The sequence below is a fragment of the Nycticebus coucang genome, chromosome 3 (genome assembly GCF_027406575.1).
Source record: "Nycticebus coucang isolate mNycCou1 chromosome 3, mNycCou1.pri, whole genome shotgun sequence".
Lineage (NCBI taxonomy): Eukaryota > Metazoa > Chordata > Mammalia > Primates > Lorisidae > Nycticebus > Nycticebus coucang.
Genome location: NC_069782.1, coordinates 73,575,842 through 73,634,346, shown reverse-complemented (window position 1 = coordinate 73,634,346; position 58,505 = coordinate 73,575,842). Strand labels below are relative to the sequence as shown.

Genomic DNA, 58,505 nt, shown 5'->3' with positions numbered 1-58,505 from the left:
GCAATTCAGTATTGGGGATCAGCCAGCTGCTTGGGGGGAGCTCAAGATTTTATTTTAGTTCACACAATTCAGTGCTAAACAATAATAAAAAAAAATTGTTTATAGGGGAAAAGGTGTTTATATGCCAACCTTAAAGAAGGCACACTCTTATCTCCTGGATCCAACCATACCTTACCTGAGAGTGCATACCGTGAGAATAAGATGGAGTCAGTCGGGCTAAGGCCAGAACCATATAACTGGTCTGGTCAGTTTAGGTCCTATGTATCCTTCACCTCATGTCTTCCATCCTTGTTGTTTCATAAATTCAGCTTTAACCTAAAAGTGTATATCTTGAGTAGTTTAGGGTGATTGATTTAGGAGATTAACTTTTGAATTAGAAATGTTGCTTTGGGTCAGGAGTTACGTCAAATATTATTCATCATGGGTCATGGGTTGTGCCAATTTTTGTTGTTTAAGATAATGGTTAACATGGTTTTTTAGGAGATTAACTTTTGAATTAGAAATGTTGCTTTGGGTCAGGAGTTACGTCAAATATTATTCATCATGGGTCATGGGTTGTGCCAATTTTTGTTGTTTAAGATAATGGTTAACATGGTTTTTTGAGTTGGACAGAACAATCTTGGAGAGACTAGTCCTGCTATTCTCCAGAATTGCTGGCCTTCTGATAATAAAGGTAGTTGGACTTAATCTCTTCTCTTCATTTGGCTGCCAATGACAGGCTGCTGCACTCTTTCCATACAGTAACATACCCAGAAGCAAATATAAGTTCTTCTGTGTACATCTCCTGACATTTTTAGCACACTACAATCATATGGCCATATTATTTTATAATGTCCAGAAGATCACCAGAATGGCTAAATAGTAGAAAAGGGAGCTTTATTGGTGATACAAATTTACAAACCAGTTAAGAGTCCTGTTATTGTTTTGTTTTTTTGAGACATTCTCACCATGTTGTCCTTGGTAGAGTGCTGTGATGTCACAGCTCATAGCAACCTCAAACTCTTGTGCTTAAGCGATTCTCTTGCCTCAGCTTCCCAAGTAGCTGGGACTACAGGTGCCCGCCACAATGCCCGGCTATTTTTCTGTTGCAGTTTTTTAGCTGGCCCAGGCTGGGTTTGAACCTACCACCCTTGATATATGTGGCTGATGCCATAACCTCTGTGCTATGGGCGCTGAGTAGAGACAGTCCTGGTTTTTTTTTTTTTTTTTTTTTTTATTGAATCATAGCTGTGTACGTTAATGCAATCATGGGGCACCATACACTGGTTTTATATACCATTTGACATATTTTCGTCAAACTGGTTAACAGCCTTCACGGCATTTTCTTAGTTACTGTGTTAAGACATTTATATTCTACATTTAGTAAATTTCACGTTGTAAGATGCGCCATAGGTGTGGTCCCATCGATTACCCTCCCCCCACCTATGCTCCCCCCTCCCCTCCTTCCCTCTCCCCATATTCTTGGGCTATGATGTCCAGAAGATCATGTGAAAGCTATAAATTGGTTTCATAGTAGGGCTGAGTATATTGGATACTTTTTCTTCCATTCTTGAGATACTTTGCTAAGAAGAATATGTTCCAGTTCCATCCATGTAAACATGAAAGAGGTAAAGTCTCCATCTTTCTGTAAGGCTGCGTAATATTCCGTGGTGTACATAACTACAATTTATTAATCCATTCATGGGTCGATGGGCACTTGGGCTTCTTCCATGACTTAGCAATTATGAATTGGGCTCAATTAACATTCTGGTACAAATATCTTTGTTATAATGTAATTTGTGGTCTTCTCGATATATGCCTAGTAGAGGAATTATAGGATTGAATGGCAGGTCTATTTTTAGACAGTCCTGTTTTTATTTTATTTTATTTATTTATTTTATTTTATTTATTTTTTCTTTTTTTTGCAGTTTTTGGCCGGGGCTGGGTTTGAACCCGCCACCTCCGGCATATGAAGCCGGCACCCTACTCCTTTGAGCCACAGGTGCCGCCACTAATTTTAGCTTTTTTATTTTTCCACTAATTTTAGCTTTTGTTAGTGGATATTACCTGCAACAATTATTACTGTGATGTTCTAAATGAGTTCCTGTTTTACTTGTTCCTTCCATATTTATTAATTAGGATTCTTCTGTAAGGAAAAACAATTTATTTTCTACATCTATTCAATTATATCAGTATGAACATGTAAACATTTATTTTGTTCTTAATCATTGCACACTCATTGTAACTCTTTTCTCTCCTAGCCCTTGGCACCCACTAATCTATTCCGTTTTATAAATGTAACTTTTTCACAATGTTAAATAAATGATATTATATAGAATGTCCAGGGCGGTGCCTGTGGCTCAGTTAGTAGGGCGCTGGCCCCATATACCAAGGGTGGCAGGTTCAAACCTGGCCCCAGTGAGCTATAACAACAAAAAAGCAAATAGCTGGGCGTTGTGGCGGGCTCCTGTAGTCCCAGCTACTCGGGAGGCTGAGGCAAGAGAATCGCCTAAGTCCAGGAGTTGGAGGTTGCTGTGAGCTGTGATGCCACGGCACTCTACCAAGGGCCATAAAGTGAGACTCTGTCTCTACAAAAAAAAAAAAAAAAAAGAATGTCCATAAAGTTCATGTGCAATTTAAAATAGACAACTAGTTGTCTATTATCTATTTTTTTATCTGATGGCACACTTGAACCTATAGTTAAACTTCCACAGCACACTTAAATTATGCTGATTTTGAAAAAGTAAAAAAAAAAAAAAGCGTGCTTTGAAAAAAAAAGAATTACTGTGCTTTGAACTTCTTTTGAAAATAAATGATCTTTAAAAATTTCACAGCAGGGTGGCACCTGTGGGTCAGTGAGTAGGGCGCAGGCCCCATATACCGAAGGTGGCGGGTTCAAACCCAGACCTGGCCAAACTGCAACAAAAAAATAGCCAGGCATTGTGGCAGGTGCCTGTAGTCCCAGCTGCTCGGGAAGCTGAGGCAGGAGAATAGCCTAAGCCCAAGAGCTGGGCTGTGAGCTGTGACGCCATGGCACTCTACCAAGGGCGGTAAAGTGAGATTGTCTCTACAAAAAATAAAAATTTCACAGCATATCAGTTGAAAATCACTGACCTAACCGTATCTGTTATCTGCCTTGTTCATATCTAGCTAACTGCGTAACACTATTTCTAAAATGTGTATATAGGGACAGTGGCTCACACCTGTAATCCTAGCACTCTGAGAGGCTGAGGCAGGTGGATTGCCTGAGTTCAGGAATTCAAGACCAACCAGAGAAAGAGCAAGATCCCATCTCTACCAACCATAGAAAAGTAGCCAGGCATTGTAGCAGGCGCCTGTAGTCCCAGCTACTCAGGAGGCTGAGGGAGGATTGTCTGAGCCCAGGAGTTTGAGGTTGCTGTGAGCTATGATGCCACAGCACTCTACCTAGGGTGACAAAGTGAGACTCACTCTCAAAAAAAGAAAGAAAATAAAATATGTATATATTATATGCTAGTAATCAGTATTATGGTTAGGTAGATAACAAGAAATAGAGCTCTCCTGGGAAAGGAGGATAAGGGTGGGGCACCCATCTTAGTGCCACCCACCTTAATTCTGCCCCAAGTAATTGCTCACACCTGGAGAGAAGGGCACACCCTGCCAATCTACCAATCGGAACTTAGTGTGACAACTGTAAAAGGATGCAGAAAATAGTCCCAGGGATCCTCAAATTGCGGCCCGCGGGCCACATGAGGCAGTGTAATTGTATTTGTTACCGTTTTGTTTTTTTACTTCAAAATAAGATACGTGCAGAGTGCATAGGAATTTGTTCATAGTTTTTTGTTTTTTTTTTTTTAACTATAGTCCATCCCTCCAACGGTCTGAGGGACAGTGAACTGGCTCCGTGTTTAAAAAGTTTGAGGACCCCTGGAGCCTCAAAATAGGTATGATAGAGTCTTGAAAACACAGACCAGCCTTAAGGCTAATTATCCTGTCATTATCTTAAATCTACACTGTGCTCCACACACCCCACACCCCAGCCATGGGCTCTCAGGCTTTTGGGAGGTCTGTATATGCACTATGACTCAGATTCCAAGGTGACCTCTGAACCACAAGGTTGGCCCAACACTGACAATATAAAAGAGAACCCTTGGCTATAACATAAAGAAAGCCTTTGTCTTTCTTTGTCATAAAAATAGAGGTCCATTCACTGTCTATGGTGAACATATCTTGCTTTGTAAACCTATATCTTGCTCTTATTCTGTACACCTATCTTTCTCATTTTTAATAATCTTTGTTTCATGCTTGCCTTAGTTTGGGTTGTCTAGTCAATTTTTGATCAAGAGCACTCCAAAAATGAGGACCCAGGGAGCTGCCCGAAACCCCAACGTTACTGTATGTATGTGTTTAGGGATAGAAAGATTCCACAGGGGAGTAGGAGAATCGCTTGAGCCCAGGAGTTTAAGGTTGCTGTGAGCTGTGATGCCGCCACACTCTACCTAGGGTCACATAGTGAGACCCTGTCTCAAAAAAAAATTCATATTGTGGTATGAAGTATTAGTTCATTCATTTTTATTGCTGAGTAGAATCCCATTTATAGATGTCCCGCAGTTATCCATTTACCTGTTGAAGGACATTTGAATTGTTCCTGTTTTGGTGATTATAATTAAAGATGCAATAAATATTTGTGTGGAAGTTTTTGTATTGACAGAGTTTTCAATTCATGCGGGTAAATACATAGGAGTGGGATGCTCAGTTGTATGGTAAGAGCATGTTTCAATTTATAAGAAAGTGTAGGGTGGCACCTGTGGCTCAAGGAGTAGGGCGCCGGTCCCATATGCCAGAGGTGGCGGGTTCAAACCCAGCCCTGGCCAAAAACCACAAAAAAAAAAAAAAAAAAAAAAAAAAGAAAGTGTAAAACTGTTTTCCACACTACCAGTACTTACTTTGCATTCCCACTGGCAATGACTGTGAGTTCTCAGTGGCCAACATCCACAGCCCCATTTCATATTTTCATTTGTTTTTCTTTGTTCCCTTTCTCTCCCCATTCTAATAAGTATGTGGAGGTCTCGTGGTAGTTTTAATTTGCATTTCCCTAATAACTAATGTTATGCATCTTTTCTTTTTTTTTTTTGTAGAGACAGAGTCTCACTATACTGCCCTCGGGTAGAGTGCCGTGGCGTCACATGGCTCACAGCAACCTCTAACTCTTGGGCTTACGCGATTCTCTTGCCTCAGCCTCCCAAGCAGCTGGGACTACAGGCGCCCACCACAACGCCCGGCTATTTTTTGTTGCAGTTTGGCAGGGGCTGGGTTTGAACCCGCCACCCTCGGCATATGGGGCCGGCGCCCTACTCACTGAGCCACAGGCACCGCCCATCTTTTCACATGTTTATATGCCAGCCATATATCTTTTTAGTGAAGTGTATGCTCAGCCCTTTGCCCATTTAATTAAAAAAAAAATTTTTTTTAAGAGATAAGGCCTTACTCTGTTACCCAGGATGGAAGATAGTAGCATCATCATAATTCATTGCAGTCTTGAACTCCTGAGCTCAGGTAATCCTCTCATCTCAGCCTCCCGATAGCTAGGACTACAGTTACTTCTGTGCACCACCACACCTGGCTAATATTTTAATTTTGGATAGAGAGAGGATCTTGCTATATTACCCAGGCTGGTCTCAAACTCCTGGCCTCAAGCAATCCTCTCACCTTGGCCTCTCAAAGCACTAGAATTACAGGCATGAGCCATCACACCTGGCCCCAATTTTAAAATTGGATTGTTTAATTTCTTGTGGTTGTATTTAAAATTCTTTATAGAAGTCCTTTATCAGAAATGTGATTTGCAAATACCGTATTTTCTACCAATGGGTGGCTTGCCTTTTCATTCTCTTTCTCTCTCTCTCTCTCTCTCTCTCTTTTTTGAGACAAGAGTTGCCTTTAGTAGAGTGCTGTGACGTCTTAGCTCACAGCAACCTCGAACTCTTGGGCTCAAGTGATCCTCTTGCCTCAGCCTCCTAAGTAGCTGGGACTGTAGGCACCTGGCACCACAACGCCCAGCTATTTTTAGAGATGGGTCTGAAACTCCTAAGCTCAGGCAATCTACCGTCCTTGGCCTTCCAGAGTGTTAGGATTACAGGTATGAGCCATAGAACCAGACCTTCTCTTTTTGCTCCTAACCACTCATGAGGAATAGCTGCAGGTAGAGTCTTAGTCTTCCCAGAGATTCCTTAAATAGCTGTGACCAGTATGCTATCAGAAATAGGGGTGGTAAAGCTATTATGATGAGGTCTCAGGAAAGTGATAAAGGAAATCTTATCGGAAAATGGAATAAAAGCCATCTTGTTACAAAGTGGCAAATAGTACACTTAAAGGTTCTGTGGAAGGTAAAATGTAAGAGCGATAAGCTAAGGTATCTGGTAGAAGAAATTTCTAATCAAAATATTGATTGAGATGCATGGCTACTTTTAACAGCATATGGTAGGATGCAAGAGGATTGAAATCATTTAAAGATAAAATTTACAATTAAAAGAGAAGCAGAGTGGAAAGATTTGGAAAAGCCACAGATTGGCCATCCAAAGAAAGTAAAGGCATCTTTGGGAGGTCAAACCAATGGTGTGGACAAGTAACCATTTGCAAAAGAGATTAGTGCCAACAGAAGGTAGCCAGGTGCTATTCATCAATACTAGGGGAGAAAGACCATGAAGGCATTTCAGAGAATTCTGAGGCTATCCCTCAAATCTAGGACTTGAAGGACAAGGTTTCCAGAGAGGCACCTGCAGGACCTCAGAGTTCACTGCCTGCACTCCCTCAAGTGTCTGCTCCCTACATTCCAGTGCAATGCTCCTTAGACACCCCAGCCATGGCTCAGGTGGGCTCAGGTGCAGCACAGACCACTACACTGCAAGGAGCAGGTCTTAGTAGTGTCCACATAGTTCTAATTCAGCAGATATGTATAGTATACATGCTGTGTGATCATGACAGCCTCCACTTAGATTTCAAATGATGTATTGGGCAGACTGGGGGCCCAGGCAAAGGCCTGTTGCAGAAGTGGAGCTGTTACAGAGAGATCTTACTAAGATAATGCCTAATATAGTCATGGGAATGAGGTCACCCCTCAAAGACCCCAGAACTGTAGAGCTACCAGAGTGAAATACCAGCCTGGAAGAGCTGCATACATGAGCCAAATAAACCTTTTATTCATTATACATTTCCTAATCTTAGGTATTCTAACAATGCAACATGGAGCAAGACAGCCTCTGCAGTACTTCAATTTTTACCTATGCCCCTATAATTCTACTTTCTCCTTCTCCTTTAGCTTGTGCAGAGTCCAAAGATCAGCCAGAGAGGCAAACCTAATGTCTTTCAGATTCAGAATGCCATTGGTCTTGCCAAGGGCATTCAAATCATACTCTAGATTCCCCAGTTTAGGGGGGCACCTATGGCTCAAAGGAGTGGGGCCCTGGCCCCAGATAGCTGAGTGGTTTCAAACCTGGCCCTGGCCAAAAAATGCAAAAAAAAACCCAAAACTAGATTCCCCAGTTTATACAGTAGCACTTCAAACCTGTATTATTACAAGGAGAGTCCACAGCTTCCTCCTTTCCATGGATTTGGCACTGTTTGCAACCTGTCCTGTCAGCTGCTCCTTTTCTCAGGCAGCAACAGGTAGAAAGGGTTAAGTATTCCTTGCCCAAAATTCTTGGGACCACAAGTGTTGCGAATTTTGGAATTTTGTGGATTTTGGAATATTTGCATATCCATAAGATAACATGGGAATGGGATCCAAGTCTAGACTTGGAATTCATTTAAGTTTCACATATACCTTCTATATATAGTCTGCAGATAATTTTATATACTATTTTTAAATAATCTTGTGGATGAAACAATTTGTGTTATGTACTTACGTGTGGAATTTTCCACTTGTTGCATCATGTTGTTGCTCAAAAAAATGTCAGATTTTGGAGAATTTCTTTCTTTTTTTTTTTGTAGAGACAGAATCTCACTTTACTGCCCTCAGTAGAGCCGTGGCGTCACACGGCTCACAGCAACCTCCAGTTCTTGGGCTTACATGATTCTCTTGCCTTAGCCTCCCCAGCAGCTGGGACTACAGGCGCCCACCATAACGCCCAGCTATTTTTTTTTGTTGTTGTTGCAGTTTGGCCGGCATATGGGGCCGGCGCCCTACTCACTGAGCCACAGGCGCTGCCAGATTTTGGAGAATTTCTAATTTTGAATTTCAAATTTTTGGATTAGGGATGCTCAACCTGTATGTATGCCTTTAAATGCATTTGACTGGCTCAACCTAGGAGGTCACTATAGCTAGGGGGTGGGGAGCTGGGAGGGGCAGAACAAAAGACTCTGTTCAACCCTCAGGATCTTCAGACTGGTCAAAACAGAGAACTACAATTTTTTTAAGAGCAAAGTCTCCCCCCACCCCCCACTCCCCACCAAGAATGCAAGCTGGTGTCCCCACAGTCACTACAAAGGTGAAGAATGGGAGAATGGTAAGTGGGTTAAGGAAAATGCCACAATACTTACTAAATTTTAACTTCCTCTTTCTTCATTAAGCATGCCATCGCTTGCTGTTTTTACTTGATTCCAGAGTTCCAAAAAAGCTGACACTGTCAGTTTTTGTTATCTTAATGAATGGTTTAGTGGAAGGACCAATTTTTGAAGCTTCCTAGTCCACCATTGTTTTTTGATATCACTCCCCACTAATTTTGATGAATTGGTGTTCAAGGGCTTTTAAGGGCAAATATTACATATAAAGCAGTATAATTATTTTCACACAGATTTTCCTGATTTCTTATGCAATCTGATACTAACATTTACATGTCTTTGTTGCTGTTGTAAATGGGATTTTATTTTCTATAGCAGTTGATTTTATAACATGATATGAATAAAAATGTTCAGTATGCATTGTCTGGTACAAAGTTATACATAATCATGATTCTATTTTTGGTTCTAATGATCCTGTTTTTGTAAAAGAATCAGAAGGGCTACACCCAACATTTAATTGTGGTTGAACACAGGTGAGAATTTGTGAAGTGCTTGTGCTCATTTCATTTGTTCATTTGTATTTCTAAATTTATCTAAAATATGCATATATTACTTTCGTGATCTGTGGCCAAGCGTTCATAGTGCTCACTAATAACCCACTGATTTAGCCTGACCAGATTTTAGTCAGGTTCCTTTCTTCCCCACAGGGCACTAAACTTTGGCCTATCCCCAAATCTGAGCAAGCACTCAAACGCAGACCATGCTCCCCTAACAACTCAGCCCAAGAATGGCAGGGACAAACATTTCCTATCAGACTGCTCTCATCATGGGGTTTGCTCACCACTCCTCCACGTGCAAGCTCCTTTTTATAAAAGAACATCCCTTTTCTATTTGACTTTGAGATACTTGCAAATCCTCAAGTTGGAGCATGTTTCTTATTGCAATCGACTTTTTGAACAGTTTCTTCTCGATTTATTTTTATTTGAAATTTGAAGAGCCAGCTTGCTTACCTTTGCTGAAAAACTATTATTTTTTCTTTTAAAATGTTCCCTTTTAATCACATTTTTATTTAATTACTAGTATTTTAATTAGTTTAATTTCTTAGTATTTAAATTAACTTTCTCATTTATAGTGCTAAGGCACACTGATTCACATCTTCAGTTCCTTTTGTAGCTTGGTGTTCCAATGGCACACTGATTATGTTGCAGGAAGACAAGGCCCAACCAAGAGAAAGAGCACCCAAAAACCATGTTTATAAGAGGAAGGGCTTTATTCACCAGCTGGGAGCTTACAGCACAGACTGCCATGCTCTTGACTGCCTTGGTCTTTCCCTTTTTATTGACAGTCAAAAAGTTCCACCCCACAGGTACCCTTCTCATTTGGCCAGTTTGAATCAAGAGGGAGATGCTATTCCCACCCCTACAGAACTAAAGGATTTCACAGAACTTGGAAATTTCCAAGTTTCAGGAAGTTAAGTTTACAAATTCCCAAGAGCTGAGTCACCGTGGAGAGGACCCTGCATGTGTTTCCTTGTGGTCTCCTTGATAAGACCTGTTCTTCTAGACCTCATCCTTCTTGGGTATCCTCTCTCAATTATAGACAGGCACCATTTACCCTCGGTACCGAACAAATCCAAGGCTACTGACGGCAGAAGCGCTATCCCTGAAGCACAACCTCTGAACTGCTAAATCGGTAGAACTTTCCCACCTTTCCCAAGGCCACCAGCAAGCAGGTTTCTGGGAGACTGAGTCCAGCCGCCCGCAGGCTCACCGCGCATGTCTGGGGGACGAGGCTGCAGAGGCTTCTTCTGCGCATGTGCAGCTCCCTTGGGACGCGTCTTGGTCTTGGCATGGGAGATGTTCCCGGAGCCACCAGGTCTCAGCGCGGCTTAGGTCCGCCCGGATTGGGAGCGGGTTTGCGCCCGGATTTGCGCCAGAGTTGTCGGAGCTGTTGCGCAGTTCAGGGAGGGGGGTGGTTGCTGGGTTGGGAGCGTCTGGGCCGGGAGCAGGACTGGGGTCCGGTGTGGGAACGCTGCGGCGCGGCCCGGGAGACGGTGGAGTTCGCGCGTGGCCGACCCTCGTGCGGAGGGGGCGGGGTCAAAGGGTGCGTTGGCGCCGTAGTCCACTGGGTGTAAAAGAATGGTTCCTTCCTAGGTAATAATGTACGTGAGACTGGATTTACTTATATAAAACGAGGGTATTAGTAATACCTGCCTCCTGAGGTTGCCCATTGGATTCGATAACGTAGTAGCACCCTGCTTGGCAGTAAATAATAGCTGCTGCTGTTAATGTAACGCTTTTCTTACAGTCTCGCCCTAAGGACAGTAACTCTTCCACACAAAGGAAAGGAGACGGAAGAAAGTTACATACAAAACTAACAGATAAACACCCTGGAAGAAAAACTCAAACGTTTCTCCAAGTGTCCTGTCCTGGGCTTTCTAATTTATCAATCTGGTTATAAAAGACAGCATTGCATGCTCCACAGCAGTTAAGAACAATTCTAAGTGTGAAGAAATAATTCGAAGGCTTGAGTCTGTCATGCAGCAGTTCTGTTTCTTGGATGTCTAGATTTATCTTCAGAGCCTTTGGGTGAGACAGTGTGACTCTTTCTTGGGTTTGTATAGTCCAGACTTGTCTCTGTTCACACCAGCCTTGATTCTAGTTCATTGAGAGTCTGACCTGAGATTCTATGGGACAGGGAATATTCAGTGTTAAATTGTGGCCATGGGTAAAGGTACCAACTGAAATAAACTTGTCCCTTAGGTGCATTTCACATCCTCCTTGGAGCAAAGCACCTCTTGTGAAGTAAGAAGGAGACATCTCCAGGAACAGAATCCCACGTGGAGAAGAACCACTCCACATCTGAGTGAGTTTCTGAGTAGAGGCAAATTCCCAGGAAGGAACAGATCCTAGATTTGCACAGCCTTCTCAGAATACAGATTTGGGTGATGTTGCAGCATCCAGAAGCCCTGCCTGGAAAACGGTCTGGACCAGACTTAGAGAGAGGGGAACTAGGCTGTGAGGAATAAGGAATGTTACGCCATGCTGGAAATATAACTTAACTGAGAGGTTTGGGGGACGTGCCCTGGGGAAATTGGTTTTACAGCTAGATCTGAATAAATTCCATCTCTTACCAATTCCAGTACAGTCTCACACTGTTTATTTTTCACTCACTGTTTCCACATTCTGAGCATTTCTCACCCCATGAATCTGGCATCTGAAAAAAATGCTGATGAATTGTTTTATTGTGGCATTACAGGACAGTACAAGAAAGGTTTTCTGTTTGTCTTGTTCATGGTTGGGAAAAATTAGCCCCAAGAGTGTAAGTGAATTTCTCTGCCTTTGTATTAGTGGCAGAACCAAGAGATGACATTGACTTTCCTGACACTCAGGCTAGTGCTGATCACATTATCACTGTTAAAAAAGGTATACTGAAAAACATATACTGTAGAAAAACAATTTAAAAGTGACCTTACTGGCCTGGTACATTGGCTTATGCCTGTAATCCTAGCACTCTGGGCAGCCAAGACAGGTGAACTGCTTGAGTTCAGCAGTTCAAGACCAGCCTGAGCAAGAGCCAGATCCCATCTCTACTAAAAATAGAAAAACTAGCAAGATGTGGTGGCACACACCTATAGTCCTAGCTGCTTGGGAGGCTGAGACAAGAGGATCACTTGAGCCCAGGAGTTTGAGGTTGCTGTGAACTATAACCAGGGCAGTCTAGCCTGTGGCAAAAGAGTGAGACTTGCTATTCTAGTCTCAAAAAAAGAAAAAAGTGACCTTACCTTAAAGCAGCAGTTCTCAACCTGAACCGTATTAAAGGATCATGGCATTAGAAAGGTTGAGAACCTTAAAGTGGCACTTCCTTAAAGTGCCTCCATCCCTTTTTTTTTTTTTCTGTAGAGACAGAGTCTCACTTTATCACTCTCACTAGAGTGCTGTGGCATCACACAGCTCACAGCAACCTCCAACTCCTGGGCTTAAGCGATTCTCTTGCCTCAGCCTCCCGAGTAGCTGGGACTATCCTCCATCCCTTTTTTGATAGCTTTATTTCTGTAACTCAAGGAATAAACAGAGAAATCCACATCAATACATCCTGAAGGCTCAGGTTATTTAGTGTTTTTTGATTTGTTTAACCATTTTTCTCATAATTTTTTTTATTTGTAAACGCAAAGTGTTACATATGTTGTTTTTTTAAAAAGTTGGTAGTGCTGGGCATAGTGGCTCATGCCTATAATCCTAGCACTCGGGGAGGCCAAGGTGGATGTATTGTTTGCGCTCACAGGTTGGAGACCAGCCTGAACCAGAGTGAGACCGCCTCTCTAAAAATAGCTGGGCATTGTGGTGGGTGCCTGTAGTCCCAGCTACTTGGGAGGCTGAGGCAAGAGAATTGCTTGAGCCCAAGAGTTTGAGGTTTCTGTGAGCTGTGATGCCACCGCACTCTACCAAGGGGGACAAAGTGAGACTCTGTCTCAAAAAAAAAAAAAAAATTAGTAGAAAACAGTTACATTCATTCAGTAAAGAATTGTACCTCCAAGCTCCACACGATCGTATCAGTCATAGATGGGCACTTGATGTGTCTTAAAAAGCGTATTCTCCCACAGAGAGGCATTTTACCTATGTGATAGTTATAGCTTTTTAAGTAGGCAAATCTAGGAGTTGTAAGACATTTTGTACCTTCAGTGATTTCATTCCTTTTTTTCTATCCCAGCTATACCTCTGGAGATTTCTACATTTTTCCAAGATAGCCGAAAATGAAGAAATCCTATGTGAGTTGTTGAAGTCATTCTATATTTTGTGTTACAATGAATTTTATAAGGTTAGTGACTCTTACATTTCAAATGGAACAATAGAAATATATAACGATAAAGGAAACAGTGTAACACAGTGGTTCTCAAACTTTAGTGTACATAAAAATGACCTGGTAAGTTTGTTAAAACATAGAATAGGGCCTGAGAATTTTTAAAAAGATTACAGGTGATGTTAATGTTGAGGTCTACAGGCCAGTAGCATTGGAATAGAAGATTAATAGGGCAAAGTTGGCAAGGAGATAAACAGTATATATGTGTGTCTATATGTGTATTTGTGCGAGTATATATATGAAATTATTAAATTTGAGTCACAAATATTTCTAACCTTTCTGCTCGCCATGGCAAAAAGAGATAGTCTGTTACATGACTTTCATTGATAATCAGAATAAAGCTACCTGATTGCTTTTGGTGCATAAAGACCTTCTGATCCTGAAAGCTGAAACAAAACCTATTAAAGATGGACATTTTCTAGTGATAACCATGAAAAAAATGCCTGTAATTATTCTTCAGTTTAGGTACCAAGCCATACTTAGTTAATGAAGTTTTTCAGGGGACCCTGTTATTCAAGCTCATGTTGATGCTTTCCGATGGTCTTGTTTTTTTCAGGATAAAACTTAGAACGTATAGAGAATAAATTGACTGTATATCCTTAAAATAACTTTCCAGGATTTTTAGTCTTGCTCTGTGTATAGGGTATTCAGTGAAGAGATTATTTTCTGTCAGTTGTCTCTGCACGTAATCAAATTTCAACCCATGCTTCAGGCAGAATGAATTCTTCCCCTCCATTTGCTGGAATTTGGTCTCTAAAAGTCACCAATTTTGTGTGTTTTTATTGCGGTAGAATACTTGTAACATAGCGTTAACAATTTAAAGTGCACAATTCAGTGACATTTAGTATATTCACGGTGTTATCTAGTTCCAGGGCATTTTCAGCTTCTGGAAACAAAGTCACTTTCTATTCACTCTTGACCTCAGTCCTTGGCAGTCACAAATCTACATTTTGTCTCTATGGACTTGCCTATTCTGTATGTTTTATATAATTACAATCATACACCCAGCACTCTGGGAGGCTGAGGCAGGTGGATTGCCTGAGCTCACGAGTTTGAAATCAGCCTGAGCGAGACCCCCCACTTCTAAAAATAGCCGGGCATTGTGGTGGGTGCCTGTAGTCCCAGCTACTTGGGAGGCTGAGGCAAGAGAATCACTTGAGCCCAAGAGTTTGAGGTTGCTGTGAGCTACGATGATACCACAGCACTCTACCGAGGGCAAAGATGAGATTCTTTCTCAGTGCATCCTCAGATTCCTGGGCTGAAGTGATTCCCCCGCCTCAGCTTCCTGAATAGCTAGGACTAAAGGCGTATCCTATGACACCTGGCTAATTTAAAAATGTATTCGTAGAGATAGGGTCTTGGCTGTGTTGGCCAAGCTGACAATTTTACATTTTGATATGAACAGATTTATTTGTGAATCTTTTTTTTCATGGTTGTTGCTTACTTTTTTTTTAACGTACTATTTTTATGGAAATTTCAATTCAAATCAAGTTAAATACTTGATGACTTTTCAGAATCATGAATTAGTTTCTCATCATTCTCCATAAGTGACCTTTATTGGGGGTGGATGGCAATGAATTCATTATGTATTCCAGTCCATTGCAGTTGTTTTTATTTTACTCATAGTGTCTCCATATTGGCCAGTGGATATATTTCAAGTAGGTTCCTGAGTCCTTTTGACAGACCAGACTAGTTTTACTAGCCTCTTTGTTTTCTGATATAATGAGACATTCTAGGCTCATTTTGTACATTTATGGCTTCTAGACTGTGTATTAGATATTTTTTCCAGAAGCCCTGGTGTCTTTTAGTGTGAAATGAGACCACAATCTGGGCTGTAGAACTTAATGCTACTGTGGTTGTGATTGTTTTTGGAACTTAGAGGGGTTAAAGCTAAGGGATACATATTATTTGTTCTGATGGGGAAAATGTATCATGAATTCATACTAATATTTCTAATTTTAACTTGGTGTTATAGTTTTACTTTACTTTGAATTTATATCTTCTTATTTTAAAATTTATATTCCATAGGACATTAACATGATTTTTTTTGTCCTCTAAAACAACATGTAGTTTCAGAATAACAATACCAAAATTATCATTAACAAAATATTTTCAAAACCAATTTAAGATTTTTTTTTTGAGACAGAGTCTGACTTTGTCACCCTTGGCAGAGTGCGGTGGTGTCATAGCTCACAGCAACCTCAGACTCTTGGGCTTAAAGGATTATCTTGCCTCAACCTCCCAAGTTGCTTGGACTACAGGTGCCTGCCACAATGCCTGGCTATTTTTAAGAGATGGAGTCTTGCTCTTGCTCAGGCTGGTCTCCAACTTGTGAGCTCAGGCGCTCCACCTGCCTCCGCCTCCCAAGTGCTGGGATTACAGGTGTGAGCCACTGCGCAGCCTAGATTTTATTTTTTTTTTCACAGTTCTTTTGCCTTTAGCACATATCTTCGTTATGACTTAAGATCAGATTCCTGTGTTTTAAATACAGCATAAATTCTTCTTCTGTGATTGGCATGTCATCAACTTGAGATACAATTAGATTGTTTCATTTGCTGTTTGGTTTGGGGGTTTTGTTTTCATTTTGGTAACTTTTTTTTTGTAATTACAAGAAATGCTTAAATGTTTCCAAAGATGAATCTATAAAGCAAAGACTATTCAAGGATCACTGTAGCTTCCATCCCTTTCCCTCCATCCTGTTCCTTGTTCCTTCCCTCACCCTATGAGGAAACACTCATTTTGTTTTATGACTTATCTTTTTGTTATTTTTAATATAAACATCCATATGTATAGTTCCCTTTTATATATAAAAGTTACCATATTATACTTGGTTTTCTCAAATTTCCTTTACCTAGTGGTATAATCTGGAGTTCACTCTGTAGCAGTGTTTGGAGATACTCCCAGTTCTTTTTTCAGTTGCTTAGCACTCTGTTGTGAGTCTACCATGGTACTTTCCACCAGTTGTTTACTAATCAGCATTTGGGTTATTTCAACTCTTTTGTAAATATAAATAGTAACGTAACCTTGTGCCTACATCTTTTCATTTTTGGCCACTGTTTCCTTGTGATAGATTACTAACAGTGAGAGTTCCAAGTTAATTGGTAAATTCGTATGTTATTTAACTAAATGTTGTTATATTTCACTTCATAGTGGTTGATTATTTTGCATTCACACCAACAGGATATGTAAATCAATGTTTTTGTGCTTATAGCAAACAAAACTTGGTATAGGTGTTATTGTTTTGAATTTCTGCTAGTTTCATAGGAATAAAATGGCTCAGTATAATTTTTATTTACATTTTTCTTTTTACTTAGAAAGGTGATTTTTTTGGGCGGCGCCCGTGGCTCAAAAGAGTAGGACGCTGGCCCCGTATGCAGAAGGTGGTGGGTTCAAACTCAGCCCCAGCCAAAAAAAAAAAAAAAAAGTGATTTTTTTTTTTTTTTAGAAAAGCAATCTTGATTTCAGAAATTTTAGTGCCATTTGCATTTTTCCTGCAAATTTTCTGTTCATAATTCCTGCCCATAGTTCTATAGAGTTTATAGAGTTGTTGAGTTTTTTCCTTCCATATTCTTAGAAACTGTTTATATAGGGATATTTGCTCTTTCTTTGACATGTAAGTTGCAGATATTTATTCCCAGCTTGTCCTTTTTATTTTATTTTGGTTATAGGTTTTTAAAAATTTATTTAATTAGTTTAATTTCTAATTTTATGTAGTCAGATTTATTGCATCTGGATTTTTAGTCATGGTTAGGAGTGTTTTTGTTTTTTCTTTAGGTTATGGGGTATCTGCCCATATTTTATCTCTTTTTTATGTTTAACATTGATCAATTTGGCATTTTCTTGATGTATGGGAATGGATCCCGTTTTTTTCCCACCCATCTGTTCGGTTATCCTACCATCTCAATGAAAAATTCTTTGTTCATACTTTATGATACTGTCTTTGTCACTTATTAAATTTCAGCAGGGTTTGAGGCTATTTCTGTAATTTATGCTCATATGTCTTTCTACTTATGTGTCTATGTCATGTTATTTAATGATGGGTGCTCTGTACAATTTTTAGTATCTGGCAGGTTAGTTCTCCTCATTGCTCTTTTTTCAAGTTCCTGTATTTTTTGGCTTTTTCATTCTTCCAGTTAAAATATCCTACATATAATCAACTTGATAGGCTAGAACTTGATAATATTTTTATTGAGACTGCATTAAATTGCTAGATTAATTTATTGTGACCTGACATCTTTTTGGTTGGTAATTCTCCTGTCAAAGAACATGGGCTAGCTTTCAGTTTGTTCATATGTAACTTTTTAAGGAGTAATTTTATAGTTTTCTTCATGTAGGTTTTGTTCATTTCTTGCTATCATATCATGCTTAAGTATTTTTACTTCAGCTTTATATTTTGCTAATTAAAAAAAAAATACCCATTTCCCTACATTCAATAATGATACTCATTTTCCCACATACTCTCTATCTTTACCAATAGATAATATTTCCATTTCCCCCAAAAAAGTCCTTTGTAACTTTGTTGGATCCAATCAAAGATCATGCCCTTCTATTCTTTTATATTATGGACATTTTATTTATTTAAATTATTTTTTCTTTTCTTTCTTTTTTTTTTTTTTTTTTTGTCCTGCAGTTTTTGGCCAGGGCTGGGTTTGAACCTGCCACCTCCAGCATATGGGGCCAGGGTCCTTCTCCTTTGAGCCACAGGGGCTACCGCTTACTATGGACATTTTTAAAAGTCCTGGTCAGAAGTCTTGTTGAATAATTATTGTTGAATTTAACTGCACCTTAGAATCATCTGGAGTTCTTTAAATATTTCTGTTCCCAGGCAATCTGCAGCCATATTTAGAAGCACTGTTGTAGAAATGCCTCCACATCTGGATTCAGCAGGGTTTGAGGCTATTTGAGACTGATTTGTTATTCTCACGGTTAGATTCAGATTATACTTTTTTTTTGAGAAAGAGCCTCAAGCTGTTGCCCTGGGTAGAATGCCATGGCATCACAGCTCACAGCAACCTCCAACTCCTGGACTCGAGCAAGTCTCTGCCTCTGCCTCCCAAATGCTGGGACTATAGGCACCCGCCGCAACGCCTGGCTATTTATTTATGTTTTTGGTTGCAGCTGTCATTGTTTGGCGGGCCCAGGCTGGATTCAAACCCACCAGCTCAGGTGTATGTGGCTGGTGCCTTAGCCACTTGAGCCACAGGTGCCGAGCCCAGATTATACATTTTAACTATGCCAATTTATCATGTATTTCTTACATGGCCTATTTGTATTATTGGTAAAGTTGTCAAACGTCTCCATTTGAAAAGTAGACTTCTTTTCCCCTTTTGTAAACGAATAATCTGTGGGGTTATTTTGAGACCATATGAACATCCTTGTTCCCAATAACCCTTCCTAATGGTTGACTAGTTTGAGCACCTTTTTTTTTTTTTAAGAGACAGAGTCTCACTTTATAGCCCTCGGTAGAGTGCCATGGCATCACACAGCTCACAGCAACCTCCAACTCCTGGGCTTAAGTGATTCTCTTGCCTCAGCCTCCCAAGTAGCTGGGACTACAGGCACCTGCCACAACACCCGGCTATTTTTTGGTTGCAGTTCAGCCGGGGCCGGGTTTGAACCCGCCACCCTCGGTATATGGGGCCGGCGCCTTATCGACTGAGCCACAGGCGCCGCCCAGTTTGAGCACCTTTTAACATGCTTTTTGGCCATATTGATTGTGTCTTTTGTGAAGTGATTGTTCAAAACCTTTTTTCTACTTTTTTGATTGTTTTTCCTTTACTGATTTTAAAAGTACAGTACAACGTCTATAAATTGACCACCCAAGGGACTGTAACAAACTGGTCAACATATGGAGGTGGTCAAATAAGGAAGTAGGCCTGCTGTACTGATACATACATGTAGAGCAAGTCTGGCCTGTGAAAATTAGATCAACTTAAGGAAGTGGTCAGTGATGGAGCTTCTATTGTATTTTATATATTCTGGTATAATCCCTTTAAAAATTCATTATGTTGTCAATATTTTGTTGTCTCTGATTTGCTTTTTTTTTAAATTGGTGGTGCCCATTTTTTAATAGAAAATATAATTTATTCAAATTTATGAATGTATTTTATTTACATAAATAAAAGTATCCATCTTTTTTAAGGCTGCATAATATTTCATGGTATACATATACCTCCTTATTGGAGGATCTATCCAACACTGCCAAAGGAGTGTTAAAATCTCCAACTGTTATGGAGCTGGAGGAAATCAAGTGGCTCATGTCTGTTAGAGTTTCTCTTATAAATTGAGGCTCATTTTGGTTGGGTGCATAAATATTAATAATTTAAATCTCATCATATTGAGTCTTACCCTTAACAAATAGAAAGTGACCATTGTTATCCTTCCTTACTTTTGTTGGTTTAAAGCCTATTGTATCTGCATATAGAATTGCAACACCTGCTTTTTTGATTTCCATTTACCTGAAATATAGACGACGATCCTTTCACCCTGAGTCTATATTTATCTTTGTAGGTAAGATGAGATTCCTATATGCAGCAGATATCTGACCTGAGTTTTTGCATACAGTCAGCCAAGCTGTGCCTCTTTAGAGGACAGTTTAAGCCATTCACATTAATGGAGAACATTGATAAGCCTGGTAAAATTTTGGGTATCGAGTTTTTCGAAAGTCCAGTGGACATTTTTAATCCTTTTGCCACTGTGGAAGTTGGAGTTTGATCAAAAGTTTCTGAGTGAGTTTACTTTTGTGGTAGAGGATTGGGCTGGTCATTATGGAGGATAGGTCTGAAAATATCCTGAAGAGCTGGTTTGGTTATGGCAAATTTCTTCAACATGTGAATGTCATTAAAGTATTTCATTTCTCCATCATAAATAAAACCCAGTTTTAGGTGGATACAGGATTCTGGGTTGAAAATTATTTAGTTTTAGGAGATTAAAAGTCGATAGCCACCCTCCAGCTTTATTCTCTTCTAAACCTTTGCTTTTCTTCTTTATCGCAGCTCAATTTTATGCTCTGCTTATTTATTACTTATTACTTATTATTATTTATTATTACTTATTTATTACTTATTCTTTTCCCTGTTTTCCAGTTCTCAGCATATGCCATGAGCATTTACCAACTGTGTTGATAAGCTGGGAATGATGATATATTTCTTTTTTTTTCTTTCCTTTTTTTGTTTGAGACAGAGTCTCACTGTGTCACCCTTGGTAGAGTGCTATGGCATCACAGCTCACAGCAACCTCTTGGGCTTAAGCAATTCTCTTGCCTCAGTCTCTGAAGTAACTGGGACTACAGGCACCCACCACAGCGCCAAGCTATTTTTTGGTTGCAGTTGTCATTGTTGTTTACAGGCCTGGGCTGGGCTCGAACCTGCCAGCTTTGGTGCATGTGGCCAGTGCCCTACTCACTGAGCTACGGACGCTGAGCCAGATACTTCTTTTCCTTTCTTTTGGTTCATGCCTACTTGTTGGCTCTCCACAGTAGTCATCTCTGACTTGTATGAGATAGTCTATTGTATTATGGACAAATATATTCAGATGCCTACTTACATTTATTTTAATCTAAAAAAAAAGAAGTTTATTATGTAGATTGACAATATAAATTTGTGATTTCTAAATAAAATGTTTTCCCAGAATGGAAGAGTGATCAAATATGTTGAATGCTCCTAGTTCTATAGGACTTAGTTTAAGGTTGCTGTGAGCTGTGGTGATGCCACAGTACTGTATGACGGCAATAGTGTGAGACTCTGTTTAAAAAAAAAAAAAAAAAAAAGAATTCTGGCGGACCCATATACCAAGGGTGGCGGGTACAAACCTGGCCCCAGCTAAACTGCAACCAAAAAAATAGCCGGTGTTGTGGCGGAAGCCTGTAGTCCCAGCTGCTCGGGAGGCTGAGGCCAGAGAATCGCCTAAGCCCAAGAGCTGGAAGTTGCTGTGAGCTGTGATGCCATAGCACTCTACCTAGGGTGATAAAGTGAGACTCTGTCGCTACAAAAAAAAAAAAAAAAGAATTCAAATCTTTACCTCCTCAATGAAATCCACCAAATATTTAGGATACCCCTAATTCTACAGGACTTGAGAATTATAATTACTCAATAATTTCTTCCCTCAATACGTCTATAACTTTCTTTTTCGCTCTCTCTTTTTTTTTTTTTTCTCCAGACTAGGTCTCACTTTATCGCCTGGACTGGAGTGCAGTGATGTCATCATAACTCACTGTAACCTCAAATTCCTCGGCTCAAACAATTCTTTTACTTTGGCCTCCTGAGTAGCTAGACTATAGGGATTCACTACGATGCCTAGCTCTTCTTTCTTCTCTATCTTTCCTTTCTTCCTTTCTCCTTTCCCTTCCCTTCTGTTCCCTCCCCTCTCTTTCCTTCCTTTCCTTCCATTCTTTCCCCTCCCCTCCCCTTCCTCTTCCTTCCCCTTTCCTTCCTTCCTTTCCCTCCCCTCCCCTTTTCTTCCTTCTTTTCCTTCCTTTTCTCCCTTCCCTTCCCTTTCCTTCCCTTCCCTTCTTTTTCACTTTTCTTCTCCCTTCCTCTCTCCCTTCCTCCCTTACTTCCTTCCCCCCTTCCTTTCTTCTCTTCCCTTCCTTCCCTCCCTTCCTTCATTCCTTCCTTTCTTTCTCATAGAGATAAGGTCTTCTTCTTGCTCAGGCTGGTCTTAAACTCCAGGCCTCAAGTAATTCTCTTGTCTTGGCATCCTAAAGTGCTAGTGGTTCTATAACTCTGTGTCTTATCAGAGCCCCAAATGACACTCTCACATGTGTTAATTGTTGTTCCTTTAACTATGCATGTTAGCTATATCCATTCTTATGCTGTTGCCCAGGTTCATGAATGAAACTCTAGTACTAAGAATTCGCATCTTAGCCGGTCCTAGTGGCTCACACCTATAATCCTAGCACTGTGGGAGGCTGAGACGGGCAGATTGCTTCATCTCAGGAATTCAAGACCAGCCTGAGCAAGAGCAATACCCCATCTCTTCTAAATATTAAAAAAATATATATATATGCTGGGCATAGTGGTGCATGCCTGTAATCTCAGCTCATAAGGCCAAGGCAAGAGGATCACTGGAGCCCAAGAATTTAAGGTTGCTGTGAGCTGTGATCATGCCACAGTACTATATGAGGGCAATAGTGTGAGACTCAGTCACACAAAAAAAGCAAAAACTAAAGAATTTAAATCTTTACCTCCTCAGTGAAACCCACCTAAATAGTAGGAATAGAATTTTTCTCTCCCTTTATAACTTTGCATATCTTTTTACATAGTACCTATAACATCTTTTCATGGTTATGTGTTTATATATTCTCATTTGTTTATTGGATTATATCTTCCTTGAAAATAGTAACTTTTTTTTTTTATTGTTCGGGATTCATTGAGGGTACAATAAGCCAGGTTACACTGATTGCAATTATTAGGTAAAGTCCCTCTTGCAATCATATCTTGCCCCCATAAAGTGTGACACACACCAAGGCCCCATCCCCCTCTCTCCGTCCCTCTTTCTGCTTCCCCCCCATACCCTTCATTGTCATTAATTGTCCTCATATCAAAATTGAGTACATAGGATTCATGCTTCTCCATTCTTGTGATGCTTTACTAAGAATAATGTCTTCCACTTCCATCCAGGTTAATACGAAGGATGTAAAGTCTCCATTTTTTTTAATAGCTGAATAGTATTCCATGGTATACATATACCACAGCTTGTTAATCCATTCCTGGGTTGGTGGGCATTTAGGCTGTTTCCACATTTTGGCGATTGTAAATTGAGCTGCAATAAACAGTCTCTAGTACAAGTGTCCTTATGATAAAAGGATTTTTTTTCTTCTGGGCAGATGCCCAGTAATGGGATTGCAGGATCAAATGGGAGGTCTAGCTTGAGTGCTTTGAGGTTTCTCCATACTTCCTTCCAGAAAGGTTGTACTAGTTTGCAATCCCACCAGAGTGTAAAAGTGTTCCCTTCTCTCCACATCCACGCCAGCATCTGCAGTTTTGAGATTTTCTGATGTGGGCCATTCTCCCTGGGGTTAGATGATATCTCAGGGTTGTTTTGATTTGCATTTCTCTAATATATAGAGATGATGAACATTTTTTAATGTGTTTGTTAGCCATTGATCTGTCATCTTTAGAGAAAGTTCTATTTATGTCTCTTGCCCATTGATATATGGGATTGTTGGCTTTTTTCATGTGGATTAATTTGAGTTCTCTATAGATCCTAGTTAACAAGCTTTTGTCTGATTGAAAATATGCAAATATCCTTTCCCATTGTGTAGGTTGTCTCTTTGCTTTGGTTATTGTCTCCTTAGCTGTACAGAAGCTTTTCAGTTTGATGAAGTCCCATTTGTTTATTTTTGTTGTTGTTGCAATTGCCATGGCAGTCTTCTTCATGAAGTCTTTCCCCAGGCCAATATCTTCCAGTGTTTGTCCTATGCTTTCTTGGAGGATTTTTATTGTTTCATGCCTTAAATTTAAGTCCTTTATCCATCTTGAATCAATTTTTGTGAGTGGGGAAAGGTGTGAGTCCAGTTTCAGTCTTTTACATGTAGACATCCAGTTCTCCCAACACCATTTATTGAATAGGGAGTCTTTGCCCCAAGGTATGTTCTTGTTTGGTTTATCGAAGATTAGGTTGTTGTAAGATGTTAGTTTCATTTCTTGGTTTTCAATTCGATTCCAAGTGTCTATGTCTCTGCTTTTGTGCCAGTACCATGCTGTCTTGACCACTATGGCTTTGTAGTACAAACTAAAATCTGGTATGCTGATGCCCCCAGCTTTATTTTTATTACTAAGAACTGCCTTAGCTATACGGGGTTTTTTCCAGTTCCATACAAAACGCAGAATCATTTTTTCCAAATCTTGAAAGTACGATGTTGGTATTTTGATAGGAATGGCATTGAATACGTAGATTGCTTTGGGAAGTATACACACTTTAACAATGTTGATTCTTCCCATCCATGAGCATGGTATGTTCTTCCATTTGTTAATATCCTCTGCTATTTCCTTTCTGAGGATTTCATAGTTTTCTTTATAGAGGTCCTTCACCTCCTTCGTTAGGTATATTCCTAGGTATTTCATTTTCTTTGAAACTATGGTGAAGGGAGTTGTGTCCTTAATTAGCTTCTCATCTTGACTGTTATTGGTGTACACAAAGGCTACTGACTTGTGGACATTGATTTTATATCCTGAAACATTACTGTATTTTTTGATGACTTCTAGGAGTCTTGTGGTTGAGTCTTTGGGGTTCTCTAAGTATAAGATCATGTCATCAGCAAAGAGGGAGAGTTTGACCTCCTCTGCTCCCATTTGGATTCCCTTTATTTCCTTGTCTTGCCTAATTGTATTGGCTAGAACTTCTAGCACTATGTTGAATAGTAAAGGTGACAGAGGACAACCTTGTCTGGTTCCAGTTCTAAGAGGAAAAGCTTTGAGTTTTACTCCATTCAGTAAAATATTGGCTGTGGGTTTGTCATAGATAGCTTCAATCAGTTTTAGAAATGTGCCACCTATGCCTATACTCTTCAGTGTTCTAATTAGAAGAGGATGCTGGATTTTATCAAATGCTTTTTCTGCATCTATTGAGAGGATCATGTGATCTTTATTTTTGCCTCTGTTAATATGGTGGATAACGTTTATGGACTTACGTATGTTAAACCAGCCTTGCATCCCTGGGATGAAGCCTACTTGATCATGATGAATGACTTTTTTGATGATAAACTGTAATCTATTGGCTAGGATTTTGTTGAGAATGTTTCCATCTATATTCATGAGTGAGATTGGTCTGCAATTCTCCTTTTTGTTTGTGTCTTTTCCTGGTTTTGGTATCAGGGTGATGTTTGCTTCATAGAATGTGTTGGGGAAGATTCCTTCTTCCTCAATTTTTTGGAATGATTTCTGCAGTACAGGAATAAGCTCTTCCTTGAAGGTTTGATAGAATTCTGGAGTGAAGCTATCTGGACCAGGGCATTTTTTGGTTGGAAGCTTTTTTATTGTTTCTTTGTTCTTAGTGCTTGAAATTGGTGTGTTCAGGAGCTCTGTTTCTTCCTGGCTGAGTCTAGGGAGAGGGTGTGATTCCAAATATTGATCCATTTCCTTCACATTGTCAAATTTCTGGGCATAGAGTTTCTGGTAGTATTCAGAGATGATCTCTTGTATCTCTGTGGGATCAGTTGTTATTTCCCCTTTATCATTTCTGATTCAGGTTACTAGAGATTTTACTTTTCTATTCCTCCTTAGTCTGGCCAATGGTTTATCTATTTTAGTTATTTTTTCAAAAAACCAACTCCTTGTTTCGTTAATTTTCTGAATGATTCTTTTGTTTTCAATTTCATTGATCTCTGATTTGATTTTGGATATTTCTTTGCTTCTACTGAGTTTAGGCTTAGATTGTTCTTCTTTTTCCAATTCGCTAAGATCTCTTGTGAGATTGTTGATGTGCTCTCTTTCTGTTTTTCGAATGTAGGCATCTAAAGCGATGAATTTTCCTCTCAAAACTGCTTTTGCAGTATCCCACAGGTTTTGGTAGCTTGTGTCTTCATTGTTGTTATGCTCAAGGAAGTTCATGATTTCCTGTTTTATTTCTTCCTGCACCCATCTGTTATTCAACAGAAGATTGTTTAATTTCCATGCCTTTGGGTAGGGTCAAGCATTTTTGTTAGAGTTGAGTTCCACCTTTAGTGCCTTATGGTCTGAGAAGATACAAGGTAAAATTTCAATTCTTTTGATTCTGTTGATACTTGTTTTGTGTCCCAGGATATGATCAATTTTGGAGAATGTTCCATGGGGTGATAAGAAGAATGTATATTCTTTATCTTTGGGGTAGAGTGTTCTAAATGCGTCTATCAAGCACAGTTGTTCTAGGGTCTCATTTAAATCTCTTATATCTTTGTTCAATTTCTGTTTAGAGGATCTGTCCAGCTCTGTAAGAGGAGTGTTAAAGTCCCCTGTTATGATGGTATTATCAGATATCATATTGCTCAGACTGAGTAAGGTCTGTTTCAAGAATCTGGGAGCATTTAAATTGGGTGCATAGATATTTAGAATTGAAATGTCTTCTTGTTGTATTTTTCCCTTGACCAATATAAAGTGACCATCTTTTTCTTTTTTGACTTTAGTTGCTTTAAATCCACATGTATCTGAAAATAAGATCGCAACTCCTCTTTTCTTCTGAATTCCATTTGCCTGAAAAATTGTCTTCCAACCCTTGACTCAGAGCTTTAATTTGTCTTTTGAAGCCAGGTGTGTTTCTTGCAGACAGCAAATGGATGGCTTGTGTTTTTTAATCCAGTCAGCCACTCTATGTCTCTTCAGTGGGGAATTCAAGCCATTAACATTTATTGAGATAATTGATAAGTGTGGTAGTATTACAGTCGTCTTATTTTCTGAGAGTCCATTGCTTAGTTTTATCTTTTGCATCAGTGTGGAGGTTAGGTTCTGTCCTTTAATTTCTGAGTTCTTACTTTGCCGCTGATCCGTTGTACTAGTCAGTGTGCAGAACAGGTTGAAGTATTTCCTGTAGAGCTGGTCTTGTGGCGAATTTCCTCAATGTTTGTATATCCGTAAATGATTTGATTTCTCTGTCAATTTTTAAGCTTAGCTTAGCAGTGTACAGAATTCTGGGCTGGAAATTGTTCTGTTTAAGTAGATTAAAGGTAGATGACCATTGTCTTCTTGCTTGGAAAGTTTCATTAGAGAAGTCTGCAGTCACTCTGATGGATTTGCCCCTGTAGGTCAACTGGTGCTTACTCCTGGCAGCTTGCAGAATCTTTTCTTTTGTCTTGACTTTGGACAGGTTCATCACAATGTGTCTTGGAGAAGCTCAATTAGAGTTAAGGCAACCTGGGGTCCGATATCCCTCTAAAAGCAGTGTGTCAGAATCTTTGGTGATATTTGGGAAATTTTCTTTTATAATATTCTCTAGTATGGCTTCCATTCCTCTGGGGCATTCTTCTTCCCCTTCTGGGATTCCTATAACTCATATGTTGGAACGCTTCATAAAGTCCCATAATTCTGACAGTGAACGTTCTGCTTTCTCTCTCTTCTTTTCTGCCTCTTTTACTATCTTGAGTTATCTCAAGAACTTTGTCTTCTACCTCTGAAATTCTTTCTTCTGCATGGTCTAACCTGTTGCTGATACTTTGCATTGCATCTTTAAGTTCCCGAATTGACTGTTTCAGTTCCTTCAGCTCTGCTATATCCTGTTTATATTCTTCATATCGTTCATCTCTTATTTGATTCTGCTTTTGGATTTCCTTTTGGTTATTTTCCACTTTATTAGCAGTTTCCTTCATTGTTTCCATCATTTCTTTCATTGTTTTCAACATGTGTATTCTAAATTCCCTTTCTGTCATTCCTAACATTTCTCTATAGGTGGAATCCTCTGCAGTAGCTACCTCATGGTCCCTTGGCAGGGTTGTTCTGGACTGGTTCTTCATGTTGCCTGGAGTTTTCTGCTGATTCTTCCTCATGAGTGATTTCTTTTATCTGTTTCCTTGCCCTAATTTTCCTTTCACTTCCTCTTGCTCTTTAAGTTCTCGTGCCTGTGGACTAAGGGTTACAGGACCAGAAGGGTGAGAAGGTTGAAGAGCAAAAATGGGATGAAAGAAAGGAGGACCGAGTGATAAGAAAAAAAAAGAAAAATAGAGAAAGGAGAGGTGGTGGGTAAAAGGAATATTGACAAAAAGAAGAGAGGCACAGAAAGAGGGAGACAGAGCAATATTGGTGTACAGTAGGGTACTTTGACACAACCTTAAAAAAAACCCACCTTCTGGGGGTGCCCAGTTGGTGGTTCCCTTGTGGTTAGCAGCTCTTTGCTAACCTGATCAGACACAGTACCCCACCTCCACCAAGTAGAGAGGAAAGACAAAAATGCTATAAATCAAACCAAAACAAGCAAACAGAGAACTTTACGGGATAAAATTGGGTGAAAAACCAAATAATAGTGGTAGAAACACTAGCAAAAATGAAGTTCTAGTTATTGAAGAAGGCAGCAATGGGAAATTAAACTAGAAAAATTGAGAAAGAAAAAGGATCTGTATGGAAAAGGTTGAAATTAAAAAACAAAACAACATCAACAACAGCAAAATAAAAAAAACAAACCAAGAAAAAAACATAAAAAACACAACCGAAAACAAAGCAGTATGTATATGTTATTTAATACTGTCTGGGCAACACGTGGGCTTCTGGGGTATGAGATGTTAATCACAGTTCCGATACGACTGGAGGCTGCTGATTTCTCAAACCCCAGCAGGTAGACACCCTAATTCTCTCTTCAGCCCACTTAAAAGGCACTTTGAACTTGTAAACTTGCTGAGCAGAAGCTTTCCCAGGAAAGTGCTTGTCGCTGGAATCACTGCTGAAGTGGCTATCCACTTACCCAGTGTGCCAAAACTGGTCTCACTCTGCCCCTGAGGGTTAGGGCTGCAAGGCGGCTCAGACCCCACCCTTAGGCTACTTGGTCGCTGGGTTACCAGCTCCCACCCAATTCTAGCTCTGCGACCCTGAGGGTGGAGCTTGGCGGGGCAGATCGCTCACAATGGCTCCCTGTGACCCACCGCCAAACACTATTAGCTCTGTCTGGCTCAGCCGCTCAGACTGGGGCCCTAGACAACGGCCAAAGTTCTCCGCACTCCCGCTCAGGCTCTCTCCAAGGCAGTTCAACTGAGTGCCAAGTCCAAAGACACCAAAACAGTTCACAGGTAAGGCCTTTCTGGTTTGCAGTCTTGCTGCTACTGAACTTACAGTCGCGGGCCGATTTAGACGGATTGAACACATGCGACCACTTGCTGTTTTTCCACTGTTTTAGTCCTCCTCTTGGGGTCCAGAGGGTCCTCTCGCTGACTCCCTGTATCCTCACAGGGGTGATGATAGACGGATCCCACCAGCCAGAGATGCCTGGAGTCCTATCTCCCCAGACTCACGGTGCCCAGATGCAGGGAAGCTGTTACTCGGCCACCATCTTGCTCCGCCTTCCAATAGTAACTTTTTTGTCTTCAAATTCCCCCAAAGTAGGAGAGTTCTTTGTGGTATATAAGCACATAACAGGTCACTAATGATTTATCACAGAGTTGGGGAATATCTGTTACAATTTCTCCTGTTCCAGCCAAGAACTATGCAAAAGTAGACAACCCATAACACATTTCCTGATTAACTCTGAATTTTGAACTTTGTAATGATTCTTATACACCCTTGCCATTCTTATGCACCTTCTAATTTTGATAACTCAAAATTTCAATGCAAATGTGCTGTTTCAGGGACCCTTATCATTTGAAGATGTGATTGTGGGCTTCACTCAAGCGGAGTGGCAGCACCTAGACCCTGCTCAGAGGACCCTGTACAAGGATGTGATGCTGGAGAACTACAGCCACCTTGTCTCAGTGGGTAGGTAGCAACTTCTTTCCTTGTAGATTCCCAGTATGCATATCTTTTTTTAGTTGCTAAAACCTGTGGAAGTTTTGTTGAGTTTAGTGATAGTTAAGATTGATATTCAGAATGTTAAACAAAAGAACTGTTGGGGCACTATAAAAAAGAATGTTATCTTACTTTTTCAATGAAAGATTGAAGTTAGCTCCTGAAACTTCATTTTCTGCCTTCTTCAGAGACCTTGAATTCCATTAGTGTTACTCAATTTCCATGTCATATCCTATTCACAGGGTGTTGTATCCCTAAACCAGAAGTGATATTCAAGTTAGAACAAGGAGAACAGCCATGGATATTACAGGAAGAGCCCCCAAACCAGAGCTACCCAGGTGAGTATTCATGCATTGAAAAGGCGGACACCAGGTTGGCTGATATGAATTCTTCTTATTCTCAAGTGTTTGTTCATGTGTTCATTTCTTCATTGTAAACATACTGAGCACCCACTGTGTGTCGCTCAAGGTTTAGGTGTCGGAAATAGAGAAATAGAATAAATATTGTCCCTGACCTCATGGAGTTTATGTTTGGATGGGGATAGATTTATAAGAAACAAAAAATGACAATATCATACACACATGCACATGTAATGTGCCAAGTGGTCATATAAAATAGCAAGGAAGTTTTGTTTCTTTTTGTTGTCTTTTTGGGTTTTTTTTTTTTTTTGAGACAGAGTTTCACTTTGTCACCCTCAGTAGAGTGCCCATGGTATTATAGCTCACAGCAACCTCAAACTCTTGGGCTCAAGTGATCCCTTTGCCTCAGCCTCCCAAGTAGCTGGGACTACAGGCGCCTTCCACAACAACCAGCTATTTTTAGAGATGGGGTCTTGCTCTGGATCAGGCTAGTCTCAAACTCATGAGATAAGGTAATGTTATCTTATCTATCTATCACTATCACTCCTCAGCCACTCAGAATGCTAGGATTACAAGTGTGAGCCACTGCGCCCAGCCCTGGTTGGTGTTCTTGAGGACACACATACATTGGTGTGCACATTGGTGTTGCAGAGGTGGTAAAAGCACAGATTATATAGTCACGGGAGCTATAATGAGGACTGTGGTTTTATTCTGAATAAAATGAGGAACCTTTGGTATGGATTGACTTAATAAGCAACATATGGTGGTTTGTCCTTTAAACTGATCTCTCTGGCTGCTAGGCAAAGAAAATACTATTAGGGACAGAAGTGTGAAAGCAGGAACATCAGTCAGAGTATTTCAAGGTATGAAAAGCAATGTAGCTTACACTTGGCCAGAAGTGGTGGAGACCATTAAAAATAGTTGGCTTCTGGATATATTTTGAAAGTAGGACCTGTAAGATTTCCTACTGAGTTGGATAAGGAATATGAAAAAAGAAAGGTGTCAGGAGTGACTTCAAAGATTTCATCTATAGCAGTTGGATAACTGGGTACCAGTTTTCAAGATATGAAAACTATGGGAAGAAATAGTTTAGGGTAATTGTTAGCAATTTTGTTTGCACAATCCAGATTTCAGGTTATTATAATATATGCAAGTTTACATGTGAACAAACATTTGAATAGATAGACTGGTAGTTCAAGGGGAAGTCCATGTTGGAGATATTAATTCAGGAAGTATTAGTATGGTAGTATTTACAGTTTTGTATTTAGTATTTGAAGCTAAGGTATAAGCTGGATGTTGTAGCTCTGGGAGGCTGAGGCAGGAGAATCTCTTGAGCTCAGGAATTTGAGAACACCCTGAGCAAGACTGAGATTCTGCCTTTACTAAAAACAGAAAAATTAGGTGTGGTGGTGGGCTTAGGAGGCTGAGGTAGAAGAAGGATTGCTATAGCACTCTAGCCTGGGGCAACAGAGTAGACTGTGTCTGAAAAAAAAAAAAGTCTAAAGCTGAGAAATTACACAACTTCTCTTTAGGTTTTTGGGATAGGAATACACATATCTGAGATGTCTAAAGGCTTTCCCTTCGGACATTACCTTTCAGAAGTCATGAAAGTGGCCGGACATGGTGGCTCTCACCTGTAATCTCAGCAATGGGAGGCCAAGGTGGGTGGATTGCCTGAGCTCACGAGTTCAAGATCAGCCTGAGCAATAGTGAGACCCTGTCTCTAAAAAATAACTGAGCATTGTGGCAGGCGCCTGTAATCCTAGCTACTTGAGAGGCTGAGGCAAGACACTCTCCTAAGCCCAAGAGTTTGAGGTTGCTGTGAGCTATGATGCCACAGCATTCTTGCAAGGGTGACAAAGTGGGACTCTGTCTCAAAAAAAAAAAAAAAAAGTCATTAAAGTGATAAGACTCAGCAAAGGAAAAAGAAAAAGTAGTTTGGGGATTAGGGGATACAAAGAGAATGTGGTATCCTGTAGCCAAGTGCAGACACTTTCAAGAAGAAAGTGAACCTCTTCGAGGAAGGATGTGTAGAGTAGGCATTTTCTCTCTCTCTCCCTATAAATCTTTCAGAAGCCAAAAGGAAAATGAGCAACACAAACTCTATCTTATGACCCTTGAGGATATCTGAAATCCCAAATCAATGCAAGTGGAAAAGCTCTAAGAATCACTGAAAAATTTAAGAGGGGTGTATGTGCCAGCAGCATAAGTAGAAAATAAAAACATTTCTGATACTCAGAGGAACTTGCAAAATACTTTTGAGAGACAAAGCCCTTACTGTTAGGTGTGAAGCCTAATTCTCTCTGTAGAATAACATCAGTGTAGTGCACAGGATAGCTGGAGCTCCTTTGGATGCTGTTCTGTGAAGCAGAGGTAGTAGATTAAGTGTAGAAACAGTTACATTTTTAGTGATACTCTGTTTCTATCACAGTACAAGAAGCAAGAAACTTTTTGTTTGCATAAAAAAACTTCACAGACACCTATGTATGTGGAAACAAACTTACATGCTATTTTAGCTGATATTCCTAAAACATAGAATTTAAAGTAAAACTTAGTAACAATTGGTCAGAATGTGCATACCTGCTATAGAAGTACGGAAATGGGGAGTAAGACGGTTAGGAAGAAGGGAAAATATAAGGTGATGATGACCTCACTAGCCATAGTTCTGTAATAAACACATCTGATTGCTCAGTTTAGCAGGATATCTTCAGAGAGGTTTAATGTAAACTACCGTGTCTCAGAACAGCCTTTTAGAAAGGTGAAGGTAATGTTATATATCTGCTGCCTTCTCATTCCTCTTTCACATTAGACAAAGACTGTTCTGTAGAGTTGTAATTCCTTTACATTGCTAGATTGCATACGTTTGTCTATGCCACTGCAGAGGAAGCCAGAGCTTCCGAGACTCTAGTCCAGCTACTTGGGTGCCCCAGTTTGTCTATTATGTAAATATACGATTGATGTTTCTTTTTTTTTTTTTTTCTTTTTTCTTTTTTGTGACAGACTCTCCCTTGGTTACCCTTTTGTTACAAGCTGTGGCATCATAGCTCACAGCAACCTTCTGGGCTTAAGTAATTCTCTTGCCTCAGCCTCCCAAGTAGCTGGGAGTACAGGCACCTGCCACAATGCCCAGCTATTTTTAAAAATGTGATCTTGCTCTGGCTCAGGCTGGCCTCAAACCTCTGAGCTCAGGCCTCCCAAGTGCTGGGATTACAGGCATGAGCCACTGCGCCCAGCTCATAATTTCTAAATTTGTAGCTGCAACAGTGCCAACCCCAGTGACCTGGCTTCAGAGTAAGCCATTGCTAAGGCTACTCTGGCCAGAAAGGAAGGCAGAACTGGGTTGGTGCATACTAAACATGAGTTTAGTACATGTGCAAAACACTTCATAGGGAGCATTCCTGTTAGCCTGAGATCTGGCTCTACCCAAGTGAAACTCATGCGGTGAGCTCATTCCTTAAAAAACTCATATTCTTTGAAGCTGAGTAATCAACAAGGAACCAGCACAAAACACATACAAAGCTATTAAAAGGAAAAAAGGATGAAAAAAATCAGGAAAAAAATAATAGATGAAGAAATGTCAACTGATCAAAGTAGTCATAAAGTAGATAAATAATGAGACCAAATATTAAACCATTAATTTTAAAAGGAGAACTAATTGAATTTATAGCCTGTATGATACAAGAGTTCCAGCAAGGCTCAACACCCATAGCATAGTGGTTACGGCCACATGCACCAATGGACTAGGCCAGCTAAACAACAATGACAACTGCAACAAAAAAATAGCTGGGTGTGGTGGCAGGCATCTGTAGTTCCAGCTACTTGGGAGCCTGAGGCAAGAGAATCGCTTAAGCCCAAGAGTTTGAGGTTGCTGTGAGGTAGGACGCCATGGCACTCTACCAAGGGTGACATAGTGAGATTCTGTCTCAAAAAAAAAAAAAAAAGAGTTCAAGGAAGTTGTTAAGAAAATAGTATTGGTTTTTGGGGGGTTTTTTGCAGTTTGGCCAGGGCCAGGTTCGAACCTGCCACCCTCGGCATATGGGGCCAGCGCCCTGCCCACTGAGCCACAGGTGCTGTCCAATAGTGTTGTTGTTTTAATTCATTTAGTAAAAAGAACTGTGGAATGTCAAACTCAGAAAAGAATTGGAAGAGAAAATAAAAATTACAATAATGAAAGCAAATCTGGAAGAATTTCAAAGAATAGGTATTACAGAACTTACATCCAGAAGGAGATGAGGAAAATGAGCAAACAGAAACTGAACTAAATAAAACTTGAAGATTGCATAAAGATGATAGTATAAAATATAATTTCACATATATTCTATATATACAGTTCATTTCCCTAAGTGGGAAATCTGAGATATAGAACAAATATTTAAAATATTTCAAGAATACTTTATTGGGGGGGAAAAGTGGTACAATTGAATCTATATAAAGACAAACAATCTCTTAGGAAGATGAACCCAAAATGATCATGATACATTCTGGTGAAGTTACTAGATTTCAAAAACAAAAGAATTATCTTGACAGCCAGTTAACATAAGAAAAAAGTTGTGCTAATCTCAAGCTTTTCTAAAACAAAGTTTGCTGCTAAAATTATTAGAGAATTTTCTACAAAATCCTTGAAGAGTCAAATTAAGAATTTTACACAAAATTAGAGACTGAGGGTTTAATAAGAAAAAAGCAAACATAATTCGAATAGTCTAGAATCTGGGCTCTTGTCCACAGGAGCTTCTGTTAGAGGATGAATGTCAGTTAACCAAGATGTAACAAAAAAGCATGATAAAAAGATTGGTGGTGGGTGGAGGGCTCTGAATTTAACTGAGGATCTAACTCTAAAGCAATTATGGGATTAGGTAGCAGGAGAAAATGTACTTTGTTTATTTTATTTTATTTTTTATTTATTTATTTTTTTTGCAGTTTTTGGCTGGGGCTGGGTTTGAACCCGCCACCTCTGGCATATGGGGCCGGCGCCCTACTCCTTTGAGCCACAGGCGCTGCCCTGTTTGTTTATTTTTTGAGACAGAATGAGACTGTCTCTGTGGATAGAAGTGCTGTGATGTCATAGCTCATAGCAACCTCAAATACTTGAGCTCAAGCAATTCGATTGTCTCAGCCTCCTGAGTAGCTGGGACTACAGCTGCCCACCATGCCTGGCTAGTTTTTCTATTTTTACTAGAGGGACAAGTCTTGCTGTTGCTCAGCCTTGTCTCTGAAAACTTGTGAGTTCAAAGGATCCACCTGCCTCAGCCTCCCGAGTGGTAGGATTAGGATTCACAGGTGTGAGCCACCACACCAGGCCAAGAGAATATGTTGTTGAAAACCTTAGTAACACAGAAAGGCTGTATTTACTTTGATTAAGGGGAGGCTAAACACAAGTGGAAGGAATGGCGATTTACTTGTACAGTGAATTCTATTAAGACGCAAAAGTTTGCATTCTTAAGACACACTATTCTATACAAAATAGTGCATTAAAAATTCAGGGCCAATGGGAAAATGAGGTCAGAGTACACAACCTTCATCAATGAAGTATAGTATTGAAGTCTTCAGGTATGATTTTGGATTTATTTATTTCTCTTTTTAGTCTATTGGTTTTTGCTTTATAAATTTTGAATTGTTATTAAATGTATAGTTATGTCTACTTGTTGAATTGACCCCTTTCTGACAGTGTAGTATCTGTCTTTATCCTTGATAACTTTGTTGTTTCTGAACTCTACTTTGATATTAATGTAGCTTCTCTAGTCACCTTTTAATGTTATGTATCTTTTTACATCTTTTTATTTTAGCCTATTTAAAGTGAGTTTCTTTTAGATAGTATAGGATTGGGTATTTAACTTTTTAATTGTTTTGGTCATTTTCATTTAATATGATTTTTTTTTCACAATTTTTAATTTATTTCATTTCACTTTTTTTTTTTTTTTTGGTGATTTTTGGCCAGGGCTGGGTTTGAACCCGCCACCTCTGGCATATGGGACTGGCGCCCTACTCCTTGAGCCACAGGCGCCGCCCTATTTAATATGATTTTTTAATGTTTGGATTCAAATTTATTATTTTCCTCCTTATTTTCTGTTTGCTCATCTGTTCTTTTTCTTCTTTTCATTCTTTTCCACTCTTGGGTCTCACTCTGTTGCTCAGGCTAGAATGCAGCTCACTGCAACGTCAAACTCCTGTGCTCAAGTGATCTTCCTCCCAAGTAGCGGACTACAAACATGTGCCATCAAGCCTCGCTGATTTTTGTATTTTTAGTAGAGATGGAGATGGGATTTTGCTCTTGTTCAGGCTGGTCTTAAACTCCTGACATCAAGTGATCCTCCCACCTCAGGCTCCCAAAGTGTTAGGATTACAGGTGTGAGCCACTGTATCTTTTTCTCTCTTTTGGATTGAGAATTTTTTTTATCTTTACTAAACTCTTATTAGTAATAAAAGTTGAGCATCCGTAATTTGAAAATCCAAAATCAGAAATGTTCTAAAACTAGAAACTTTTTCAGCACCAACATGACATCACGAGTGGAAAATTCCACATCGACCTCATGTGATGAGACACAAAGAGCAGGCATACGGCACACCTATTTTTTGGTGTCCCCTATGGATGAGTAAGGAAGAAGGAATGTCTAAATGGTTGTGCAGGTTATTGAATACCATGTTAAAATTTTTAGAACTAAAAATAAGTTGTCAAAATTCTGAAAAATGGATTAACTAGTAGTAGTTTAGACACAGCTAAAGAAACATTACTTTGCTGTAAAATACCAAATAAATCACACAGGCCAGTAGAAGGTGATAGGAAAAGTGAAATAGGACAATAAATTAAGAGATGTAGGAGATAGCATTGAGAAGATGTAACATGAATTATTACAATACCAGGAGAAGTAGAAGTAATGCAGAAGCAATATTTGAAGCATTACTAGCTTAGAATTTCCCGAAAATAATGCAATAAGACCACATATGTGGGACACAAAACACATAACAAGCAGGATAAATAAAAATAATTATTTACCTAAACATATGCTGAAGAACACTGGATTTTAACAGACAGAAAATCAGGTCACCTATTAAGGAGTGAGAAATTACTGGATACTTCTAAATTAAAGGAATAATAACTGTCAATCTACAATTATGAACCTAGCAAACTAAATTTTTTTTTTTTTGAGATAGAGTCTCACTTTGTCTCCCTTGGTAGAGTGCTGTGGCATCATAGCTCACAGCAACCTCAAATTTTGGGGCTCAAGCGATTCACTTGCCTCAGCCTCCCAAGTAGCTGAGACTGCAGGCATCTGCCACAATGCCTGACTGTTTTTAGAGACAGGGTTTCACTCTTGCTCAGGCTAGTCTCACTTGTGAGCTCAGCAGTCCACCTGCCTCAGCCTCCCAGAGTGCTAGGATTACAGGCGGGTTCCACCACGCCCAGCCATAAACTAATTTTTTTTTTCTTTTTTTTTTTTATTGTTGGGGATTCATTGAGGGTACAATAAGCCAGGTTACACTGATTGCAGTTGTTAGGTAAAGTCATAAACTAATTTTTTAAGAATGAGAGTTGTCTGAGTGAAACAAAGCCAAATAGTGAAGATAGTAAAACATACTTTATTCAATAGGGGAGAAGTTTTAGTAAAACTGAGTTCAACCTCAAGTACAGCCAAGACAGTAGATATTTATAGCCAACAAGCAGAGTAAAAGACTCAGTGGATAGAAACTACTCAGAGGAGATACCAGGAGTGTGGGGGATTCCTACTAAATTGGCCTAACAGGATTGTGACTAACAGCACATCAAGGCATAGTATATGAGGATCCTGATCAGATATTAAGGATGATCAAATATCAAGGATAGGAGGATTCTCACTAAACTGATTCAGCAAGATTATTGCTAAAATGAGGCTTGGCATTTATGGACATGGGATGTCGAGGCCTAGGTGAGAAGAGGGCTCAGAGGAACTTAACTGAAGTGTAGTCGAAGAGAGAGTTTTTGAATGTGTCATGAAAATTGGATTGATCCTAAAATAAATTATAAAAACTATACCTTGTACAAAATTTCCTTAGTAAAATTCTAATGGAGATATTATACTACAAGTAGAAAGTAAATGAATCCCAGTAGATGCTTGAGATGAGAATACTGGTAAGATTAAGAAATTAGGAACCATATACGTAAATCTAAACAATGTTTATATAAAATAATAATGATGCTTGATTTATAGGACTAAAACAGACACTGTTATGTATTAATAATTATATATAAATGAGAAGAGGGATGATCAAATTGTGTTCCAAAATCATTGTTTGGAAGGAGATTTGAGATACTGACTCACTTTAGATTTTTTTTTTATTCAATGCAATTTTTAATAGCTGTATAATATTAATCGTGTGATTATTCCAAGAATTATTCAGCCAGTTTCCAGTTTATTTCCATTTTTCTTTACTATGTTGAATAATGCTCTAGTAAACTTTCACCAGATACTTTTTTTTGCATATTCCTGATTATTTCCTATAAGTAGAATTTCTCTTTTTAAGTTTTTTTTTTAATTTATTTTTTTATTGTTAAATCATAGCTGTGTACATTAGAGCAATCAAGGGGTACAATGTGCTGGTTTCATGTACAATCTGAAATATTCTCATCAAACTGGTCATCGTAGCCTTTATGGCATTTTCTTAGTTACTGTATGTAGGCATTTGTATTCTGCATTTAGTAAGTTTTGCCTGTACCCATTCTAAGATGCACTGTAGGTAGGTATGGCCCCACCCATTACCCTCCCTCCACCATGACCTCTCCTCTCTCTTCCCTATCCTTGGCCCTTTCCTCATAGTCTTTTGCTATAGTTGGGATATAGCCTTCATGCGAAAGCTATAATTTAGCTTCATAGTAGAGCTGAGTACATTGGATACTTTTTCTTCCATTCCTGGGATACTTTGCTAAGAAGAATATGTTCCCACTCCATCCATGTAAACATGAAAGAGGCAAAGTCTCCATCTTTCTTTAAGGCTGCATAATATTACATGGTATACATGTACCACAATTTGCTAGTCCATTCATGGGTTGATGGGCACTTGGGTTTCTTCCATGACGTAGCAATTATGAATTGGGCTGCAATAAACATTCTGGCACAGATGTCTTTGTTATATTGTACAATATATATATTGTATATATATTGTATAATATATATTATATTTTTATAATATATAATATTTTATTTTTGTTTATATTGTACAATATATATTGTATATATATTGTATATATACAATATTGTGTATATATTGTATATATATTGTATAATATATATAATAATATTATATTTTTGGTGTTTTGGGTGTAAACTTAGTAAAGGAATTAAATGATCGAACGGCAGGTCTATTTTTAGGTCTCTATTCTCCAAACATTCTTCCAGAATGAACGTATTAGTGTGCATTCCCACCAGAAGTGTAGAAATGTGCCCTGTTCTCCACATCCACACCAACATCTCTGGTTTTGGGATTTTGTTATGTGGGCTACTTTTACTGGGGTTAGGTGATATCTCAAAGTAGTTTTGATTTGCATTTCTCTGATGATTAAGGATGATGAGCTTTTTTTTATGTGTTTGTAGATCGTGCATCTGTCTTCTTTGGAGAAGTTTCTCTTCAAGTCCCTAGCCCACCCTGAGGTGGGGTCACGTGTTCTTTTCTTGCTAATACGTTTGAGTTCTCTGTGGATTCTGGTTATTAAACCTTTATCAGAGGTATAACCTGCAAATATTTTCTCCCATTCTGAGGGTTGTCTGCTTGCTTTACTTACTATGTCCTTGGTTGTGCAGAAGCTTTTTAGTTTGATCAGGTCCCAGTAGTGTATTTTTGATACTGCTTCAAATGCCTGGGGAGTCCTTCTCATAAAATATTCACCCAGGCTGATTCCTTCAAGAGTTTTCCCTGCACTTTCTTCAAGTATTTTTATAGTTTCATGTCTTAAGTTTAAATCTTTTATCCAGGGAGAGTCTATCTTAGTTAATGGTGAAAGGTGTGGGTCCAGTTTCGGTCTTTTACAGATTGCCAGCCAGTTTACCCAGCACCATTTGTTAAATAGGGAATCTTTTCCCCACTGAATGTTTTTAATTGGCTTGTCAAAGAGCAAATAACATTAAGTAGCTGGATTCATCTCTTGGTTCTCTATTCTGTTCCAGACATCTGCTTCTCTATTTTTGTGCCAGTACCATGCTGTTTTGATCACTATCGATTTATAGTACAGTCTCAGGTCTGGTAGCGTGATTCCTCCTGCTTTGTTTTTATGGCTGAGTAATGTTTTGGCTATTCGAGGTTTTTTTCTGATTCCATATAAAACGAAGTATTATTTTTTCAAGATCTTTAAAATATGACAATGGAGCTTTAATAGGAATTGCATTAAAATTCTATATTGCTTTGGGTAGTATGGACATTTTAACAATGTTGATTCTTCCCAGCCATGAGCATGGTATGTTTTTCCATCCGTTAACATCTTCAGCTATTTCTTTTCTTAAAGTTTCATAGTTCTCTTTGTAGAGATCTTTCACATCCTTTGTTAGGTATACTCCCAAATATTTCATCTTCTTTGGCACTATTGTGAAAGGAATAGAGTCCTTAACTGTTTTTTCAGCTTGGTTATTGTTGGTATATATAAAGGCTACAGATTTATGGGTGTTGATTTTGTAGCCTGAGACATTGCTGTATTCCTTGATCACTTCTAAAAGTTTTGTAGGAGAATCCCTAGTGTTTTCCAGATATACGATCATATCATGTACAAAGAGTGAAAGTTTGATCTCTCTGACCCTATGTGGATACCCTTGATCGCCTTTTCTTCCCTAATTGCAATGGCTAAAACTTCTATTACAATGTTAAAGAGCAATGGAGACAATGGCAACCTTGCCTGGTTCCTGATCTAAGTGGAAATGATTCCAATTTAACTCCATTCAATATGATATTGGCTGTGGGTTTGCTGTAGATGGTCTCTGTTAGTTTAAGAAATGTCCCTTCCATACCAATTTTCTGAAGTGTTCTGATCATGAAGGGATGCTGGATATTATCAAAAGCTTTTTCTGCATCAATTAAAAGAATCATATGGTCCTTATTTTTTAGTTTGTTTATGTGCTGAATTACATTTACAGATTTACGTATATTGAACCAGCCTTGAGACCCTAGGATAAATCCCACTTGGTCATGGTGTATATTTTTTTTGATGTGTTGTCGGATTCTGTTTGTTTGGATCTTATTGAGTATTTTAGCATCAATATTCATTAGTGATATTGGTCTATAATTTTCTTTTCTTGTTGGGTCTTTCCCTGGTTTGGGGATCAGGGTGATGTTTGCTTCGTAGAATGTGTTGGGTAATATTCCTTCTTTTTCTATATTTTGGAAGAGGTTTAGTAATATAGGTACTAGTTCTTCTTTAAAGGTTTGGTAGAATTCTGACGTAAAGCCATCTGGTCCTGGGCTTTTCTTTTTAGGGAGATTTTGTATAGTTGATGCTATTTCAGAACTTGATATAGGCCTGTTCAACATTTCCACTTCATTCTGGCTAAGTCTTGGTAGGTGGCGTACTTCCAGGTATTGGTCGATTTCTTTCATATTTTCATATTTCTGAGAGTAGAGTTTCTTGTAGTATTCGTTAAGGATTTTTTGAATTTCTGAGGGGTCTGTTGTTATTTCATCATTACCATTTCTGATTGATGAAATTAGAGATTTTACTCTTATTTTCCTGGTTAGGTTGGCCAAAGGTTTATCTATTTTATTGATCTTTTAAAAAAACCAACTTTTGGATTTATTGATCTGTTGTATAATTCTTTTGTTTTCAATTTCATTTAGTTCTGCTCTGATTTTGGTTATTTCTTTTCTTCTCCTGGGTTTGGGGTTGGAGTGTTCTTCCTTCTCCAGTTGCTTGAGATATCCCATTAAGTCATTAACTTCCTCTCTTTCCGTTTTCTTGAGGAAGGCTTGCAGTGCTATAAATTTCCCTCTTAGGACTGCCTTTGCAGTATCCCAGAGGTTCTGGTAATTCGTGTCTTGATTGTTCCAAAAATTTGGTGATTTCCTTCTTAATCTCGTCTAACACCCATCTATCCTTCAGCATAAGGTTGTTTAGCTTCCATGTTTTTGTATGGGTATGCAGGTTCCTGTTCTTTTTGAGTTCAACTTTTATTCCATGGTGGTCTGAGAAGATGCGAGGAATAATTTCTATTTTTTTAAATTTGCTAAGGTTAGATTTGTGGCCTAGGATGTGGTCGATTTTGGAGTATGTTCCGTGGGCTGATGAGAAGAGTGTGTATTCAGTTTTGTTGGGATGAAATGTTCTGTAGATGTCTGTTAAGTCCAGATGTTGAATGGTTGAGTTTAAATCTAAAATTCCTTTGTTTAGCTTATTTTTGGAGGATCTATCCAGCACTGCTAAAGGGGTGTTAAAATCTCCAACTACTATGGAAGTGGAGGAAATAGAGTTGCTAATGTCTGTTAGAGTTTCTCTTATAAATTGAGGTGCATTCTGGTTGGGTGCATAAATATTAATAATTGAGATCTCATCATATTGAGTATTACCTTTAACAAATATGAACTATCCATCCTTATCCTTAATTATTTTCATTGGTTTAAAGCCAATTGTGTCTGCGAACAGGATTGCAACACCTGCTTTTTTCTGCTTTCCGTTTGCCTGGAATATAGATGACCATCCCTTCACCTTGAGTCTATATTTGTCTTTTAATATAAGATGCGATTCTTGTATCCAGCAGATATCTGGCTTGAGTTTTTGTATCCAGTCAGCCAAGCTGTGCCTCTTTAGAGGACAGTTTAGACCATTCACATTAATTGAGAATATTGATAAGTCTTTCGAGAGTCCGGTGGACATTTTTAATCCTTTTGCGACTGTGGAAGTTGGAATTTGATCAAAATTTTCTGGGTGGGTTTACTTTTGTGGTAGAGGATTACACTGGTCTTTATGGAGGATTGGTCTCAGAATATCCTGGAGAGCTGGTTTAGTTATGGCAAATTTCTTTCTTTCTTTTTTTTTTTTTTTGTAGAGACAGAGTCTCACTGTACTGCCCTCGGGTAGAGTGCCATGGCATCACACGGCTCACAGCAACCTCTAACTCTTGGGCTTACATGATTCTCTTGCCTAAGCCTCCCAAGCAGCTGGGACTACAGGCGCCCGCCACAACACCCGGCTATTTTTTTGTTGCAGTTTGGCCGGGGCTGGGTTTGAACCCGCCACCCTCGGCATATGGGGCTGGCGCCCTACTCACTGAGCCACAGGCACCACCCTAGTTATGGCAAATTTCTTCAACATGTGAGTGTCATTGAAGTATTTCTCCGTCATAAGTGAAACTCAGTTTAGCTGGGTACAGGATCCTGTGTTGAAAGTTATTTTGTTTTAGGAGATTAAAAGTCGATGACCATCCTTTTCTAGCTTGAAAGGTTTCAGCAGAGAGATCTGCAGTTATTCTGATATTCTTCCCCTTGTAGGTAATGGTTTTCTTTCGTCTGGCAGCTTTCAGAATTTTCTCCTTCATATTAACTTTAGTGAAATTGGTTATGATGTGTCTGGGGGATGTCTTATTTCGGTTGAGTCGTGCTGGAGTTCTGAAACTGTCTGCTATCTGAATTTCAGAATCTCTTGGCATGTCTGGAAAGTTCTCCTTCATAATCCCATGGAGAAGAGACTCTGTGCCTTGTGAAGCCACTTTGTCACTTTCAGGGATCCCTATTAGACGAATATTGGATTTCTTCTAATTATACCAGAGCTCTCTGAGAGAGTGATCTGTTTTTGCCCTCCATTTCTTTTCCTCTTTGAGAGTTTTGGAGCATTCGAAAGCTTTGTCTTCAATGTCAGAAATCCTTTCTTCTGCTTGCTCCATTCTGTTACTGAGGGATTCGACTGTGTTTCTCAAATCTTTGAGGGCTGCAACTTCTTGTCTCAATGTGTCAAAATCTTTGGTCTTTTGGTCTTTGAATTTGTTGAATTCTTGAGATATCTTTTGGGTTACTGCTTAGAGTTCTCATTTGATCTTATTTGCTATCCAGATTCTGAATTCAATTTCTGACATCTCAGCTATTTGTTTGTGCATGGGATCTTGTGCTGTGTCTGCCCCCATTGATCCCTGGGGGAGTTGATCTACTCTGATTATTCATATTGCCAGTTTTTCTGTTGATTTTGCTTCATGATTGTTTTTCACCGTTGCCTCTGGCCATCTTCAGAGTTGGGGAGGTGTCTCTCCAAGATTAGACCCCAGCAGGATCTATTGTTGCTGGATCTTTGTAGGGAGTGACTCTGTACAGTTCCTGAGGGGCTGCCCCAGCTAGGGAGTTCTGGTTGTGGAAGCAGCTCCGGCGTGTGACACACCCAGATCCAGCAACATGTAGGAGGTGGTGCACACAGTTCTGCGAGTGCCTGGCACCCAGTGACTTTGGCACAGAGATCCCAAGGCTTCAGCAGTCTCTGGCCAGGAGAAGGGCTCTGCACAGAGGCAGGGAGGGCTCCAGATGGCACACGGCTACCAGTATCCCTGGCCAGACGAGCAGGCCAGTGTGGAGCCCTGGAAGACACAGGAGGGAGGATGCAGGGTTGTGTGGCTCCCACAGTTCCTGGTCAGGGCATGCAGAGGTCCGGTGGGTGCGGGTCATGGGTTGGGGTTCGTGGCGCAGCTCTTATGGAGGTCCAGGCGGCACCATGCCCAGGAGTTTGAGGTTGCTATGAGCTGTGACGCCATGGCACTCTACCCAGGGCAACAGCCCGAGTCTCCAGTGTGCCCAAACCATCTCACTCTGCCCCTAAGGGTTAAGGCTGTAAGGCAGCTCAGTCCACGCCTTTAGGCTGCTCAGTCACTAGGTTACTAAGTCCTGCCCACTCCTTGCTCTGGGACCCTGAGGGCAGAGCTTGCCGGGGCAGTTCTCTACAGTGGCTCCCTGCGGCCCAGCTCAGTGGCTCAGTCTGGGGTCCTAGACAATGCCCAGAGTTCTCCGCATTCCTGCTCAAGCTCTCCCCAAGGCAGTTCAACTGAGTGCCAAGTCCAAAAACACCGAAACAGTTCACAGATAAGGCGTTTCCAGTTTGCAGTCTCACTGCTGCTTGTACTTATGGTTGCTGGTGGGATTACATCAATCAAACACACACAACCACTTGCCAGTTTCCACTGTTTTTGTCCTCCTCTTGGGGTCCAGAAGTCCCTTTCTGACTCCCTTTATCCTCAAAGGGATGATTATAGGAAGATCCCACCAGCCAGAGATGCCTGGAGTCTTATCTTCCCAGACTTACCGTGCCCAGTTGCAGGGAAGCTGTTACTCGGCCACCATCTTTAATCCACCTCACTTTAGATTTTGAGTTAAGTATTTATGGTAAAATTTAATGGGTAGCCACTCAAAGTTGAGAAAGGGGGTAGTAAAACTTCCCAAATTGTAAAGAAGATAAAATAAGAAATTACAAAGAACCAAGTCAGTGAAAATAAAAAGAAGACAGGTATAATGAAAATAATAGTAAAACTGTGACAAATGCAAACTACCAAGTAATATGTAGGTGACAACTTGATATGTTTGCATAATTACCATAATTGTATAATGAAAGGACTAAATTTACTTGTTGAAAGAGAAATTATCTAATTGGATCTTTAAAAATAATAAAATCTTACTAATATCCAAGATATTAAGTTTCAGTTCATTCTGATCACTTTCATATTTATAACTCCAGGATATTAGGCCCCCTCACACTCAGATTCAGTGTTTTACTTGCCTTAAGAAGATCCAGGAGGATATTCTGATCACTCTAATTTGGCAAGAACTATAATTAAAATCACTAATAAACGATGAATCTTCACTACTTATCTTTATTTATTAGGTTCTGTAAGGCTCTACTCTTACAACTGACAATCATGTTATTTTATTTTTCTTTCTCTGTTGTACTTTCTTACTGATGTTAGATACCTTTTATGGTTTTACTTTTGTAAACTGTCTTTTAAATGTTTTTGTATTTCACTCTCCAGTGATACCACCCCACAAATCTAACCAAATTGTTTCATTCTTTGATTATTCTAATTCCCTGATAAAATTAGACTTTTTGTTCCCAAAAGCTTCTAATATATCATGTTAACCTAGCTATGTGTTCTCCAATAGGTAACATGAAATTTGAATGTATCTTATTTAATGACTCTTGAATATGAGTACATCTGTGTCCTTGGCACAAAACTGGTACTAAACTCCATTTATTCCTTCTTTCTAGGTAGCACTCACATACATACTTTTCTTCCCTGCTGTTAACTCTGTCTTTAATTCCTACATTCTTGATAATTATTATTGGTTAGTGAAAAGTAGACAGAGTAGTATCTAGCTTATAGTAATGTTTTGTTATTTTTCCTATTATTTTTGGTATGTTTAAACCCATTTTAAATTTAAGCTAAAGGTTTTGCCTTTTTTTTTGTTTGTTTGTTTGAGACAGAGTCTCACTTTATCACACTTGAGAGAGTGCCATGGTGTCATAGGTCAGAGCAACCTCAAACTCTTGGGCTCAAGGGATCCTCTTCCCTCTGCCTCTGGAATAGCTGGGACTACAGGTGCCTGCCACAGTGCCTGGCTATTTTTAGAGATGGGGTCTCGCTCTGACTCAGGCTGGACTTGAACTACTGAGCTCAAGAAATCCATTTACCTTGGCCTCCTAGAGTGCTAGGATTACAGATGTGAGCCACTGCACCTGGCCAACAATTCACATCTTTTATGAAATATTTCTTGCCTGCTTTGATTTACATTATATACCACAGATTCTGATTCCTTATAGCAGATGGATGTTGAATGAGGTGACTGTATTATTATTATGCTTTCTCAAAAGAGTATGACTTGCTATCCAGCATATAATGGATATTTGATCATAACTTAATTGTGAATCTTGATGAGTGAGAGAGTCTTTCTATTTATTCATTTAGAAAACACTATCAAGGAATTACTTCTAAATGTACATGTTGAGTAAACCCCTAGATTCTTATTTTAAAAGTTTTAAAGGTTATATGAAACCTGAGGATTTGTGTTTTGAAAAAGCATACCACTTGTTAGGGCCATTAATTTTTTTTATCTACTCAGAGGTATTCAGAGAAAAAACATCTGTAACACCATAGTTTATAGTTAGAAAAGGAAATAAAAAATGACTAAAGTATTTTATGCCTGTAATCCCAGTTAACTTGGAAGGCTGAGGCAAAAGAATCACTTAATCCCAAGAGTTTGAGGTTGCTATGAGCTGTGACACCACTTCACTCTACCCAGGGTGACATGGTGAGACTCTGTCTCAAAAAACAAACAAAAGACTAAAGTATTTTAAATTTCAGCAGTAAACAGGCTTTGTGCATTTTATAGAAGAGTGTTCAAACTTGTGTTAGAGTGAGGTCTATAAAATGTAATTAATTTTTAATTTCAGTCTAAATAGAACTTGATATTATAGAAATGTTTGTGAAGCCTTACTTGGAAGAAGGTATGACACACACACATTGTGTTGCCCTGCAGAATGTGTAAGTTCTGAACAAAGCTAAATTGGGAATTGAAGCAGTTGGGTGAAACATTTGATCAGACTTTAACATTTATGGCAAATTAATAGTCTCAAATGTCTAGAACAGAAGATATTTATTATAGACATGTGGAGGGGTAGCTTGCACACCTAATATGAAAGTTGCTGATACAAAGTTCTTTTTCACCACCGCAGAATTTTAACTTCAATTTATTTTATCTAAAGATTCTTGGAAATAGTAAGCCCTGGACAGGTTTTTGAGCAAGGTCATCATTGTTATATTGCATTTTAGAACAGTCAGGTAACAACCTGAAATATAGCTTTCAATTCTCAGGGTGTATAAATGTAAATGACAATGAGTGTTCTAGGTCATGGCCTGCAAGGGTTTTACTGTAAATAAAACCCAAATATGTGGAAATCTGAATGTAAAAGCAAAATTGTGTATCAATATTGTATCAGAACAAGTTTAAAATAAGGAAAAGAGCTAAGCATGGTACCTCATGCTTGTAGGCCAAGGCAGGAGGATTGCTTGAGGTCAGAAGTTGAGGTCAGATTGCTTGAGGAAGAGCAGGATTCCCTGTCCACTAAAAATAGAAACAATGAACAGAGTGTGGTGGTGTGTGCTTGTAGTTCTAGCTCAGTATTTTTCAACCTTCCTAATGCTGCAGCCCTTTACTACAGTTTGTGTGGGTTGCACCCACAGGTTGATAACTGCTGTTCTAGCTACTTGGGAGGCGGCAGGAGAATCGCTTGAGCCTAGGAATTTGAGGTAACAGTGAGCTATAATGATGCTACTGCACTCTAGACCAGGTGACAACGAGGTCCTGTTTCCAAAAAAAAATAATGAAATAAGGGAAAGTTAGAATCCAATGTCAGGATAGGTTTACTTTTGAACAAATATTGAGAGAATAAAACTGAATGTACCAAAACTGGAAACAACTACTGGATCTGGTCCTATTGCAAGGATGGCTTGTTTCACGTCTTCTTGATCTTTCATTTACTTGTGTACATTGTTATTCCTTGTAAGCCGCAGGGATAGAGGAAGAATCAGAAATTAGGCTATAGAACTCTTTATTTAAACATGAAAAAATTAGTACTTTCAGAAATTTAATTTGGTATTAACAATATACTAAATAATGTTTCATGTAGCACAATAATAAAAAACAAAATAATAGAAATAGAATGAAATATGAAACATAAACTCTTGTTAGTATGTTAACTACAGTAATGAATGAGAAGAAAGTTATGTAAAATTTGATGTGCTTCTTTCAAATAAAACCATTCCTCTGATATTTCTACTAGTCTTCCTTGTCTCTTTCATTGTCTGAATTTCCCATTTCTGGATAAGCTATTTCTTTTCAAATCTGTTCTGTATTCACTCTACTTTGTGGTTATTTCTAACCTCTATAAACTTATATATTATGTTTGCAAATACATATTCGTAAATTGCCAGATATGTGCATTATAAATTCCCAGCCCCCTTTGTGCTTTGTTAGAATCTGTGGGGGTTTTTTGTTGTTGTTTTTTAAGCCAAAAGGATAGGGGATGTGGACATTTTGGATTGCGTTATTCCAGGAAACTATATTGAACAGTGTTTGTATATAAATGCAGTTTCATCATAAATATAAGATTCAGAAGTTATGGTTACTTTTTCTCATTTGTAGGAGATTGCAATGTTGATGATCAACTAGAACAGAGTCAAGAAATTCAGGAAAGACATTTCTGGCAAACTCCATTTATCAAGAACAAAATACTGACTGTAGAGAGAGGTAATGTATTAGGAAAAGTGTTCAAATTGGATATAGACCCAGTTTCTTCCTTAAAAATACCTTGTAAATGTGACCTATATGGCATAAATTTGCAGTACATTTCAGAATTAATTATCAGTAAGAAAAACTATTTAAGGCGTGATGACCTTAATGTGTACAGAGAATTGTTCCTCGATATTAACCATGAAAAAACTCATATGGGAGAGAAACCTTATGAATTAATTCAAAATAGAAAATACCTCAGTCATAATGAGGACTTCATTTCATATATGAAAATTCAAAATTTAAAGCAGTCCTTTGAATTTGAGAAATGTGAGAAAGATTTCCATGAGAAGGCAGTTTTTGTTACTCACAACCAAGCTTACACAGAAGAGAGTCCTTATGAACATAATAAATGTAATAAACTACTCTGTAGTCATTCAGCTCTCACTGTCCATAAAATGGCACAAAAAAGAGGAAACTTTCATGAATTTAATGAACATGGGAAAATTTTTGAAAAGTCAGTTCTTTTGAAACATAGAGTTCATTTGGAGGTGAAACACTATGCATGTATTGAAAATGCAGATAATTTTAGTAGATCAAGCTTTGCTAACACAGGAGAGAAAACATTTGAATGTAACAGATCAGGGGAGCCTTTGTACAAGAAGTTAGTACTTAACGCAACTCAGAGAACATATAGAGAAGAGAAAGTCTATGAATGTAATGAATGTGGAAAAGTGTTCCATGAAAAGTCAAAACTTACCACCCATCAAAAAATCCATACAGGGGAGAAACCCTTTGAATGTAATCAATGTAGGAAATGCTTCTCTAGGAAATCTCTTCTCACTTTACATCAGAGAATCCACACAGGAGAGAAACCCTATAAATGTAATGAATGTGGGAAATGCTTTTCTAGAAATTCACACCTTATAATACATCAGAGAACTCACACAGGAGAAAAACCCTATGAATGTAAGGAATGTAGAAAAAGTTTCTACCATAAGTCATATCTCATAGTACATCAGAGAATTCACACAGGGGAGAAACCCTATGAATGTAATCAATGTGGGAAAACCTTCATAAGTAACTCAGTCCTCACAATACATCATAAAACACACACAGGCGAGAAACCCTATGAATGTAATGAGTGTGGGAAATCTTTCTCTAGGAATTCATATCTTACAATACATCAGAGAACTCACACAGGTGAGAAACCCTATGAATGTAAGATGTGTGGCAGAACCTTTTGTCATAAGTCAGATGTCATTAAACATCAGAAGATTCACATAGGGGGAAAACCTTATGAATGCATTCAGTGTGGGAAAACCTTTAGTCGCAACTCAGGTCTAAAAGTACATCAGAGAACACACACAAAGGAAAAACCTTATGAATGTAGTGAATGTGGAAAATATTTTTCTGAGAAATCGGTCCTCACAGTACATCAGAGAATCCACACAGGGGAAAAACCATATAAATGTAATGAATGTGGTAAAACTTTCTATAATAAATCAGACCTCACTAAGCACCAGAGAACACACACAGGTGAGAAACCCTATGAATGTAAGGAATGTGGTAAATTCTTCTCTAGGAATTCATACCTTATGATACACCAGAGAACTCATACAGAAGAGAAACCTTATGTATGTAAAAAATGTGGGAAAACGTTCTGCTTTAAGTCAGACTATACAGTACATAAGAGAACACACAGAGGGGAGAAATCTTACCATTGTAATGAATGTGGAAAAACCTTCACTTGCAACTCAGTCCTCAAATCACATCAGAGAACACACACAGGGGAGAAGCCCTATAAATGTATTGAGTGTGGTAAATCCTTCTCTGAGAAGTCAGTCCTTACTGTACATCTGAGAATACACACAGGGGAGAAACCTTATAAATGTAATGAATGTGGGAAGTCCTTTTGTCATAAGTCAGATCTCACTAAACATCAGAGAACACACACAGGGGAGAAACCTTATGAATGTGATCAGTGTGGAAAAAGCTTCAGTTGCAACTCAGGCCTCAAAGTACATCAGAGAAGACACATGGAGAAAACCCATGAATGTAACAAGTATAGGATCATCTCTGAGAAATCAGTTCTCACAGTGTGTCCAAGGATACACAGAGGGGTAAAAATCTTATAAGTGTAGCAATGAGAGATATCTTTCTCTATGAATTTATACCTCAAAATATGTAGTAGAATTCACACAGCACATGACCCCTATAATGGTAAGGAACATGACGAATCTTTTACCAAAAGTCATCTTTCAAAGTAAATAAGAAAATACAAATAGGGAAAATAGTATATTACTGTAATGAATATTTGAAAATTTTTTGTAAGACAACTAAAAATATAGGTAGAAGGAACTCTACTAATGCATATAGGAAATGTGAGAAAATATTTTACTGTAAGTTAGAACTTATTAATAAACAACTTATATAGGAGATAATCCTCTGATGCAGCAGATATAGGTAAATAATATTCCAGAAAATGGCCATTAATAAAAATCAGTGAAACGAGAACTTAGGAAAAATCGTCAACATCTTGGTGTGGTTTTTGAGATATTTACTAATTTTATATTTGAGAAATAATAGAGGTAGTAAAGAATGCAGCAAATATAGTTGACCCTGTGTCAAGAAATGCCATTTTACTGAGCAAGGTAATTCATAATTGAGATGAAGTGAAGGCATTCACTTTGAAGGCATTAATAAAAGTTCAGATTTTATTGTATCTCAAGATTGTATTAAAGAAAGCCTGTTAACTTAGGAAATATGGATAGAAATTTTCTTCTAGATACAATGTTATAGTGACAGTCATGTTGTATTCTGCCCGATTTTTTTGTGAAAATCTAACTGGAAATAGACTTTTATAAAAATATAAATTGTAACATGAACATTTTATAAAAGCATAAATAAATTGAATACTCAGTTTCTGATTCCAGTTTGGGGGGAATGTGTGTCAGTGTGTGACCCTTTCATGAGCTATCATGTGTCTATTTTTTTTTTTTTTTGAGACAGTCTTTGTCACACTGGATAGAGTGCGGTGTCATCTCAACACACTGCAACCTCAAACTCCTGAGTTCAGGGAATCCTCCTTCCTCAGTCCCAGCTCCCAGGTAGCTGGGACTACAGGTGTGCACTACTGCATCCAGCTAATTTTTCTATTTTTTAGTAGAGATGGGGGTCTCCCTTTTGCTCAGACTGGTCTCAAACTCCTATTCTCAAGCATGCCTCCTGCTTCAGCCTCCCAGAGTGGTAGAATTCCAGGCATGAACCCCTGCACCTAGTCCATCACATATCTTGATTAGTTTGTTCCCCAATTAAACTACTATCTCTGCGTGTATTGCCTAATGGTCTATTTCATCCAAGAACTTATCCCTGGGGAATCAGGATGGCCCATCCTCTTACCATAACATACACTAGAACCAGCTATAGGCAGTGGGATATACCTTGGCCTTCAGGCTGGGTCTGCCTCCTCTTGCTTGGTGCAGAAAACTAGAAACAACTTTAAGGGTGTATATGTAGCTAGAAGGCTTCCTAGAATCCCCTAGGATAACTGACCTTAGTGTTCAAATTCAGATTCTCAAGAAGCTCAGTGGGAGTAGCTTTCTTGAATCCAAGCCTGTTGACTTGATTATAGCCCACCCTTTTAGGTGGGCTGGTGTAATATTTGATAACATAACCCTGATGTACCTATTGTAGCTTAGAAGTATTGCAAAAGTAGTTGGAATTAAGTGCATACTGTCCAAACCCTCTTCATTTAACCCTTACCCTGACCTTGGTGTTCAAATTCAGATTCTCAAGAATCTCAGGGGGAGTAGCTTTTTTTTTTTTCCCTTCAAAATTAAAATTCAGAACAAAGAGAAAGTCAGGAATTTTATAAAAAGGGGAAATGTTAGCTATTGCTCTTTCAGAAGGTTCATTGGCACAGGTAATGGTTCGGAATGCTGGCAAGTTCCACCCGTAGCAGCCACGGTGGGTGACCACCCTGGACTGGAGTAGGTCATCTCAGAGGCTAAAAATCTTCTTCAGCTGGGTAATCAGTAATTGATAATTTTCGTTTAATTGGTTCCAAGGCACGAATCGCATTCCTGAATTGTACACCAACTCAGCCCAACAGTATTTAAATTCTTTAAGGGACATGATGTGTACTTGGGCCCCTTCCTGAAACACCCTGCGAAGCACCTGCTGTATTTCTGGGCAATATATATAGTAGAGGTGGGCAGCAAAGATGGTCAGGCTCACGTTTGGGTTACTGGTCAGAAAGTTAACCACATGCCATGCACAGTGAGCACAGGGACTCCAGGATATGTACCAGGTGACCTCATAGTGGTGGTCAGGGGGCATCTGCTTCTGGAACCAATACAGGAAGCCCACTTCTGCATGAGGAGAGGTCCTGGAAAAGACCTGGTTTCAGAATACCCCCCTGTGGAAGGAGCCAGGTGAGTTGCTGTTCTCGTTTCCTTTCACCTCAAAGCACAGCCAGGTGTCCTTCTGACCACAGAGGGCAGGTGTGTTGTTGAACTGCTTATAGAATGTGTTTGGAAACATTCCCTCCATTAGCTCACTGAGAATCTCATTCAGCCGGGTGACCAGGAACTCGTAATTTTTCTTCAGTCTGTTCCAACGCGTGACCCAACGCGTTCCCCAGTAGTCCACAAAGTTTTCCCAACAGTGTTGAAATTCTTTAGAGGACATGATGTACACCTGGGTCCCTCCCTCAGTCATCCTGAGCAGCCCCTGGCGGTAATCCTGTCTCCAGAAGTGGTAGAGGCGGGCAGTGTAGATGGTCAGGCTCACATTTTCATGTGTGGCCAGAAAGGCAGCCACTTGCCACGCACAGTTGTCACAGGGACTCCAGGACATGTACCAGGTGACATTCTAGTAGTGGTGATGGGACAGCATGGGCCTGACCCAGGTCAGGAAGCACATTTCTGTGTGCCAATGAGAATATCAAGGGCCCTAATTTTGAAAGACCCCACTGTAGAAGGAGCCAGGTGAGTTGCTGGTGGTGGTTTTCACCTCAAAGCACAGCCAGGTATCATTGTGGTGAGAGAGGAAGGGTCTGTTGTCAAAGTGGTAGCAGAATGTTTTCAGATACATTTGCTCCATAGGGCCTCTGATCTGTGGAATCATCCTACAGCCTTGTCCCTGCCCTCCTCTTTGTCTGGGGCAGTAAGGTTTCATTTTCTGCTTTGGTCGGGAGTAGCTTTCTTGAATCCAAGCCTGTTGACTTGATTATAGCCCACCCTTTTAGGTGGGCTGGTATAATTTTAGTGTAATATTTGATAACATAACCCTGATGTACCTATTGTAGCTTAGAAGTATTGCAAAAGTAGTTGGAATTAAGTGCATACTATTCCCCAACCCTCTTCACTTAACCCTTACCACCTTCAAGCCCTATTCTAGATTTTGTGTTTGTTAATTTTTTGTCTCACTACTTTTATCCTTTCTTTACATATATGCACATATATTATATATTTTTTTTTTTGGCCGGGGCTGGGTTTGAACCCGCCACCTCCGGCATATGGGACCGGCGCCCTACCTGCTGAGCCACAGGCGCCGCCCTGCACATATATTATTGTGTATGTCTAACAACACATTATTGTTTTGCAAGTATTTATATTGGGGGACTATGTGTTCTTCAACTTTTGTCTTCAAATGATGATTTTAACCTTTTTATGTATTGATATATTAAGCTTTAGTTAATTTTAATATAGTGTATGACTTTATACGTGTTATAAATATATTATTCATTCTCTTATTTATAAAAACTCCTAATTTGTAGTTTCACTTTTTTTTTTGTAGTTTCACTATGAAAACAATAATCTGTGAAAACTTTTACGAAACAACCCAGGTATAATTTAAACATGTAAAATATACTTTATATTAGAATATATTAGAATTTCTATTTATATTATATTAGTCATATTTAAATCTTATTCTTGCAGGTGGACATCATCTTTGGGTTTTGTGTGCAGTTCCTGGCTTTTATGGTCTGTGGTTCTGATGAAAGTTCAATTTTCATATATGGTCTGTGGTTCTGATGAAAGTTCAATTTTCATAGTCTTTCTGGTGTCATTTTGTTTTGTTTATTTTATCTAGTACAGCTGGTTCTCCCATTTGTGCCCAGTGGTGGTGCTGCCACATGAGGGTGACACAGGAATTTCTCCAGGCTAGGCTATAAGGTGTCTCCTGATGGAGATGAGGGAGATTCTTAGGCCTCATAAAGACCAAGAGGCTTCCTTTCCTGCACAACACTTGTCTTGGCTGGGTCTCACTTGCCTTAGTCTATTGGGAAAGGGATGCATTTCCTCAGCTTGCTTATTGTTGGGAGATTATCCATATCTGTCCTCCTTACCAGGGGTTTCAGGCTGACTAAAAGTTGTAAAAAGGAATTCCTTTTTACTTCAGGGAGAAGAATGAGCTTACCAGGACTGCTTTCTGTTGCTAGATTGGGAGTTGGGAAATGCTGGGTCTCAGTCACCTTATTCTGTTTAGTGGAGAGAGAGAGAGAAGATACTGTTTATTGAGTTGTTCCTCCATTTCTCAGGTCAGGTACCAGTTAACATGTTTATCACTTTTCAGAGTTTTCCTTTACTTGTCCTATGTTACTTCCAGAGTAAGTGTTTAGCAAGAGGAACAGGGAGAAGTGGGAGCATGTCATTTTTCTAAAGACTTTATACCAATAGTTTGCTTTTTTTTCCTTCGAGACAGAGTCGCATTATGTCGCCCTCAGTAAAGTGCTGTGGTGTCACAGCTCACAGCAACTTCAAACTCTTGGGCTCAAGCAATTCTCTTGCCTTACCCTCCCTTGCAGATGGGACTATAGGCACCCTCCCACACACAACCCCTGGCTATTTGTTGTTGTTTTTTAATTTTTTTGTTCAGCAGGCCCAGGCCGGGTTCGAACCCATCAGCCCAGGTGCATGTGGCCAGCACCCTAACCAGTGAGCTAGAGGCATTGAGCCTGCTTTTGTTTTTTATTTATTCCATCTATTTTTCCTCCTTATGTGCCTCTTACAATATATGTTTTTCTTTTTTTTTATTTTTTTTTTATTAAATCATAACTGTATACATTGATATGATCATGGGGCATCATACACTCGCTTCATAAACCATTTGACACATTTTTATCACAGTGGTTAACATAGCCTTTCTGGCGTTATCTCAGTTACTGTGCCAAAACATTTACATTCTACATTTACCAAGTTTCGCAAATACCCCTGTAAGATGCACCACAGGTGTGATCCCACCGATCCCCCTCCCTCTACCCACCCACCCCTTCCCACTTCCCCCTATTGTTAAGTTGTAGCTGGGTTATAGCTTTCATGTGAGAGTCTCAAATTAGTTTCATAGTAGGGCTGTGTACATTGGGTACTTTTTCTTCCATTCTTGGGATACTTTACTAAGAAGAATATGTTCCAGTTCCATCCATGTAAACATGAAAGAGATAAAGTCTCCATCTTTCTTTAAGGCTGCATAGTATTCCATGGTATACATATACCACAATTTATTAATCCATTCGTGGATTGATGGGCACTTGGGCTTTTTCCATGACTTAGCTATTACGAATTGGGCTGCAATAAACATTCTGGTACAAATATCTTTGTTATGTTGTGATTTTTGGTCTTCTGGGTATATGCCCAGCAGAGGGATTACAGGATTGAATGGCAGATCTATTTTTAGATCTCTGAGTGTTCTCCATATATCTTTCCAAAAGGAATGTATTAATTTGCATTCCCACCAGCAGTGCAGAAGTGTTCCCTTTTCTCCGCATCCACGCCAACATCTCTGGTCTTGAGATTTTGTGATATAGGCTAGTCTCATTGGAGTTAGATGATATCTCAAAGTAGTTTCGATTTGCATTTCTCTGATGATTAAAGATGATGAGCATTTTTTCATATGTCTGAAGGCCTTGCGCCTGTCTTCTTCAGAGAAGTTTCTCTTCAAATCCCTTGCCCAGCCTGCGATGGGATCCCTTGTTTTTTTCTTGCTGATGCGTTTGAGTTCTCTGTGGATTCTGGTTATTAAACCTTTGTCAGAGATATACCCTGCAAATATCTTCTCCCATTCTGAGGGCTGTCTGCTTGCTCTGCTTACTGTGTTCTTAGCTGTGCAGAAGCTTTTTAGTTTGATCAAGTCCCAGTAGTGTACTTTTGAAGCTGCTTCAATTGCCCGGGGGGTTCTCCTCATGAAATACTCACCCAATTTCTTCAAGGGTTTTCCCTGCATTCTCCTCTAGTATTTTTATAGTTTCATGTTTGAAGTTTAAATCTTTAATCCAATGAGAGTCTATCTTAGTTAATGGTGAAAGGTGTGGGTCCAATTTCAGTCTTCTGCAGGTTGCCAGCCAGTTCACCCAGCACCATTTGTTAAATAGGGAATCTTTTCCCCACTGAATGTTTTTAATTGGCTTGTCAAAAATCAAATAGCGGTAAGTAGCTGGATTCATCTCTTGGTTCTCTATTCTGTTCCAGATATCTACTTCTCTGTTTTTGTGCCAATACCATGCTGTTTTGATCACTATCGATTTGTAGTAAAGTCTGAGGTCTGGTAGTGTGATTCCTCCTGTTTTGTTTTTATTTCTGAGTAATGTCTTGGCTATTCGAGGTTTTTTCTGATTCCATATAAAACGAAGTAATGTTTTTTCAAGATCTTTAAAATATGACAGTGGAGCTTTAATAGGGAGTGCGTTGAAATTATATATTGCTTTGGGTAGTATGGACATTTTGATAATGTTGATTCTTCCTAGCCATGAGCATGGTATGTTTTTCCATTTGTTAACATTTTCAGCTATTTCTTTTCTTAGAGTTTCATAGTTCTCTTTATAGAGATCTTTCACGTCTTTTGTTAGGTAAATTCCCAAATATTTCATCTTCTTTGGCACTACTGTGAATGGGATAGAGTCCTTAACTGCTTTTTCAATTTGACTGTTGTTGGTGTATATAAAGGCTACCGATTTATGAATGTTGATTTTGTAACCTGAGACGCTGCTGTATTCCTTGATCACTTCTGGGAGTTTTGTAGTAGAGTCCTTAGTGTTTTCCAGATACACAATCATATCATCTGCGAAGAGCGAGAGTTTGATCTCTTCTGACCCTATATGGATACCCTTGATCGCCTTTTCTTCCCTAATTGCGGTGGCTAAAACTTCCATTACAATGTTGAAAAGCAATGGAGACAATGGGCAGCCTTGTCTGGTTCCTGATCTGAGTGGAAATGATTCCAATTTAACTCC

At 39.2% G+C, this 58,505-nt stretch overlaps 1 protein-coding gene and 1 pseudogene across 4 annotated transcripts; one reads left to right on the top strand and one right to left on the bottom strand.

Moving 5' to 3' along the window:
• Positions 1-8,332: 8,332 nt before the first annotated feature.
• On the top strand, positions 8,333-52,169 carry LOC128582429 (zinc finger protein 260-like). Of its 4 annotated transcripts, none has more exons than XM_053586349.1 (6): positions 8,333-8,459; positions 11,217-11,319; positions 13,165-13,222; positions 29,555-29,681; positions 29,954-30,049; positions 49,184-52,169. In XM_053586349.1, the coding sequence occupies exons 3-6, from the start codon at positions 13,208-13,210 to the stop codon at positions 51,406-51,408; spliced, it is 2,463 nt and encodes an 820-aa protein (XP_053442324.1). In that variant the 5' UTR covers positions 8,333-8,459; positions 11,217-11,319; positions 13,165-13,207; the 3' UTR covers positions 51,409-52,169. The 4 variants fall into 4 exon arrangements, with proteins under 4 accessions (XP_053442324.1, XP_053442325.1, XP_053442323.1 ...); XM_053586350.1 differs by lacking the exon at positions 8,333-8,459 and adding an exon at positions 10,283-10,329 and having other exon boundaries at positions 29,574-29,681; XM_053586348.1 differs by lacking the exon at positions 8,333-8,459 and adding an exon at positions 10,283-10,329.
• A 1,103-nt stretch (positions 52,170-53,272) lies between these two features.
• Positions 53,273-54,400, bottom strand: LOC128581025 (DNA dC->dU-editing enzyme APOBEC-3C-like; annotated as a pseudogene).
• Between the last annotated feature and the right edge of the window lie 4,105 nt (positions 54,401-58,505).

Excerpts from the sequence above, each read along its gene's own strand:
- LOC128582429 (XM_053586347.1), top strand. The coding sequence starts at position 29,501 with ATGCACCTTCTAATTTTGATAACTCAAAATTTCAATGCAAATGTGCTG. Across the intron at positions 29,682-29,953 it reads CAGCCACCTTGTCTCAGTGG|GGTGTTGTATCCCTAAACCA; the intron begins GTAGGTAGCAAC and ends TCCTATTCACAG. Across the intron at positions 30,050-49,183 it reads CCCAAACCAGAGCTACCCAG|GAGATTGCAATGTTGATGAT; the intron begins GTGAGTATTCAT and ends TCTCATTTGTAG.